Below are 72,089 nucleotides of genomic sequence, written 5' to 3'. Positions count from 1 at the left end.
ATTCTCCTTTCTCTCTCAACTCTCAAGCTCTCATAATCTCTCTCAAATTCTCCATTATTTTTTTTATCAAATTTATTTTAATTTTTAGTCAAATTTCAAAATGAATCCAAATTCAAATGAATTTAATCATTTTGATTATTTTGATAATGAATTTAGAAATTAATGAAAATGAAGATGTATGATGATTTTTAATTTATAAATTTGTATTTGTAATTTATAATTATAATTTATAAGTAATAAAAAATATTAAAATTCAATTAATATTTCAATATCTCGTTATTTTATTATATTTTATAGTGATTATATTTTTTTTAATTAATACAAATATAAAATGTCACTAAATATAACATATAAAACACTTTTATAATAATTATTAATAATAAATCAAAATTACCATAATTTATAAATATTAAAAAAAATTATAGGCTGACCCACAAAGCATGCGGGCTGACCCACAGCACGGTACGATATATAGCTGGTCGTGCAGTGGGCCTTCAGATTTGGTGGGTCGGTATGACATGACAAGGTAAGAATTTCTACGGGCCTTAGCATTGCATGACATGACGAATCTTAAATTTTTAGACACGGCACGACTCATCGCCAGTTCTAGTTTCACAATTGTTGTAGGTGGCCCAAAGGTAATTCGAACTTAGAAAGCCAATGAAAGTGACAAACATTTTTACTGCCAAACTAACCCCTTGGTTATAATTCTTCAATTTTTGATCATTTACTTATAATAAATTGTTGACTTAAAGGGTGTTTGTCTAAGCTTATAAGCTGGTCAAACTAGCTTATAAACTCTAAAATTAAGCTNATACTTATACATTCTTTAGCATAGCCTGCAGAAATCATGCAATCTGCAATAGATTTCAAATCCGACATGGCGATTGAAGATACCTCTTCTACTTCGGAGATGGAATCGCCTGCTACTCGAACATCATCGTCTTCCGGTGAGCCATCGTCCTCGTAATCTGAAATGCTGGATCTGGCTGATCTTGATGACCTTGTGGATACTGATTCCGGGTCTAAGTGTGCCCGGTTCATGGAGAGAATTTGTTAAAATTCCTTTTGTAGTCTCTTCATGGCAATTTGCATCAAGTTTTGGGCTTGGATGAGTTTTTCAGAAGCTGAATCCTCTGAAACTAACAACTGCATGGCTTTCTGCAGATCGTTAACGCACTTCAAGAACTGCATGGCTTCTCCCTTATCCTCGTAAAAGAGAGAAGTGACTCTAGCAAACGTTGATGTGTCCGGATCCCATTTCGTGATCATTGCCGTCGCGAATTCAATGATTTGCTCCATTGTCGTAGATTCAGAAAAGCTGGGAAGATGTGCTATTAGAGCGGGAGAAGCTCTTGAATGGCGAGGGAGAGAAATCACCGACGTCGTTCTGGGGTTAAAGCAAATGCTTCTCATTCCCTTTCTCGGCATTTTTTATCAGAAATATTATCAATAGAATTTTCTGGTAGTTTGCGAGGAAAAAATAGGAAATTATTGTTGGTGGATGATGATGAAAAAGAGAATAGAGGTACGTTTCTTCTCTGCAGTCGCCAATCTATGGAAGTGTTGGACTTTGAAGGGATATTTATAGACGAAAGGGTGGAAGCACGCCGCCGTTGCTTGATGAGGAAGCAGCTGTGTAGGGTAGACTTTTGACTTTTAAAGTCATAGAATCCTCTTTACGCGGTACACGTGTATTACTATTAGCTTAATAGCATTACAACACGACAAAGTCCAGCGTAGAGAAATAATAAAAACATTGAAAAAGATTGCCATACAACAAGATTCAATTTTTTGGAAATACATATATGATTGATTCTCTTTTGTAACATTCATTCTACAAAAATTACCAAAAAAACAAAATTCACATAATTTCTATCATTTTCAAAGTATTCAAAATTCATCTTTCAGTGTCCTGAAAAAACAAACGCTCGCATCCCATGTCAATGTGAAAATCAGAAAAATAAAAAATAAAAAAAATTGGAGCACGTGAAGAAGAGAAGGTAAACCCAAGGCGTACCCCAAGTTTAGTGAAAGAAAAATAGACCCATAGATTTCATAAATAAACACTGGTACCTTCTAGATGGAATACTTCGCTCTTATAATTAAATGATGATTATGAATTAGGGGTGATCTCTTCCAAGTGCCCTGTATATTTTTAAGGAATCAGAATCGGTCGGTTCCTAAGATTTGAAACCAGTCGATTCTTAGAAACCTAGAATCGGAATCTATAACATAGGTTTCAGTTTCAGTTCTAAGTATTCAAATTAATTTTAATTACCTCCTATTTTTAAAAAATGACAAATACAACCCCAAAAATTATAATACATTCCAATAGTTTATAAAAATTATAATTCAATCTCAATTTCTACACGGCTACCCGGATCTCGGTTCTGATTCCGATTGTGGTTCTCGGTCTAGTATTATAGGAATCGAAATCGAACCCAAAAATTTTCGATTCCAATTTTCTAGAACCGAAACCAAACCCTAATGGACCCAATAACAGTTCGGGTTCTACCCTTTATCCATGCTCACCCCTACTTATGAAGGACAAAATAGACGACATAATAAAAAAACAAATTGTTTATTTCTCAAATGTGTTATCAAATTATCAATATTTAATATTTTAAAATCATTTAATATATTTAACATTTTAATCATGTGACAAATATTAGATATTATCTTTTTTTTATTGCACGAGAAAAAACAAAATAAGGATATATTAATCGTTGTATCGAAATTTTGTGTCTGAATTAACTTTTTATAAAGCTTCTATAATATTACACATACAACATTTTCATATAACATTTTTTATACAATATAATGTGACAAAAGATGATTAGGTAAAAGTTTATTTTTAATTTAAAATCAGTCAATCATCTTTTATCACATCATATTATATATGTAGTATTATGTTTCTATCAATTATAAGGGTGTAACTGTTATATTCTGAAACTTGTGGGTCTCTTAAATCTCATGTCTGTAGAAAAAACTAAAGGAAAAGTATGATAACGTGTGAATAGAATAGCGTGTTTGTGGTTATTTCTCAAATGTCTTATCAAATTATCAATATTTAATATTTTAAAATCATTTAATATATTTAACATTTTAATCATATGACAAATATTAGATATTATCTTTCTTTTTTTTATTGTACGAGAAAAAACAAAATAAGGATATATTAATCGTTGTATCAAAATTTTGTCTCCGAATTAACTTTTTATAAAGCTTTTATAATATTACACATACAACATTTTCATATAACATTTTTTATACAATATAATGTGATAAAAGATAATTAGATAAAAGTTTATTTTTAATTTAAAATCAGTCAATCATCTTTTATCACATCATAATGTATATGTAGTATTATGTTTCTATCAATTATAAGGGTGTAACTGTTATATTCTGAAACTTGTGGGTCTCTTAAAATCTCATGTGTGTAGAAAAAACTAAAGGAAAAGTATGATAACGTGTGAATAGCGTGTTTGTGGTTAATGCTTAACAATTAAATAAATTAATTAATATTTTGATAGGCAACTTGACATTGAAATATCAATTAATTAATTAATCATTCCACCTTCTTAGGAAATCTCACTTCAACGTTCCAAATTAAAGCTATTGCCTATTGCGTCACAGTTATTGATTAAATATTAAAATTTTCAGTCCATAAAAATATACGTAAGCATTCATATCATAAACGCTCCTTATACAATCAGATGTGACGAAATCCGGCTGACAATAACCTTTGAATTTTATAAATACTAATAGAAGGTGCACAGAACTTGAAAGGAAAAATATTTTTTGGAGTTTGACAAGGAAACAATTCATCCACGCTAGTTTGTCTTGTTTTTGAATGTATCTGTTTACCAAAATTTTGATTTTCCTTTATTTAAAGTCCCGGTTACACGTGCTTATCTACTTTTTTTTTTTTATCGGGTATCTGAGCTAATTTACGTATATCTTAACTAATTTTTAATGATCCTAAAAAGAGATTGAAGAGGGACTTGAACTCAAACCTCTTGAGTAATATACTCAAGAATGCCTATCAAACTACTCGACCAATTAAAGGTAGTTGTGCTTGTCGATTTTGGATTAATCAATGTTAATATTTTGTTAATACTAATTAATTTATCTCATTAACAACTCATACTTTGATTTGAACTTGTAAATTCCCATTTAAAAGAAATGTTGATTATAAGCAGATAATATTTGATTTTAATTTCTTATATTGATTTACTGAAAATTAGCAGCCATTTTAATAACTCTATGTGAAAGCTCAGGTTGCATATTGCTATAACTTATAGGTTGTGTCATTGATCAAGACTAATTATAATAAAATTACGTTCAAATTACCCATTATCTTCAATCTTCTTTCATAAAATATCTTTGTGTAATCAGCAAGATAGACAAATCCACATAAGATTGTAAATCAACTTAATTTTTTATATTATAATATTGTCAGAAAACATATGCTGCCAGCCACATGAATTTCACTGCTCTTAATCAGTCATTAAAAATTGAATCTTGTTGACATGAATATACAATTACATCATCTGCTAATTAAGAAAGTTAAATTAAATATTATAATTACCTCATGACTTGGAAATTGGGATCAAAATTCTCCAAACATTTGTGTTTGATTTATTATTTTGAATAGTATTTTTGAAATATTATTGATAGGTAGAGTTTGGTGATTATTACGAGATAGAATTTAAAAATTAACAAAAAAATCTCTTAGGTTTGCTAATTTAACTTAATACCCTAATATAGAAAATTTTTGTAAAATAACAAAACACCCTACCATATGCAATTGCTAAATTCCGGTCACCACCGTCAGAATCTGGCATTACGACGCACGACTGGCTGGATCTGACCGATCATGCGCCGAGATGGCCTTTTCCAGCCAAATTCACCATGGATCTGGCTGGAAAAGGCCAGATCTAGCCGTAGTTGGTCGTTAACGATGACTAAAGATATGACCGTCGTTGAAGACCAGTTACGGCCAAAGATTTGGCCGCTAAATGATAGATCGACACACTACCGTTCAGATCCAGCTAGTAGTGTGCCATTATACCAGATTCTGACCACCTTTCAGTGGTGGTGGTTGGAATCTGGCAAATGTGGGTGGGTGAGGGTGTTTTTGTCAATTTTTAAACTTTTTTTTGGGGGGGTGTTAGTTAAATTAATAAATTTAGGAGGTTTAAAATAGTTGAATAAAAATATAATAGTATTTTCAGAATAGGGAAACAAATTTGTATTTTAGAAATATTATTAATAGGATAGGAAAAAATAATTAAACAAACAGACCCATCGTGGTAATTAAGATAATATGTAATTATCTTACTATATGACACTTTTATTAAACCGTGGTATTTGAAACAATATTCCTCTCCACAAATTTTATTTCTTATGATGTCAACCTCTAAAGAATTTTTTTTTTTTTTTTAAAAGTTCTGAATGTTAATACAATTTATAATGGTAACTAGATTAGACTGCATTTGAAACACTCAGGACTTTGGATATCATCGATCTTACTGTGTTAGATCTTGGCAGGTCAGGTGTGTAATATGAGTGTAGGAGAATTGTTTATATCATGTGATGGTGTAAAGGCCATCATCCTGACTTAGCAAGGACTGGAAATAGATTGAAACTCAAAAATAGATTCATCCTAATTGTTGATAGTTTGTGCAGAAACCAAGTTGAAGCCCAGAACCTCTGCCAAATTTTACCTTCTCATGCTATCTGCTTTGTCTCACACTAGATAAAAAAAAAAGAATCATTATATATTTGAAACTTATTTATAATGTTATGTAAACACAAACCCAAAGCTAGAGCTGGGTAAAAATCCAATAATAGCATGTTCCTCTACACACTACCTTATGTGAATTGGATGCAATCACAACCTTGAACACAAACCTAATTATAATTAACAAATGTAACAGTGTATTCAAACACAAGACTATTTTCGTTGAATCTGGCTCTAAAAATGATAGAAAATTCCAATTGCGTTTGTGCATTTTTTATTTTTCTGGGCCGTTACCCACTAACGCAACCAAATATGCCTCATATTGTGCTTCTGTTTCTACCAAAAAGGTGCCAATGTGACAATTTTAGTTTGGAACCATAGAATTGTGCGTTTTGCTTATTACTTAACATTTAACTTGTATTATGGTAATTCTTTATCTTACTGAAATGCTTGAATATGTGCTCATCAATGAGATATAATCTCGCTTGCGGCTTAACATGTTACTGATTGATGAGAAATGAATTTGTTAACTTTCTTTTGGTTCCAGGCAGCTGACAGTGAGAGGGAAGGATGGCTGCATAAAGTCAGATGGGGATTTGTTCATTGCTGAACTCAAGCAGGGTTGATGACCGAGATTGGTGAACATAGCATCTTTCACCACAGTGAATTCTACCCCAGTATGGACAGTTTAGCCTCCTACCGATCTCTCAAACGGGTGCTCCATCACTGTACGGGATGGCAGAATGTCCACCGGCCAGCCGATCAAGTGTTAGCTGCTGAGTAGCCTTACTCTAATATCTATAACATCTATGATTCAATTTCCGTCCCTTCGTTTTGTTTTTTGCTTGGATTTCTTCTATGATCTTATTGCCTTTCTAAGGGCTATGTAAATTATTTGCTGCTTGTATATTGCAGCCTATCTTAAAGTTCTTAAGGATAACAAAAATGAATAATAAATCTGTTTGTTTATATTTTATACCTTATTCTTAATCCTTTATCAAAATAACTTTTTGTTTCATTATTTATGAAATATTATTAATTTTATTCAATTATTTTTAGCTCCTTAAGTTTATTAATTTAATTAAACACCTATAGAAAAAAAAAAGTTTAAAATTAATAAAATACCCTCACCCACCCACCCATAGTTGCCAAATTCCGGCAATCATCGTCGAAAGTAGTCGAAATCTGTCACAACGCGTACAACGACCGAATTAGCTGGTAATTCGTCGATCTGGTCGTCATTTTTGTCGTTATGACGGCCAAATTTGACCTTTTGCGGTCGTTGACAGCCATATCCGGTTGTAGATCTAGTCTTTTCGGCCAGATCTGTGGTGGATATGGCCGGAAAAGGCCAGATCGACGTACAACGGCCTATCTGTGGTGGATATGGTCGGAAAAGGCTAGATCAATGCACGATCGGTCAGATCTGACCGGTCTATGTCATAAAGTCATATACCAACCAGATTTTGGCGATGGTGGCCAGAATCTGGCACTTGGTAGGTGGGGTGTTTTTGCATTTTATAAAAAATTTTATATATTGAGGTGTTTAGTTAATTAGCAAACCTAGGAGGTTTTTCTTGTTAATTTTTAAATTTTTCTCGTAATAATCACCGTACTCAATTACCTAATACTATTTCTAAAATCTTATCCAAAATAACAAACCAAACGAACCCAAAATCACGATGTGTGTCTCTTGGTGACCTCTACACTATTGATTGTTGCAAATGGAAGGTTCTGGAATTGATCCATATTGTATTTAAACGCTACATTAGATTAGTTAATGGTAATTTGGTCATGTGGGGTTGGGGTTTTTATTTCATTTTAGCCATTTTGTCTTAATCCATATGGTGGACTTGAACCATACGAGGGACGTTTACTTAATAGTCGATATCATAATACTGTAAATTGATTGATCTGGGTCCTAATTCAGTATCCATTACACAGATTATTAATTGTTTCGACTTTTCATATGGCTAAGTTGCACTTATTTCCATCGTTTCATTGAATTTCGGTCCAGAATCAGCCAATAGTTCTTGAAATGGCCCTCCGCCAGTTGAACATAATGTTACAAAGGGCACAAACAATTGGCGACAAATTTGTAATTCCCCACGAAATGGCTGAAACTTAGGACCAAATTAATGTGCTTGCGGCCCGGCAGCATTCAAAAGCGTGCAAGTTGAGAATTAATTGAAATTCAATTACAAACTGAAATATTGTTACTGTATTTAATATTTATGAATGACAAATTTGAAGTCATCAATTGTTTTTTTTTTTTTTTTTTTTTTGAATTGTAAATAAATATCTTCTAAAAACTATTTAAGATTCTTCCGTTTTACCATGAAACAGCTGTATCATTTGACTTATAGGTTTCAAGTTTGGCGTATGAGATTGAGAAATGACAGTCTTTTCACGTCTCCTTCGGAAACTTGAAATGTCTTTATCATTCAATGTCTATATAGTTCCACCATGATAATCTCCTAGAATTTCTTTTGTTTAGTTCATACTGTGAATTTTCAGATATTCTCTTGAAAATTTCCCTGATATTTCTGGTGCAATACCCAACTGAAAGCCTTCAAAATGCCACATCCGCCTTTGTTAAAAGTCTATGGTGACATAAAAGAATACCATTTCGCAACAGTAAAATAATATTATTATTGTATTTAATCTTTTTTTTTTTATAACCGGGGGTTCAAGTCAGTTTACACGCATCTTAACTAATCATTTGAGACCCTAAACTATCGATCGAGAAGAGTTCTAGTGTACCCCTATTACCAATCGAGACGAATCGAATTCAAAACTTCTTGATAATACATCTAAAGTTATAATAGAACCACTCGATTACCCAGAGATAGTTTAATACTTTTTTTTTTTTTTTTTTTTTTTTTTCAACGGCTAAATATCAAGTGTGAAAGTAGAAATCAATTATTGAGGTGAAGGATTGTGCAGTGTCCAAAATAATTTGGATCCAACGTTGGAAATGTCCATGCACTGCATGCATTTTACAGACACAAACGAGAGATATTCGGAGGAAGAAATAGAGAAGATTCATAAATTCACTTGTATTATTCTCTAATAACCTATCTAATCAATAATCATAAAATATATACATATCCAGAAAAATGGTATACTAATCCTAAAATATAAGCATCAATTCGAAACTCTAAGCTTTCAACCGCGAATGCCGCCGATGGAGAGAAGACGAAGTAGAAGACGAACCCGTACTTCCGGAACCTTCAATCGTTCCAAGAACAGGTCCGACAGATATTTCCCACATCTTCAGCGAAAATCTCACCACCATCCGGGCATTTCTTCTCCTCCCAGGTTAATCTATGCTTATCATACAACTCCCGATATTTCGTCACCAGCTTTCTCCCAATCGACACTTTAATCTCGTCCCGCAATTCGGGTCCGGCACGATACCACAACTCTGTGGTTATACACTTGCTCAAAACTCGACTGAAAATTTCTAAAGTAGTCTTTGGCTTGACCCGGTGTAATCGCGGCCGTCGGATTCTCCGGTAATGATTTGAAGACTTGGTCCCATGCTACCCGCCGTAGTTGGCGGCGAACTGTCTCACTTTTGCTTCGTCTGGTTAATCCATTCGTCACCGAGAGGTATTGGAGATTTGATGTACGACTTTTGATACGACGTGTTGAAGATTGTTTGCCAAGAATAGGTAAGACAAAAAACGTCCTTGTAAAGCTTCGCTTTGCTATCAAGTTTGCAGAGAAGACCGAGAATGAGCCACGCCACGTGTAAGGTGATGGCCGGCGCCGGAGCGTCGGTGGAGTCTGGACTGTCGAAGTAGGATTCCGGCAAGGATGATTTCGCCGGCGGAGGCAAGTCGGCGAGAATATCGGTTAGAACGTTACTGTAATCGGCAAGGAGAGAAGATATTTCATTGCTTGGTCGTTAAGGGATGAATTCCACCGCCGGGGACGTGGAATTTCGCTGAGTCTTTCTGTATTGAAGACTCGAAATCGGAAACCATTGCACGCACGTGACTCACTGAGTTTGACGGTGAATTGAGAGCCTGTAATCGGACGGTGGAGTTTGATTCGTGGCGAAGATTGATTCAATCTCCGGCCAGTTTTCGGCTATGGCGGTGTACATACCAAGTACACGAACATTTTCTCTGGAGGTGATTTCTTCTTTTTGGCGACGAGTTCAGGGAAACTAAGAATTAAGGCTCCTTCTTTGGAGATATCGCTAAAGCACGACTCTTTAATGGAGTCCGAGGAAGCGAAGACGTGGTCGCAGAGGATTCTTTCTCCGTTGAAGAGTGTTCTCATGGCGATCTTCACGGCGTCTAACCAGTTCTTGATTTTCACTTCAAGAGCTTCCCAGGCCATTTTGTTGATTTGAGAATTGCTGAACCGTTCCACTCCGAGACGGTAAATGCCTTCATCGATAATGTTTTGCGTATGATTTTTAAATGCTTATACATTCTTTAGCATAGCCTGCGAAATCATGCAATCTGCAATAGATTTCAAATCCGACGGCGATTGAAGATACCTCTTCTACTTCGGAGATGGAATCGCCTGCTACTCGAACATCATCGTCTTCCGGTGAGCCATCGTCCGAAATCTGAAATGCTGGATCTGGCTGATCTTGATGATCTTGTGGATACTGATTCCGGGTCTAAGTGTGCCCGGTTCATGGAGAGAATTTGATAAATTCCTTTTGTAGTCTCTTCATGGCAATTTGCATCAAGTTTTGGGCTTGGATGAGTTTTTCAGAAGCTAATTCTCTGAAACTAACAACTGCATGGCTTTCTGCAGATCGTTAACGCACTTCAAGAACTGCATGGCTTCTCCCTTATCCTCGTAAAAGAGAGAAGTACTCTAGCAAACGTTGATGAGTCCGGATCCCATTTCGTGATCATTGCCGTTGCGAATTCAATGATTTGCTCCATTGTCGTAGATTCAGAAAAGCTGGGAAGATGTGTTATTCGAGCGGGAGAAGCTCTTGAATGCGAGGGAGAGAAATCACCGACGTCGTTCTGGGGTTAAAGCAAATGCTTCTCATTCCCTTTCTCGGCATTTTTTTATCAGAAATATTATCAATAGAATTTTCTGGTAGTTTGCGAGAAAAAATAGGAAATTATTGTTGGTGGATGTGATGAAAAAGGAACAGAGGTACGTTTTTCTCCGCAGTCGCCAATCTATGGAAGTGTTGGACTTTGAAGGGATTTTATAGACGAAAGGGTGGAAGTACGCCGCCGTTGCTTGATGAGGAAGCAGCTGTGTAGGGTAGACTTTTGACTTTTAAAGTCATAGAATCCTCTTTACGCGGTACACTGTATTACTATTAGCTTAATAGCATTACAACACGACAAAGTCCAGCGTAGAGAATAATAAAAACATTGAAAAAGATTGCCATACAACAAGATTCAATTTTTTGGAAATACATATATGATTGATTCTCTTTTGTAACATTCATTCTACAAAAATTACCAAAAAAACAAATTCACATAATTCTATCATTTTCAAAGTATTCAAAATTCATCTTTCAGTGTCCGGAAAAAACAAACGCTCGCATCCCATGTCAATGTAAAATCAGAAAAATAAAAAATAAAAAAAATTGGAGCACGTGAAGAAGAGAAGGTAAACCCAGCGTACCCCAGTTTTAGTAAAGAAAAATAGACCATATTTTCATAAATAAACAGGTACCTTCTAGATGGAATACTTCGCTCTTAATTAAATATGATTATGAATTGGGGTGATCTCTTCCAAGTGCCCTGTATATTTTTAAGGAATCAGAATCGTCGGTTCCTAAGATTTGAAACCAGTCGATTCTTAGAAACCTAGAATCGGAATCTATACATAGGTTTCAGTTTCAGTCTAAGTATTCAAATTAATTTTAATTACCTCCTATTTTTAAAAATGACAAATACAACCCCAAAAATTATAATACATTCCAATAGTTTATAAAATTATAATTCAATCTCAATTTCTACACGGCTACCCGATCTCGGTTCTGATTCCGATTGTGGTTCTCGGTCTAGTATTATGATCGAAATCGAACCCAAAAATTTTCGATTCCAATTTTCTAGAACCAAACCAAACCCTAATGGACCCAATAACAGTTCGGGTTCTACCCTTTATCCATGCTCACCCCTACTTATGAAGGACAAATGACACATAATAAAAAACAAATTGTTTATTTCTCAAATGTTTTATCAAATTATCAATATTTAATATTTTAAAATCATTTAATATATTTAACATTTTAATCATGTGACAAATATTAGATATTATCTTTTTTTTATTGCACAGAAAAAACAAATAAGGTTATATAATCGTTGTATCGAAATTTTGTGTCTGAATTAACTTTTTATAAAGCTTCTATAATATTACACATACAACATTTTCATATACATTTTTTATACAATATAATGTGACAAAAGATGATTAGGTAAAAGTTTATTTTTAATTAAAATCAGTCAATCATCTTTAAAATATTCATTTTATTATAATTATAGATGAAATTTTTAAGTTAAATATTTTTGTAGAAAAGAAATTCTCGAGACTAAAGCAAAGAAATCAAGCATGAGCAGAAAATCAAAATACTATAGCGAGGGAATGTCGGCAGTCGCTTTACGCTTTGAGCAATGAAACGCAGTCGTCTTCGCAGAGTTACTTGCAACAGAGAAGCTACTCGTTAAAGCAACTGTGACATATCTTCTTTAAAATCCATTTATTGAAGGGATCGTTTTCAGTTGAGTTAACAGCATTAATGATTTGAAAGAAACGTTTCTACCATTAGAATGGGCAACTCCCACTCCCATGGTCATCACCATCATCGCAAGAACCGTAACGGTAACGGATCGAACGCTTCTCTCGGAGATAAAATGGCTACTCCTGTTCCTCCCTTCAAACATGCTCTTTCTGATCACCATCATCATTTCCCATCACAGAACCCCACCTCAGCCTCAATGTCCTTGCCTTATGCTCAAGTTGACTCCTGCGTACGAGCGCTCGCCGGCCAAGCCGAAGGGTTTGGCCGCTTCGCCGTTGGTGGGCTCCACGGTGCCCTCTATCATGTCACCTCTTTACTAGGTAATACTTTGCTTTGCAATTGTTACGATTATGGGAAAATTCTTGTTTAGGAATTGATGAAACGAATGGTTCCATTTAATTAAGTTTTAATCTTGTGTTTTTATATTTGTGTATGTGCTCTAGTTATTAAAATTATTGAATTTTAGCAAGTGTTTTATAATTGTGGTCTCACACTAGTATTTGGGAAAGAAGCATTATCTTTACTCTAATTTGAAGATTATACTGTTGGGTTTAGACTGAACTTTTGGTGATAGTAAATATAGTTAGAACCATCTGTTTTGTAGTGGCTTTTGATATTAATCATTCCTTTTTTTCTGCATTTGTGTGTGTGGGGTTGTAGATGATGGGCCAGGATCACTTCGCGAAGGTTGTCGAAGAAAAGAACCACTTTGGATTGTGTTTGAAGTGTCAGGCACCATCCAGCTTTACTCTTACTTGAGTGTCTCGTCTTATAAAACAATAGATGGCCGCGGCCAAAGGATAAAACTTACAGGGAAGGGCTTGAGGCTGAGTGAATGTGAACATGTTATAATATGTAATCTAGAGTTTGAAGGTGGCAGAGGACATGATGTGGATGGCATTCAAATAAAACCCAACTCAAAACATATATGGATAGACCGTTGTAGCCTCCGTGATTACGAGGATGGGCTGATAGATATGACCCGTGGAAGCACAGATATTACAATATCTAGGTGGGTTTGTCTCACTCTTTAAGATTTTGTGCTAGTAATAAGATTGTACTTCTTGATATCTTTAAGCATTTTATGCAGGTGTCACTTTTCATCCCATGACAAGACAATGCTCATCGGAGGAGACCCCTCTCACATTGGTGATAGATGTATTAGAGTGACCATTCACCACTGTTTTTTTGATGGGACTCGACAGCGACATCCTCGTGTTAGATTTGCAAAAGTACATCTTTACAATAATTACACCAGAAACTGGGGAATTTATGCTGTTTGTGCCAGTGTTGAATCACAGGTGATAATACTTCCAACAATTTGAAATGAGCTTTTGGTTCAGACTCTTTTTGAAACTTTTGAGGGCATAACTGAATTATGGTTTTGTTCCCCTAATATCTTGATATTTGCTTTTGACATCAGATATACTCCCAATGTAATATATATGAAGCGGGACAAAAGAAGGTAGCATTTAAGTATCTTACGGAGAAGGTGGGTTTTTTTTTTTTTCCCCTTCAATTGCTTATCTGCATTACCATATTGATTTTTAGGCTTCAACCATGTATGGGCTTAAAATACTGATGCCATTGAAAAATGGTGAAAATTTTCTGGAGTAGAACGTAGTCAGAATTCAGTTCAAGTGTGTGCTCTGGAGGACCTTTTATTCATTTATAGATAAATATCTAAGTTGTGTCGAGTAGAAGTCCCAGAACTTTGAGTAATATTACACCAACAATCCTTACTCACAAACTTTCTTTCACAATCCTGACGTGACAGCTCGTAATTGGTCAGCTCGCAATTAATTAGTGGGACCCATGCGAAACCCATGTGGGATCATTGTGAACTGACCAATTGCGAGCTGTTACGTCAGGGTTGTGAGAGAAAATTTGTGAAAGAGGATTGTTGGTATAGTATTATTCCAGAACTTTTAACTAGTTGGTTAATAAAGTATCAAAAGCAATCGGTCCACCCTAGTGACTGCCGCCAATGCTCGTCAACTTTGGAGAGAAAAATGAATGATCCCATCTCTCAGTGGGGGGATACAAATAGTTGGCAAATGGCTTTTTTGCACATAATTCCCCGAGGGCAGTAAACTTTGTGCTTTCTTTTCCATAAGCTTGTGGCCTGAAGTATCTTTCTAAAATTATGGTGAAAGAGACTTCAGGAGCTCAACACCATCAAAACTGCCCCAAGTTTTAGGATTTTGAAACAATATTCCTCTCCACAAATTTTATTTCTTATGATGTCAACCTCTAAAGAATTTTTTTTTTTTTTTTTAAAAGTTCTGAATGTTAATACAATTTATAATGGTAACTAATTAGACTGCATTGAAACACTCAGGACTTTGGATATCATCGATCTTACTGTGTTAGATCTTGGCAGGTCAGGTGTGTAATATGAGTTAGGAGAATTGTTTATATCATGTGATGGTGTAAAGGCCATCATCCTGACTTAGCAAGGACTGGAAATAGATTGAAACTCAAAATAGATTCATCCTAATTGTTGATAGTTTGTGCAGAAACCAAGTTGAAGCCCAGAACCTCTGCCAAATTTTACCTTCTCATGCTATCTGCTTTGTCTCACCTAGATAAAAAAAAAAGAATCATTAATATTTGAAACTTATTTATAATGTTATGTAAACACAAACCCAAAGCTAGAGCTGGGTAAAATCCAATAATAGCATGTTCCTCTAACACACTACCTTATGTGAATTGGATGCAATCACAACCTTGAACACAAACCTAATTAATAATTAACAAATGTAACAGTGTATTCAAACACAAGACTATTTTCGTTGAATCTGGCTCTAAAAATGATAGAAAATTCCAATTGCGTTTGTGCATTTTTTTATTTTTCTGGGCCGTTCCCCACTAACCGCAACCAAATATGCCTCATATTGTGCTTCTGTTTCTACCAAAAAGGTGCCAATGTGACAATTTTAGTTGGAACCATAGAATTGTGCGTTTTGCTTATACTTAACATTTAACTTGTATTATGGTAATTCTTTATCTTACTGAAATGCTTGAATATGCTCATCAATGAGATATAATCTCGCTTGCGGCTTAACATGTTACTTGATTGATGAGAAATGAATTTGTTAACTTTCTTTTGGTTCCAGGCAGCTGACAGTGAGAGGAAGGATGGCTGCATAAAGTCAGATGGGGATTTGTTCATTGCTGAACTCAAGCAGGGTTGATGACCGAGATTGGTGAACATAGCATCTTTCACCACAGTGAATTCTACCCCAGTATGGACAGTTTAGCCTCCTACCGATGCTCTCAAACGGGTGCTCCATCACTGTACGGGATGGCAGAATGTCCACCGGCCAGCCGATCAAGTGTTGCTGCTGAGTAGCCTTACTCTAAATATCTATAACATCTATGATTCAATTTCGTCCCTTCGTTTTGTTTTTTGCTTGGATTTCTTCTATGATCTTATTGCCTTTCTAAGGGCTATGTAAATTATTTGCTGCTTGTATATTGCAGCCTATCTTAAAGTTCTTAAGGATAACAAAAATGAATAATAAATCTGTTTGTTTATATTTTATACCTTATTCTTAATCCTTTATCAAAATAACTTTTTGTTTCATTATTATGAATATTATTAATTTTATTCAATTATTTTTAGCTCCTTAAGTTTATTAATTTAATTAAACACCTATAGAAAAAAAAAAGTTTAAAATTAATAAAATACCCTCACCCACCCACCCATAGTTGCCAATTCCGGCAATCATCGTCGAAAGTAGTCGAAATCTGTCACAACGCGTACAACGACCGAATTAGCTGGTAATTCGTCGATCTGGTCGTCATTTTTGGTCGTTATGACGGCCAAATTTGACCTTTGCGGTCGTTGACAGCCATATCCGGTTGTAGATCTAGTCTTTTCGGCCAGATCTGTGGTGGATATGGCCGGAAAAGGCCAGATCGACGTACAACGGCCTATCTGTGTGGATATGGTCGGAAAAGGCTAGATCAATGCACGATCGGTCAGATCTGACGGTCTATGTCATAAAGTCATATACCAACCAATTTTGGCGATGGTGGCCAGAATCTGGCACTTGGAGGTGTGGGTGTTTTTGCATTTTATAAAAAATTTTAATTTGGGTGTTTTAGTTAATTAGCAAACCTAGGAGGTTTTTCTTGTTATTTTTAAATTTTTCTCGTAATAATCACCGTACTCAATTACCTAATACTATTTCTAAAATCTTATCCAAAATAACAAACCAAACGAACCCAAAATCACGATGTGTGTCTCTTGGTGAGCCTCTACACTATTGATTGTTGCAAATGGAAGGTTCTGGAATTGACCATATTGTATTTAAACGCTACATTAGATTAGTTAATGGTAATTTGGTCATGTGGGGTTGGGGGTTTTTATTTCATTTTAGCCATTTTGTCTTATCCATATGGTGGACTTGAACATACGAGGGACGTTTTACTTAATAGTCGATATCATAATACTGTAATTGATTGATCTGGGTCCGTAATTCAGTATCCATTACACAGATTATTAATGTTTCGACTTTTCATATGGCTAAGGTTGCACTTATTTTCCATCGTTTCATTGAATTTCGGTGCCAGAATCAGCCAATAGTTCTTGAAATGCCCTCCGCCAGTTGAACATAGATGTTACAAAGGGCACAAACAATTGGCGACAAATTTGTAATTCCCCACGAAATGGCTGAAAACTTAGGACCAAATTAATGTGCTTGCTGGCCCGGCAGCATTCAAAAGCGTGCAAGTTGAGAATTAATTGAAATTCAATTACAAACTGAAATATTGTTAACTGTATTTAATATTTATGAATGACAAATTTAAGTCACAATTGTTTTTTTTTTTTTTTTTTTTTTGAATTGTAAATAAATATCTTCTAAAAACTATTTAAGATTCTTTCCGTTTTACCATGAAACAGCTGTATCATTTGACTTATAGGTTTCAAGTTTGGCGTATGAGATTGAGAAATGACAGTCTTTTCACGTCTCCTTCGAAACTTGAAATGTCTTTATCATTCAATGTCTATATAGTTCCACCATGATAATCTCCTAGAATTTCTTTTGTTTAGTTCATACTGTGAATTTTCTAGATATTCTCTTGAAAATTTCCCCTGATATTTCTGGTGCAATACCAACTGAAAGCCTTCAAAATGCCACATCCGCCTTTGTTAAAAGTCTATGGTGACATAAAAGAATACCATTTCGCAACAGTAAAATAATATTATTATTGTATTTAATCTTTTTTTTTTTATAACCGGGGGTTCAAGTCAGTTTACACGCATCTTAACTAATCATTTGAGACCCTAAACTATCGATCGAGTAAGAGTTCTAGTGTTACCCCTATTACCAATCGAGACGAATCGATTCAAAACTTCTTGATAATACATCTAAAGTTATAATAGAACCACTCGATTACCCGAGATAGTTTAATACTTTTTTTTTTTTTTTTTTTTTTTTTTTTCAACGGCTAAATATCAAGTGTGAAAGTAGAAATCAATTATTGAGGTGAAGGATTGTGCAGTGTCCAAAATAATTTGGATCCGAACGTTGGAAATGTCCATGCACTCATGCATTTTACAGACACAAACGAGAGATATTCGGAGGAAGAAATAGAGAAGATTCATAAATTCACTTGTATTATTCTCTAATAACCTATCTAATCAATAATACATAAAATATATACATATCCAGAAAAATGGTATACTAATCCTTAAAAATAATGCATCAATTCGAAACTCTAAGCTTTCAACCGCGAATGCCGCCGATGGAGAGAAGACGAAGTAGAAGACGAACCCGTACTTCCGGAACCTTCAATCGTTCCAAGAACAGGTCCGACAATATTTCCCACATCTTCAGCGAAAATCTCACCACCATCCGGGCATTTCTTCTCCTCCCAGTTAATCTATGCTTATCATACAACTCCCGATATTTCGTCACCAGCTTTCTCCCAATCGACACTTTAATCTCGTCCCGCAATTCGGGTCCGGCACGATACCACGAACTCTGTGGTTATACACTTGCTCAAAACTCGACTGAAAATTTCTAAAGTAGTCTTTGGCTTGACCCGGTGTAATCGCGGCCGTCGGATTCTCCGGTAATGATTTGAAGACTTGGTCCCATGCTACCCGCTCGTAGTTGGCGGCGAACTGTCTCACTTTTGCTTCGTGCTGGTTAATCCATTCGTCACCGAGAGGTATTGGAGATTTGATGTACGGACTTTTGATACGACGTGTTGAAGATTGTTTGCCAAGAATAGGTAAGACAAAAAACGTCCTTGTAAAGCTTCGCTTTGCTATCAAGTTTGCAGAGAAGAACGAGAATGAGCCACGCCACGTGTAAGGTGATGGCCGGCGCCGGAGCGTCGGTGGAGTCTGGACTGTCGAAGTAGGATTCCGGCAAGGATGATTTCGCCGGCGGAGGCAAGTCGGCGAGAATATCGGTTAGAACGTTACTGTAATCGGCAAGGAGAGAAGATATTTCATTGCTTGGTCGTTAAGGGATGAATTCCACCGCCGGGGACGTGGAATTTCGCTGAGTCTTTCTGTATTGAAGACTCGAAATCGGAAACCATTGCACGCACTGACTCACTGAGTTTGACGAGTGAATTGAGAGCCTGTAATCGGACGGTGGAGTTTGATTCGTGGCGAAGATTGATTCAATCTCCGGCCAGTTTTCGGCTATGGCGGTGTACATACCAAGTACACGAAACATTTTCTCTGGAGGTGATTTCTTCTTTTTGGCGACGAGTTCAGGGAAACTAAGAATTAAGGCTCCTTCTTTGAGATATCGCTAAAGCACGACTCTTTAATGGAGTCCGAGGAAGCGAAGACGTGGTCGCAGAGGATTCTTTCTCCGTTGAAGAGTGTTCTCATGGCGATCTTCACGGCGTCTAACCAGTTCTTGATTTTCACTTCAAGAGCTTCCCAGGCCATTTTGTTGATTTGAGAATTGCTGAACCGTTCCACTCCGAGACGGTAATGCCTTCATCGATAATGTTTGCGTATGATTTTTAAATGCTTATACATTCTTTAGCATAGCCTGCAGAAATCATGCAATCTGCAATAGATTTCAAATCCGACGGCGATTGAAGATACCTCTTCTACTTCGGAGATGGAATCGCCTGCTACTCGAACATCATCGTCTTCCGGTGAGCCATCGTCCTGAAATCTGAAATGCTGGATCTGGCTGATCTTGATGATCTTGTGGATACTGATTCCGGGTCTAAGTGTGCCCGGTTCATGGAGAGAATTTGATAAATTCCTTTTGTAGTCTCTTCATGGCAATTTGCATCAAGTTTTGGGCTTGGATGAGTTTTTCAGAAGCTGAATTCTCTGAAACTAACAACTGCATGGCTTTCTGCAGATCGTTAACGCACTTCAAGAACTGCATGGCTTCTCCCTTATCCTCGTAAAAGAGAGAAGTACTCTAGCAAACGTTGATGAGTCCGGATCCCATTTCGTGATCATTGCCGTTGCGAATTCAATGATTTGCTCCATTGTCGTAGATTCAGAAAAGCTGGGAAGATGTGTTATTCGAGCGGGAGAAGCTCTTGAATGCGAGGGAGAGAAATCACCGACGTCGTTCTGGGGTTAAAGCAAATGCTTCTCATTCCCTTTCTCGGCATTTTTTTATCAGAAATATTATCAATAGAATTTTCTGGTAGTTTGCGAGAAAAAATAGGAAATTATTGTTGGTGGATGTGATGAAAAAGGAACAGAGGTACGTTTTTCTCCTGCAGTCGCCAATCTATGGAAGTGTTGGACTTTGAAGGGATTTTATAGACGAAAGGGTGGAAGTACGCCGCCGTTGCTTGATGAGGAAGCAGCTGTGTAGGGTAGACTTTTGACTTTTAAAGTCATAGAATCCTCTTTACGCGGTACACTGTATTACTATTAGCTTAATAGCATTACAACACGACAAAGTCCAGCGTAGAGAATAATAAAAACATTGAAAAGATTGCCATACAACAAGATTCAATTTTTTGGAAATACATATATGATTGATTCTCTTTTGTAACATTCATTCTACAAAAATTACCAAAAAAACAAAATTCACATAATTTCTATCATTTTCAAAGTATTCAAAATTCATCTTTCAGTGTCCGAAAAAACAAACGCTCGCATCCCATGTCAATGTAAAATCAGAAAATAAAAAATAAAAAAAAATTGGAGCACGTGAAGAAGAGAAGGTAAACCCAGCGTACCCCATTTTAAAAGAAAAATAGACCCATATTTTCATAAATAAACAGGTACCTTCTAGATGGAATACTTCGCTCTTAATTAAATATGATTATGAATTGGGGTGATCTCTTCCAAGTGCCCTGTATATTTTTAAGGAATCAGAATCGTCGGTTCCTAAGATTTGAAACCAGTCGATTCTTAGAAACCTAGAATCGGAATCTATACATAGGTTTCAGTTTCAGTCTAAGTATTCAAATTAATTTTAATTACCTCCTATTTTTAAAAAATGACAAATACAACCCCAAAATTATAATACATTCCAATAGTTTATAAAATTATAATTCAATCTCAATTTCTACACGGCTACCCGATCTCGGTTCTGATTCCGATTGTGGTTCTCGGTCTAGTATTATAGATCGAAATCGAACCCAAAAATTTTCGATTCCAATTTTCTAGAACCAAACCAAACCCTAATGGACCCAATAACAGTTCGGGTTCTACCCTTTATCCATGCTCACCCCTACTTATGAAGGACAAATGACACATAATAAAAAACAAATTGTTTATTTCTCAAATGTTTTATCAAATTATCAATATTTAATATTTAAAATCATTTAATATATTTAACATTTTAATCATGTGACAAATATTAGATATTATCTTTTTTTTATTGCACAGAAAAAACAAATAAGGATATAATCGTTGTATCGAAATTTTGTGTCTGAATTAACTTTTTATAAAGCTTCTATAATATTACACATACAACATTTTCATAACATTTTTTATACAATATATGTGACAAAAGATGATTAGGTAAAAGTTTATTTTTAATAAAATCAGTCAATCATCTTTTATCACATCATATATATATGTAGTATTATGTTTCTATCAATTATAAGGGTTAACTGTTATATTCTGAAACTTGGGGTCTCTTAAATCTCATGTCTGTAGAAAAAACTAAAGGAAAAGTATGATAACGTGTGAATAGAATAGCGTGTTTGTGGTTATTTCTCAAATGTCTTATCAATTATCATATTTATATTTAAAATCATTTAATATATTTAACATTTTAATCATATGACAAATTAGATATTATCTTTCTTTTTTTTATTGTACGAGAAAAAACAAAATAAGATATATAATCGTTGTATCAAAATTTTGTCTCCGAATTAACTTTTATAAAGCTTTTATATATTACACATAACATTTTCATATAACATTTTTTATACAATTAATGTGATAAAATATATTAGATAAAAGTTTATTTTTAATTTAAAATCAGTCAATCATCTTTTATCACATCATAATGTATATGTGTATTATGTTTCTATCAATTATAAGGTGTAACTGTTATATTCTGAACTTTGGGGTCTCTTAAAATCTCATGTGTGTAGAAAAACTAAAGGAAAGTATGATACACGTGTGAATAGCGTGTTTGTGGTTAATGCTTAACAATTAAATAAATTAATTAATATTTTGATAGGCAACTTGACATTGAAATATCAATTAATTAATTATCATTCCACCTTCTTAGGAAATCTCACTTCAACGTTCCAAATTAAAGCTATTGCCTATTGCGTCACAGTTTTTGATTAAATATTAAATTTTCAGTCCATAAAAATATACGTAACATTCATATCATAAACGCTCCTTATACAATCAGATGTGACGAATCCGGTTGACAATAACCTTGAATTTATAAATAATTAGAAGGCGCACAAAATTAAAAGAAATATTTTTTGGAGTTTGACAAGGAAACATTCTCCACGCTAGTTTGTCTTGTTTTTGAACGTATCTTTTTACCAAAATTTTTTCCTTTATTTAAGTTACATACACATGCTTGTCCATTTTATTTTTTTAATCGGGATATCTGGACTAGTTTACATATACTTCTCTAATTTTTAATGACCTTAAAAGAACTTGAACTCAAACCTCTTGAATATATTTAGAATTCTTATCGAACTACTGAACCAATTAAAGGTAGTTGTGTTTGTCCATTTTGGATTAATTAGTTTTATATTTTGTAATACTAATTAATTTAGCTCATTAACAACTAATACTTTGATTTGAACTTGTAAATTCCCATTTAAAGAAACGTTGACTATAACAGATAATATTTGATTTTAAATTCTTATATTGATTTACTGAAAATTAGCACATTTTATAACTCTATGTGAAGCTCAGGTTGCTATTGCTATAACTTATAGGTTGTGTCATTGATCAAGACTAATTATAATAAAATTACGTTCAAATTACCCATTATCTTCAATCTTCTTTCTAAAATATCTTTGTGTAATCAGCAAGATAGACAAATCCATAAGATTGTAAATCAACTTATTTTTTATATTATAATATTGTCAAAACATATGCTGCCAGCCCATGATTTTCACTGCTCTTACAGTCATTAAAAATTGAATCTTGTTGACATGAATATACAATTACATCATCTGCTAATTAAGAAGTTAAATTATATTATAATCCTCATGACTTGGAAATTGGGATCAAAATTCTCCAAACATTTGTGTTTGATTTATTATTTTGAATAGTATTTTTGAAATATTATTGATAGGTAGTTTGGTGATTATTACGAGATAGAATTTAAAAATTAACAAAAAATCTCTTAGGTTTGCTATTTACTTAATACCCTAATATAGAAAATTTTTGTAAAATAACAAAACACCTACCATATGCAATTGCTAAATTCCGGTCACCACCGTCAGAATCTGGCATTACGACGCACGACTGGCTGGATCTGACCGATCATGCGCCGAGATGGCCTTTTCCAGCCAATTCACCATGGATCTGGCTGGAAAAGGCCAGATCTAGCCGTAGTTGGTCGTTAACGATGACTAAGATAGACCGTCGTTGAAGACCAGTTACGGCCAAAGATTTGGCCGCTAAATGTAGATCGACACACTACCGTTCAGATCCAGCTAGTGTGCCATTATACCAGATTCTGACCACCTTTCAGTGGTGGTGGTTGGAATCTGGCAATGTGGTGGGTGAGGGTGTTTTTGTCAATTTTTAAACTTTTTTTTGGGGGGTGTTAGTTAAATTAATAAATTTAGGAGGTTTAAAATAGTTGAATAAAAATATAATAGTATTTTCAGAATAGGAAACAAATTTGTATTTTAGAAATATTATTAAAGGATAGGAAAAATAATTAAACAAACAGACCCATCGTGGTAATTAGATAATATGTAATTATCTTACTATATGACACTTTTATTAAACCGGTTACAGTGTGTTGTTTAGGCCAATCATTTTATATTTCGAAACTATTACGGGGTGTTAAAGTGATCAACTATGACTTTTGGGTGTATTATGAAAAGGTTTTGATTTTGATTCACTTCGGTTGCTAATAGGGATGATCACTGGAGCTTTTATCCACCAGTATTTCTAGGGTCCCAAAGGATTAATGAGGTGCGCGTAAACTAACCCAGACACCTTCATCATAAAAAAAAATTGTATTTTGAAAAATAAAAGTAATTGAAAAGTGTTTGCTTCTTATTTATTTAATCAAATTTATATATTTTAGTTTAATTAGAACCTGTTTAATTGGGTTTATCTACTGACAAAAAAATAAACTTTTTAAAGTTATAATCACTTTTGAATTTTTTTGACACTGTTTGGTAATATCTCACAAGCACTTATGAGATTTAAAATTATTTTTAACTTACGAGAGAAGTTAGACATTTGAGCCTCTCCTATAAACTCTTTTCAAGTTCATTTAACGTATTGAAATTTCGAAAATACCTTTATTTTATTTAATATTTTTTTATTTGGTTTATCTTGTATATTAAAGCCAATTTGGTAAATTAATAACACTAGAAAGCTTTTTAAATTTTTTTCTAACCAAACACTATTAATTTTTTTTCATAAAAATTATATTCTCATAAGCTATACTTCGATAAACCCTTCTCCTATAACTCTATTGGAATAAGCCGTACCAATCGACCCTTAATCTATATTTCTTTCTTGATAGGATTATCTCCCAAAAAAGAGGACTCAATGTCCTACTAGGATTCTAACCCATTGGGTTCACTATAAAAACAGAGGTTTGCCCTCTCATTAGGAGGCAATCTCCCAGTCAATCTACACTACTCAAAACTATCTATTTGCTCGTAAAGTTCTTGCTCCCAGAACCCGACTCCTCCGCCGTAGTCCTAGCTTCTGACAAGACTCCTAGTAATTCTTCATCTCCTTAATTCTTATCAAATAATCTCTTTCAGCCTTGCTGACTTGAGCGTCAGAGTGCCTATGGCAAACACCACCCCGGTGTTTTCCGAAGCTTCATGCTTGCCCTTTCATGTGTGCAGGTCTAGTGGATTGTCAGTGCCTTAACCTCAAGGGATTAGACCTTATTTTATGACGGTAGATTTTTTGCATCTACAGTTGGCGTCTACCGTGGGGCCCTGACAATCATCTGTCAACGACGACTTACAACATGGAGGTTTATACGAAATTCCTTTTGACTGACAATGTTAATCATAAATCTCATCACGATAAGAATTTTTTTTTTCTTTGTTGTTTTATCTATTCGGCATATCGTAATTTATTTTATATTATATCCATTCAGTGGGTAGTATAAGACCTTGAAGCTCATATTATGTTCTAAATTAATAATAGCTTCAATTATTGTTCTAAATTAATAATAGAATAATAATGTGTCAGAGTTTAAAGTGGTGTTCCTAAACCACTTGATTCATTGACTTTGCTTCAACAATTTCTCTTCTCTAATCCTCTGTTCAGATAAGGCAATAGCTTCTGTCTCTAACCTCTATGCATGCGCCTTTTCTTCAATCATCAAAACACCAGGTGGTCCGCCAGCGTCATCAGAGCTTTGCAATGCATTACCCGCCACAAAACTAGTCAATTTGTTCATTCAAGAAGATGCTGCAATACGCCAGCATCTCCAGACCTCCGCTCCATTAGAAGTAACTCAACTTGACCAGCCTTGATCCAATCCCAATTCAACTTCACGTAGATTTGCCACTACTGCTTTGAAACCCAAAACCCATCCATCTGTTCTCCTAAAATCGCCCTAACAGCTTCTCCAATCACACAGTAAAATCCTAAAAACACAGCAGTAATCCTTTCAAAACACCTAAAGTCATCTACTAAACACGAAGAGAAACTCCCCAAACAAAACCTGCTTAAGTGATGCCACCCCACTCTCGCCTAATCTCCTTACCCCATTGTATTCCAAAACTCCAAACTCGAACCATCGCCCTTTCCCAACCAATGCGTATTAACTCAAACCACCTTAACATCACAATCTCCAGCACACCTATCACAAAAGCCCCCACGCTCCTCGCTATTTGCAAACTTTCCACTCCCCACTACAACTCAGCACCACTAAACAACATGAGTATTCCACTCAATGATATTTGAGTTTGCACATACAATATCAACGTGCCCATTCGGATCAGCCCAAAAGTGAATCACGGGCCCACTCAACTTCAACTGGTTCAGCTCCGACATAGAAAGTAACATCCCTCTCTCCACTCAGTCTAGCAAGTATGGGTGGCAACACTTGAAGGGGAAAGGTATGTGTCATTGTTTCCTTTTAACTACCACTCTATTTGGTTAAATCTTTCTCTATTCGGCCCATTACTTAAATACATGCAGACCATTTTTCCATTTAGCTCACTCTTTATTCAGTCCATAACACATGCACATCATGCATATTAACTCTCAATTCGACTACTTGCTTAAAACATGCATGCCATGCATGTCACTGCTCCAGCTTCAATCGAATGTTTTCAACTACAAAGTCGGTCATGCCGACTAGGCCACATAGCCCTCAAAGGTTTCAACTACAAGTCGATCACATCAACTCGACTGCAAGCTCTAGACAAGCTCTACTTGGAATATACCATCGGATCGGCCTTGCCCGATTCATGGATTTACACTATCGAATCAGCCATGCCCGATCCACAGATTTACACCTTCGGATCGGCCTTACCCGATCCACGGATTTATACCTTCGGATTGACCCTGCTCAATCCACGGATTTACACCTTCGAATCGACCCTGCCCAATCCACAGATTTACACCTTCTGATCAACCCTGCTCGATCCACTGATTTACACCTTCGTATTGACCTTGCTCAATCTACGGATCTACACCATCAGATCGGCCCTACCCGATCCATAGATATACACCTTCGGATCAACCCTGCTCGATCCACGGATTTACACCTTCGGATTGACCCTGCTCAATCCACGGATCTATACCTTCGGATCGGCCCTGCCTGATCCACGGATTTACATCTTCTGATCGACCCCGCTCGATTCATGGATTTACACCTTCGGATTGACCCTGCTCAATCCATGGATCTACACCTTCAGATTGACCCTGCCTGATCCATGAATTTACACCTTCGGAACGACCCTGCTCGATCCACGGATTTACACCATCGGATCGACCCTGCTCGATCCACAGATTTACACCTTCGATCAACCCTACCCAGTCCATAAAGCTACACATTCAGTCGGCCAGGCCGGTTGAAGGGTTCTTACACCTCAAATCAACAAGTCATCGACCTAATCCACACAACGATCCATCCCACCTAACGAGCTGCTATCACTAATCCGCTTAGTTTGCACTCATTCGATTAAATCTACTCTCTAAGCTAAATACTCTTTAACATTAGAGAGTGAGGGGGTTAACTGTAAGGGCCAAAAATCATCTTGGGCTTGACGAGGCCCAATAACGAAATAAACATGTCACGACCCAAGGCCTCAATCTAATCTCGATTGGGCTTACGCTTAAAATCACCTTGCGACCTACCCACTCTATGAGTTGGGCTATCCTATAAGTTAAGCTAAACTGGGTTTCAACCCATTAGCCTGCAACAGTCTAGAAATAGGAAATCAGAATCTCATTCTATTTCCTCTTCTACTAAGATTTCAAATCTTACTCAAACTATTAAACTTTATTTGATAAGTTCAAGAAATCTTATCTCTTTCATGATAGGGATTATCTCCCAAAATGGGACTTAGTATCCTACTAAGATTCCAAATCTTATTTAAACTATTAAACTTAATCTGATAAGGTCAAGAAATCATATCTCTTTCATGATAGGGATTATCTCCCAAAAAAGGACTTAGTGTCCTACTAAGATTCCAAATCTTATTTAAACTATTAAACTTAATCTGATAAAGAAATCATATTTCTTTCTTGATAGGGATTATCTCCCAAAAAAGAGGACTCAATGTCCTACTAGGATTCTAACCCATTGGGTTCACTATAAAAACAGAGGCTTGCCCTCTCATTAAGGAGGCAATCTCCCATAGTTAATCTACACTACTCAAAACCATCTATTTGCTCCTAAAGTTCTTGCTCCTAAAGTTCTTGCTCCCAAGAACCCGACGCCTCCGCCGTAGTCCTAGCTTCTGACAAGACTCCTGGTAATTCTTCATCTCCTTAATTCTTATCAAATAATTTCTTTCAGCCTTGCTGACTTGAGCGTCGAAGTGTCTACGGCAAACACCACCCCGGTGTTTTCCGAAAGCTTCATGCTTGCCCTTTCATGTGTGCAGGTCTAGCGGATTGTCAGTGGCCTTAACCTCAAGGGATTAGACCTTATTTTATGACGGTAGATTTTTTGCATTTACAAATAGTATTTTTGAAATATTATTGATAGGTAGAGTTTAGTGATTATTACGAGATAGAATTTAAAAATTAACAAAAAAATCTCTTAGGTTTGCTATTTTAACTTAACACCCCAATATAGAAAAATTTTGTAAAATAACAAAAACACCCTACCATATACAGTTGCCAAATATCGACCACCACCATCGGAATCTGGCATTACAGCGCACGACCGGCTGGATCTGGCCGATCATGCATCGAGATGGCTTTTTCCAGCCAGATCCACGGTGGATCTAGCTGGAAAAGGCCAGATCTGGCCGTGGTTGGTCGTTAACGATGACCAAAGATATGACCGTCGTTGAAGACCAGCTACGGCCAAAGATCTGGCCGCTAAATGATAGATCGACACACTACCGACCAGATCCAGCCAGTAGTGTGCCATTATACCAGATTCTGACCACCTTTCAACGGTGGTGGTCGGAATCTGGTAAATGTGGGTGGGTAGGGGTGTTTTTGTCAATTTTTAAACTTTTTTGGGGGGGTGTTTAGTTAAATTAATAAATTTAGGAGGTTTAAAATAGTTGAATAAAAATATATTAGTATTTTCAGAATAGGGAAACAAACGTGTATTTTGGAAATATTATTAATAGGATAGGGAAAAATAATTAAACAAACAGACCCATCGTGGTAATTAAGATAATATGTAATTATCTTACTATATGACACTTTTATTAAACCGTGGTACAGTGTGTTGTTTAGGCCAATCAATTTTATATTTCAAAACTATTACGGGGTGGTCAAGTGATCAACTATGACTTTTGGGCGTATTATCAAAAGGTTTTGATTTTGATTCATTTCGGTTGCTAATAGGGGTGGTCACTGGAGCTTTTATCCAACCAGTAGTTCTAGGGTCCCAAATGATTAATTGAGGTGCGCGCAAACTAACCCAGACACCTTGACCATAAAAAAAAATTTGTATTTTGAAAAATAAAAGTAATTGAAAAGTGTTTGCTGCTTATTTATTTAATCAAATTTTATGTAATTTAGTTTAATTAGAACCTGTTTAATTGGGTTTATCTACTGACAAAAAAAAAAAAAAAAAAACTTATTTAAAGTTATAATCACTTTTGAAGTTTTTTGACAGTATTTGGTAATATCTCACAAGCACTTATGAGATTTAAAATAAGTTATTTTATAACTTACGAGAGAAGTTAGAAATTTGAGCCTCTCCTGTAAACTCTTTTCAAGTTCATTTAACGTATTGAAATTTCGAAGATACCTTTATTTTATTTAATATATTTTTTATTTGGTTTATTCCTGTATATTAAAGCCAATTTGGTAAATTACTAACACTAGAAAGCTTTTTAAAATTTTTTCTAACCAAACAACTATTAATTTTTTTCATAAAAATTATATTCTCATAAGCTATACTTCGATAAACCCTTCTGCTATAAACTCTATTGGAATAAGCCGTATCAATCGGACCCTTAATCTATTATCAAATCTTGGTTTTATCTTATTTTGAGTCTAGAATTTTACAGGATTTAAATGGTTTTAACATGTCAATATAATTTTGATAATTAAAAGATATATATGTATATATGTTTGAATTAATGATAAAATAATTTTTTCCTATTTCTGATAATGAACATTACGTACCAATCTTATATTCCAAAAACAAGAAATAGATGGCTGATAAAATCATCTATATTGGACTTTTTTGATAAGTCAAATTACCAAAACAGAAAATTACTACATATGAAAGGAAGAACAAATCTTCAACATACGTAAATAAATTAGGCACGTGATTATGACAATACATGCATGATGCATCAAAGATAATGTAAGAAATTAAAATAAATAAATAAATTTCAACCATATATCAAGCAGTTAATCCATATATCAAAATCTACTACTAAAAACATAACCAGGATTTTTAGTTAGTAAGGTCAAAACATCAATTATAAACCGAAACCCCAAATCTTATAACTTAGGCATTTTAAACAATTTATATTAACCCAATAAAATTCAACTCATAAACTCATAAAATGCATCAAATCCAACTTTAAATATCAAGTAGTTAATCCATATATCAAAATTAAACCAAATCCCCAAATCTCTACAACTTAGGGTTTCATCAATTATTTAAACTCATTCAAAATTAACTCAATAACTAACCAAAATTTATCAAACCCAACTTAAAAACAATGACTAATTAACCAATACCTCAACATAAACAAAATTAAATCAAAACCCAAATCAAAATCTAGAAATTTAATCTTCCAATTTCAAACTCATTTATTAAACTCAACAAAAACTTATAGTTTATGATCTTTCATCAATTAAGAAAATTAAAAGAAGATATTTTTAAGCTATATATATATATATAAAGCATCATCTTACGTTATAACGTCTAAAGGAATAACCTTTCTTTAGTAATTCAATCAAAGAAAGAAGAAAGTATGAAAGAAAATGAGAGGAAATGAAGAAGAGAGAAAAAGTAAAAAAGTGTTAATACAAATTTTTATGGGCCAAAATGTAAATTCTATAATATATAAAACATTTTTTATTTTTTTCAAAATTTAGTGGGTTCAATAGAACCTCTTGCTACCTCCATGTGGTCGCATGAAATTCATCAAAATATTGTTATCAATGTCAACATGCACGTATACGGGAGAGACAATATAATGATTTTTAATTATGCCACAGTTGCCAGTTGCTTGAATGAATTAATCAATAAACTTTTACCTTCGCTTTCATCTTCATCATACAATACAACTAAATATTGTTTTAAAACAGATATTTATTTTATAAAAATCTTACAACTTGAATCCAATTAGGGTATCGGCATGGGCATGTTACGAATCCAATGCATAATTGTTGTAAAAAAATACTTAATCAATTAAGTTAAATATGTCAACTCTCATGTAAACAATATTTCAATCAACTTGATCTTGCCTACGTAGTTACAAAATTAATTATAAACCATACTACATGCATTACCTTTTATTTTTATTTTTTATGACTGGGGTTGTTCAGACTAGTTTACGCGCCTTTGAAACTCTAGAATTATCGGTCGGGTAAGAACTTCAGTGGTTGGCTACCCTTATTAACAACCTATGAGGGATTCGAACTCAAAACCTCTTGAATAATACACCCAAAATTCTCTATCGAATCATTCGATCACCCAAAAGTAGTTATCACCTTAATTTATTGGAAGGCTTACAAAATATTTTTCTCTTCGTGTTTACAAGTTGGAATGAGGGAATAGATGGAGGTCAAGCTCATTCAGTTGACTACTTTACTTGCATGATTTATTGAATTTTCTTACGATTTCAGTTTCGGCAATTAATATTACTCAAGTGGGAGAGTTAAATGTTTGTAAAATTGTCAATTGTAAGGGGCCGTGAGAGCCAGGTATATTGATTACTTGTAACTAAAGACAGATACATTAATTAATTAACGCGGGCTAAAAGACTTTCAGTATAAAGACCTTGTCCATCTATGGCTGAACTCTATATGTAAATTGGTGGAATTTTTGTTGAATTCGAAAAGCCAAGTCTGTCGATGTATTATAATCAGTTCTGAAGCTTCTGTATGAATATGAACACTAAAAAGAGGGAAAAAAAAAAAGAAAAGTGCATGCTATTCTGTGGTGACTTTGATGCACGTTTTTTCTTGTATGTATAATTGAATTACTCAACTTGTGTTCAGCTTGCTATTTGAATCTCTCAACTTCTTGCGGTAGTCTTATTTGACGGCTTATTTTCTGCGTGCCTTTGAAATATTATATGATCAGACTGAATATCTAGTCTGATTTTTCATATAATTGACAATAAATTTATGTTATATATGTATTTGATTCATTATTTTATCTATTTGACATGAATACCGTTTTAACTTAATGAAATATATGATCTAGTACCTATTATATCGTGGGACACTTATTTTTTAGTTAAATTATACGTACCACCAAAGAAATTTTTCTGTCTTGTTCATGTTCAATTTATCTTCTGTTTAATTTTGATACAAGTTCTTGCACAAATCAAAGGGCTGGTGCAATGGAATTTAAAGGGATACCACATTAAGTTTTGACGTCGATTGTTTTGCGAGAGTTTACGACAAGCTTGAAATCAATGATAGCTCAGAGAAAGTGAAGCTCGATGCAACGAGCAAAGCTCGAACAAGCTAACGGACAGTTTGTCTCACAAATCACAGATAAGTCTCATCCCCTTGAATAAATGAGATAAATTCAGTGTCAAATCATGTAATCCTGATTTAACATGATTGAGTAAATCATGGGATTAAATCCCTGTGCTTAAGAATCAATCCCTAAAATTTCTCATTCTACCGTTATCAAATTCATGTATAAATTAATAACCCAAAAAAACTCATGGTAAGGGGTTAGCAAATTAGTCTTACTCAAAACATTAATAAAATAACAGTGGACGTAAGCTTGAGAATTAATTGACCAAACCACTTTAAAAAATGTCATTGTCCTTTTATTTATTCTTTCTAGCTAGTTTTAATTAATCACATGCCCATTGATTCTGATTTTATCAAGGTCAATCAGATCATTTTAATTGTGGGAAATTTTATAAAATCGATAAATTGAACTTTTTCTTTCTAAAATACATAGGTGGACGTGAAAAAGTTGAAAAATTTACTTGAATTGAATCTGAAATACACTGTAATTAATCAACAACGTACATTCAACGATAATGTAAAGAAAATGCAATAATTGGCAATGGGAAATTTTTAAGAGAAAAAAATGTATTGTGAAATGATATAAATGGCAATGGAAGTTACGTGGGTAGAAGACTTCAATTTGGTAATAGTTTTCCCAACCCAAAATATATACCACCGAAAAAAAAAATTTAATAATTAGTCTATGATTAAAGCACTATTGGAGTTTTGAGTTTGAGTAATACTACATTTACATCACCCATTACATCATTTTCATTATACCATCACCATTTTACTAATAATTATTTTATTATAATATTAAAAATTTAAAATAATTAAAAATTTGTGTGGATGTGGGATATGCCACATCATGGTGTAATGAAAATGGTGTAATGAATGGTATAAATGTAGCATTACTCTTAGAGTTTCACATAAAATAAGATCACTTTTCCATCACAAATTATGAATATGACCACAGTGCTAACAATTTCTGTCCAATGGAAAATGACTCTTCAGAATTGAAAGAAGCATTCATATATACAGGTTTATAATCAATGAGTGGCTAAAAATTATACATAAAAAAAAATTATATATACAACATTATTATTTTCTATATATATATATATATATATATAGAGAGAGAGAGAGAGAGAGAGAGAGAGAGAGAGAGAGAGAGAGAGAGTCAAGATTGTTAACCAATGGAGTCAGAACATCAACTATAAACCGAAAGCCAAAACCTCAAATCTTATATCAAACAATTAACTAAAATATCAAAATTAATTCAAATCCCCAAATGTTTAAAATTGAGGGTTTTATCAATTCTATAAACTCAACTTAAAACAACAACTAATTAACTCATACCTTAACATAAATAATATTAAATCAAAACTCACATCAAAATTTAGGAATCTAATCTTCCAATTTAAACTCATTTATTAAACTCAACAACAACTCGTAGCTTATAATCTTTCATCAATTAAGAAAACTAAAAGAAAAGACTTTTAAGCAAAATAAAAAAAATGAGCATCATCTTATCCTATAACCTCCAAATAGGTAGTTTTTCTTGAGTAATTCAACCAAATGAATAATAAAATATGGCAAAAAATGAGAGGAAATGAAAAAGCAAAAATGTGAAAAATGATTAATTAATTCAAATTTTTATGGGGTCAAAATTGTTAATATTATAAAATATAAAGTTTTATTTTATTTTTCTCAAAATTTGAGTGGGTTCAATTGAACTATTGAGGGGATTTATCCGACTGTCAACTTCAGGACCTTGAAGGATTAGTTGGGGGTATGTGCAAGTTGGCTCGGACAACCTCTTTCACCCAAAAAAAAAAAAAAAATTATTTATTTTATTTAATATATTTTTTATTTGGTTTATTCTTGTATATTAAAGCCAATTTGGTAAATTAATAACACTAGAAAGCTTTTTAAATTTTTTTCTAACCAAACAACTATTAATTTTTTTTCATAAAAATTATATTCTCATAAGCTATACTTCGATAAACCCTTCTCCTATAAACTCTATTGGAATAAGCCGTATCAATCGGACCCTTAATCTATTATCAAATCTTAGCTTTATCTTATTTTGAGTCTAGAATTTTACAGGATTTAAATGGTTTTAACATGTCAATATAATTTTAATAATTAAAAGATATATATGTATATATGTTTGAACTAATGATAAAATAATTTTTTCCTATTTCCGATAATGAACATTACGTACCAATCTTATATTCCAAAACAAGAAATAGATGGCTGATAAAATCATCTATATTGGACTTTTTTGATAAGTCAAATTACCAAAATTAACCTACTCTAATTTGTTGGTTTTTGAGGTCACCGCGTTGCTAAGCAAAACAGAAAAGTACTACATATGAAAGGAAGAACAAATCTTCAACATACGTAAATAAATTATGCACGTGATTATGACAATACATGCATCAAGGATAATGTAAGAAATTAAAATAAATAAATAAATTTCATACATATTCTATTAGACTTTTTGCAATATGGTCTTACACTTTTCATATAATTATATTTTGGTCCTTGCTGATGTGGACTGATGTGGTCATACGATTGTGTCTCTCTAACAGTTGTCTTTAATGGAAAGACAACTGCATATAAGAAGGAGACTTTACAGGTCCCCATGTGACGCAATTTTTATTTTAGTTTCAAAACCATCACTCTAAAAAATTGTAGTCAGTGGAAGATCCTGTAATTTTTGAAAGAGCAAGAAGATCAAACAAGAATTGCTATGGCTGGAGGTTTGTCATTTACTTCTGCATATATTCCATGGAGATTTTATATTGAAATTGATTGTATTATCACTTTTATATGAATATTGGAATATGAATGTGTTTTACATTTGGTATCAAAGCATTATTTGAATCTCTGTCTAGCATGAAGTTGTTTGTTGCAAATCTAAAAAATATTGCATAAAATTTGGGATTTTTTCCATTAAAACCTGTATTGTAAATCAAGCATAACTTTTATTATAAATAGAATCTGTTTTCGATTTTGGTGTCATTGGAATCCTTGTTGAAAAAGCTTTCCAACGGTATATTATTTGTCAAAAACAGAGTTCTGGATGCAAAGTTATGCTAGTTTAAATTTTTGGTTAGAAATTATTATTTGGGTATTTTCGGAAGCCATTTCCGACACCAATTTAGGACGAAATTGTCATTTGGGATGTCACCGATATAGGTTATATGTCCACATTTAAGTTTCCCCTTTAAATGCCAGAAAAATGGCCGGAAACGGGCTATTAAAAAGTTGCAGAAAACGTGGGTAAAAAAGTTGCAGAAACAGATCAAGAAGAACCGACCCAATAGGATAAATGGGTCAAACTGACCCGGTCAAAGTCAATAGTTAAAACGGGTCAAACGACCCCAAAACCCGTTAGGTCAACTCGACCCGGTCAACGCAGTCAATGGGTCAGGCCGGTCAACAAACCGGTCAACGAGTCGGACCGGTCAACGGTTTAGGCTGGCCCAATGGACTGAATCGGGTCAACCCGACCCGATCAAAATGACCCAGATTCAGACCTGGCGCGTGAGCGAGCTTGTGCTTGCGTCAGGCGCATGAGGATGTGTGCCTAGGCGTGTGACAGTGCGTGAATGTGCTGTGTAGGTGCGTGAAGGTGCGTGGGGATGTGTGCTGTCTTCTGGCGGCGCGTGGGGACACGTCCTTTATTCACGGTGGCACGTGGAAGTCGGTGACAGCTTGTATGATGGTTTTTTATGTTATATATTACTTTGTTATGCATAAATAATGTGTTATTCTTGTATTGATTTGTGTTATATTATATAATTCATGTTATAAATTATTTGATGTTTTATGATCGTATATATTTGATTAATTTAGAGTAGCCGCAGCATCTAAATTATGATAATATATGCATTAAGTAATATTATTTTGATTATATATAAGGTTAATAACATCGTTTTGTAGTTAATCATATTAAATAATTATTTTACCCACAAAGAATGTTATATTTTCATGATTAATTAGGGATGAAATAGAAATTATTCTTATTTCTTAATTAGCCCACAGGTATTATGAAATATTAATAATTTCTAGTTTCATCATTAAAGGAATGAACAAAATAGTAATGTCTTTACCCATAGGGAGATTTTATGATAGTCGATTCATTTATGATTTATTATTTGTTTACATTGGTAAACTTATAATTGTTATTGATGGTTTATGCCTCATAATTTATTTAGTAAGCATGTCTATGATATACCTACAGTTGATCAAATTTGATGATGGTTGAGGATAAGGTTCCTAGTTTAAATGGTGATAACTACAAATCCTGGAGAGAGGCTGTCCTTCTTCATTAGGGTGCATTGATCTTGACATGCTCTTCGTAAGGAAGAGCCATCTACCCTAAGATACTAGTTCTCAAGCTGAGATTGCTTTGTATGAACGGTGGGAGCGATCTAACCGTTTAAGCATGATGTTTATCAAATCTTACTTACAACTAGTATCCGTGGGTCGATACCAGGGTGTGAAAATGTCAAGGATCTGATGGGGCAATTCATGCACAATTTGAAACATCAAACAAGGCATTAGGAAGCATCCTAATGAGTAGATTGACATCCATGAAGCTCACTGGCATTAAAGGAGTCCGTGAGATATTATGAAAATACGGGACATCGCTGCTCAGTTGAGATCCCTTCAGATGGTGAAATGATGATTTTCTCTTGCATTATGTCATGAACTCTCTCTTCTCTCATTATACTCCTTTAAGATATCTTATAACATACATAAGGATAAATGGTCAATCAATGGCTTTTGACCATGTGTGTTCAGGAGGAGGAGAGACTGCTTCAGGAAGTGAATGAAACTGCACATCTGGTGACAGAAAATGTCAAGTACACTTCAAACAAGAATAAGAAGTGGAAGGGAAAAGGCAAGTTGCATGAGGTTATGAGCAAAGTAATAAGGACAATATCAAGTGTTTCTTCTGTAAAAAGACAGGACACATGAAGAAGGATTGTCCTAAGAGGAAGGCCTGGCTTAACAAGAAAGGTAACCTCTTATCTCTTGTGTGTTATGAATCTAATATGATTGTGTTTCAATAATGATTGGTGGATTGATCTGGTTCTACAATCCATGTTTCTAATACCATACAGGTGTTTTCTGGATCAAAGGAAGCCATTGGGAAGTGAATGTTGCATCTATTCAGGAAACAGGAGCCTTCACGTGTTCAAGCTGTTGGAACATTTAGACTTATTTTAGTACTAATTATGCTTTGGGTTTGGAACAAACCTTTTATATCCTAGTTTTTCTAGGAATTTAATTTCGTTTCTAAACTTGTACCTTGTGGATACTCTTTCAACTTTTATGGTAGTTCTTTTAATTTAGTTAAGAACTCATCTATTGTTGGAAATGGTACTTTGGTTGATGGTTTGTTTAAAATTCATTTAAGTGATATGTTCCTTATAGTCTTATGACTTCACATGCTAACACTGGTATGAAACGTACTATATGTATGAAAACTCTTCAGTTTTGTGGCATAGGAGATTAGACACATCTCCATTGATAGGATTAAAAGGGTAAATGTGGAGTTCTTGAAACTCTTGACTTTACTGACTTTGATACTTGTGTAGACTGCATTAAGGGAAAGCAGACTAACAAATCCAAGAAGGGTGCCAGGAAGAGTTCTGAACTTTTAGAAATCATACACACAGATATTTGTTGCCTGACATGAGCTCTAGTGGTCAGAAATATTTCATCACCTTTATTGATGATTACTCACGATATATGTATCTCTATTGCTTTATCACAAGGATGAAGCGTTGGATGCTTTCAAAATATAAAGCGGAAGTAAAGAAACAATGTGAAAAACAAATTAAGATCGTGAGATCTGATAGAGGTGGTGATATTATGGTAGATACACTGGTACAGGACAAGCACTGGTCCATTTGCTAAATTTCTTCAAGAGCAAGGTATTGGGCTCAGTACACCTGCCTAGCACACCATCTAGAATGGTGTAGCGGAACGGAGAAATAGAACATTAATGGATATGGTACGGAGTATGCTGAGTAACTCCAAACTTTCTCATTCTTTGTGGATTAAAGCTCTCAAAACTACAGCGTATATATTAACCGAGTTAACTAAGGTGGTTCCCAAAACGCCATTCGAATTATGGAAGGGTTGGAAACCAAGTTTAAGTCATTACGCATCTGGGGTTGCCCAGTTGAAGTTAGAGTTTATATCACAAGAACGGAAGTTGGATCCTAGGACTATCAGTGCATATTTTATTGGATAGGGGAAAAATCCAAGGGATATAAGTTTTATTGTCCGAACCATTCCAATAGAATTGTTGAATCAAGAAATGCCAAATTTCTTGAAATGATGTGGTTAGTGGGAGTGATCAAATCAGAGACTCAGTCCCTGAAAAATTGATGCTTTAGACAATGCTTCTACATTAAGTAAAGATGGTTGTTCATTCAAACGGGTGAATAATGAGGACCACTCAATCAAAATCCATATTCTGATGAGATTGTTTTAGAAGATCATTTAACAACCTCCACTACAGGAGGAACAAACAGTTGTGCAACAGTCTCAATAGAGACTGTGTTGTTAGAACATTAAGGAGATCTACTAGAACAAAGAGATCATCAATTTTTACTGATTATGAAGTGTATTGCAAGAGTCTGACTGTGACATAGGTATGAGGATGATCGACACATTTTTACAAGCTATGAACAGTAGTAAATCTGAGTTGTGGTATCTGCCATGATAGACGAGATGAATTCTATGGCGGATAATGAGTTTGGGACCTTGTTGAGTTGCCTACAGGAAGAAACCTATTGGTTGTAAATGGGTATTTAAAACAAAAAGGATTCATTAGGCAACATTGAGAGATACAAGGCTAGACTTGTTGCCAAGGTGTTCACGCAAAGGGAAGGAATAGATTATAAGGAAACGTTTTCTCCAGTTTCTAAAAATGATTCCTTTCGTATCATAATGGCATTAGTTGCCTATTTTAATTTAGATTTACATCAAATGGATGTGAAAACAGCTTTTCTCAATGGAGATTTGGAGGAAGAGGTTTATCTGAAACAACCTGAGGGTTCATTTCAAGTGATGGTGAGCATTTGTTTTGCAGCTTAAGAAGTCTATTTATGGACTAAACAAGCCTCCCGACAGTGGTATTAAGATTTCACACTGTTATCTCTTCATTTGGTTTTGTAGAGAATGTCATGGATCAGTGTATATACCACAAGGTTAGTGGGAGTAAAATCATCTTTCTTGTGTTATATGTAGTGATATTCTACTTGCAACCAATGATTTGGGTTTGCTACATGAGGTGAAACAATTTCTCTCTCAACATTTTAGTATGAGGATATGGGTGAGGCGTCTTTATGTCATTAGCATTAAAATTCATAGGGATAGGTCAAACATGTTTTGGGACTATCTCAGGAAGCCTATATTATAAAATTCCTGAGAGATTTAGGATGAAAGATTGTTCACCCAGTGTTGCACCCATTGTTAAGGGTGACAGGTTCAATCTGAACCAATGTCTTATACTTGAGATTGAAAAGGAAAAATGAAAACTATTCCTTATGCTTCCATTGTTGGAAGCCTAATGTATGCTCAGTCTGTACTAGACCTGACATCGCTTTTGCAGTTGGCATGTTAGGAAGATATCAAAGTAATCCAGGTTTGGATCATTGGAGAGCTGAAAGAAGGTCATGAGGTATCTTCAAGGAACTAAAGGTTTCATGCTTATTTAAGACACTCCGACATTTTAGAAGTCGTCGGTATTCAGACTGACTTCGCTGGCTGCATTGATTCTCGAAAATCAACATCCGGATATGTTTTTATGCTCGCTGGAGGTGCTATATCTTGGAGAAGTGCCAAACAATCTTTAGTTGCCACTTCTACCATGGAAGCTGAGTTTGTTTCCTGTTTTGAGGCAACTACATAGGGTATTTGGTTGAGAAGTTTCATTTCTGGGCTTGGAGTTGTTGAGTCTATCTCTAGGCCAATAAAGCTATATTGTGACAATTCAGCTGCTATATTATTTGCTAGAAAATAAGAGTGGAAGTCGAAGTAAACACATCAACATTAAGTACTTAGCAATAAGGGGCACGTTAAAGCCAAAGAAGTGCTCATTGAACACATACATACCGAGTAAATGATTGATGATCCTCTAACAAAAGGCATGCTACCAAGACGTTCAAGGATCATGTTGTTCAAAATAGGACTATGTCCCGCTTTGTCACTATGAGAGGTAATACTTTCATTGTCTGAAACTTTGTAATTTAGTTTGTTTTCTCTTTTAAGTGTATACATTTTGGTTGGAGACAAACAAACATTCTAGAAGACCTAGAACAAACATTTGATACATGGAATATAATACTTGTTTAAAGGACTTACCGCTATGATTCATGTAATTTCCCATTTCTAATTGAACATACCGCATATACATCTCTTGTGTTGGCTATATTATACAAGTTTGGACCAAGTGGGAGAATGTTAGACTTTTTGCAATATGGTCCTACACTTTCATATAATACATTTGGTCCTTGCTGATGTGGACTGATGTGGTCATACGGTTGTGTCTCTTGAGAGTTGTCTTTGAGGAAAGACAACTGATATAAGAAGGAGACTTTACAGGTCCCCATGTGACGCAGTTTTTATTTTAGTTTCAAAACCATCACTCTAAAGAATTGCAGTCAGTGGAGATCCTATAATTTTTGAAGGAGCAAGAAGATCAAACAACAATTGTTATGGCTGGAGGTTGTCATTTACTTCCGCTATATTCCATGGAGATTTTATATTGAAATTGATTGTATTATCACTTTTATATGAATATTGGAATATGAATTGTTTTTACATATTCTACTTGTTTTCTTTTAATCTTTCACCTACATACAATCTACTATTAAAACATATACCAATAAACACTTAACTTGTATTATGGTAATTCTTTATCTACTGAAATGCTTGAATATTGCTCATCAATGAGATATAATCTCGCTTGTGGCTTAACATGTTACTTGATTGAAAAAAATTCGTTAACTGTTCTTTTGGTTCCAGGCAGCTGACAGTGAAGAGGAAGGACCGGCTGCATAAAGTCAGATGGGGATTTGTTCATTGCTGAACTCAAGCGGGTTGATGACCGAGGTTGGTGAACATAGCATCTTTCACCAAGTGAATTCTACCCAGTATGGACAGTTGAGCCTCCTACCGATGCTCTCAAACAGGTGCTCCATTATTGTACGGGATGGCAGAATGTCCACCGGCCAGCCGCAAGTGTTAGCTGCTAAGTAGCCTTACTATAAGTATCACTAAACATATATGATTCAATTTCCATCCCTTCGTTTTTTTTTTTTTGCTTGGATATTCTATGATCTTATTGCCTTTCCATCTGTTATGTAAATGTATTTGCTGCTTGTATATTGCAGCCTATCTTAAAGTTACTAAGGATAGATAAATGAAATATAAAATCACGAGTGTGTCTCTGGTGAGCCTCTACACATTGATTGTTGAGAATGGCAGGTTATGGAATTAATCCATATTGTATTTTAAACGCTACATTAGATTAGTTAATGGTAATTTGGTCGTGTGGGGTCGGGTTTTTTTTTCATTTTAGCCATTTTTGTCTTAATCCATATGGTGGACATGAACGATACGAGGGACGTTTTACTTAATAGTCAAATCATAATACTGTAAATTGATTGATCTGGACCGAATTCCGTATCCATTACACAGATTATTAGTTGTTTCGATTTTTATATGGCCAAAGTTGCACTAATTTCCATCGTTTTCATTGAATTTCGGTGCCAGAAAGCCAATAGTTCTTGAAATGGCCTCCGCCAAGTTGAACATGATGTTACAAAGGGCACAAACAATTGGCGTTCAAATTTGTAATTCCCCACGAAATGGCTGAAAACTTAGGACCAAATTAGTGTTGCTTGCGGCCCGGCAGCATTCAAAGCGTGCAAGTTGAGAATTAAATTGAAATTCAATTACAAACTGAAATATTGATACTGTATTTAATATTATGAATGACAAATTTGAAATCAATCAATTATTATTATTATTATTTTTTGAATTGTAAATAAATTATCTTCTAAAAAAACTATTAAGATTCTTCCGTTTTACCATGAAACAGCTGTATCATTTGACTTATAGGTTTCAAGTTTGGTGTATGAGATTGGAAATGCAGTCTTTTCACGTCTCCTTCGGAAACTTAAAATGTCTTTTCTATATTCATATATCTAATAGTTCACCATGACAATGTCCTAGAATTTCTTTGTTTTTAGTTCATACTGTGAATTTCTAGATATTCTCTTAAAATTTCCACTGATATTTCAGGTGCAATACACAATTGAAAAGGCCTTCAGAAATGCCACATCCGCCTTTGTTAAAAGTCTATGGTGACATAAAAGAATACCATTTCGCGACAGTATAAATAATTTATTAATTGTATTTAATACTTTTTTTTTTATATAACGGGTGTTCAAGTGAGTTTCCACATACTTAACTAATTCTCTGGGACTTTAGAACTATCGGTCGAGTAAAAGTTCTAGTGGTTATCCCTATTAGCCAACGAGGAGGAATCAAACTATAATTTCTTGAGTAATTATCCGAGAGTTCCTTGCGCCACTTGGTCATCCGAAGATAATATAATAACTTTTTTTTTTTTTTTTTTTTTAAACGGCTGGAAATATCAAGTGTGAAAGTAGAAATCAATTATTGAGGTGAAGGATTGTGCAGAGTCCAAAATAATTTGGATCCGAACAGTGTGGAAATGTCCATGCAATGCATGCATTTTACAGACACAAACGAGAGATATTCGGAGGAAGAAATAGAGAAGATTCATAAATTCCTTGTATATTCTCTAATAATCTATCTAATCAATAATACATAAAATATATACATATCCAAAAATGGTATACTAATCCTTAAAATAATAATGCATCAATTCGAAACTCTAAGCTTTCAACCGCGAATGCCGCCGATGGAGAGAGACGAAGTGAAGACGAACCCGTACTTCCGGACCTTCATTCGTTCCAAAGAACAGGTCCGACAAGTATATTCCCACATCTTAGCGGAAAATCTCACCACCATCCGGGCATTTCTTTCTCCTCCAATGTAATCTATGTTATCATACAACTCCCGATATTTCGTCACAGCTTTCTCCCAATCGACACTTAATCTCGTCCCGCAATTTCGGGTCCGGCACGATACACGAACTCTGTTGGTTATACACTTGCTCAAAACTCGACTGAAAATTTCTAAAGTAGTCTTTGGCTTGACCCGGTGTAATCGCGGCCGTCGGATTCTCCGGTAATGATTTGAAGACTTGTTCCCATGCTACCCGCCTCGTAGTTGGCGGCGAACTGTCTCACTTTTGTCGTTCTGGTTAATCCATTCGTCACCGAGGAGGTATTGGAGATTTGATGTACGACTTTTGATACGACGTGTTGAAGATTGTTCGCCAAGAATAGGTAAGACAAGAAACGTCTTGTAAAGCTTCGCTTTGCTATCAAGTTTGCAGAGAAGAACGGAATGAGCCACGCCAGTGTAAGGTGATGGCCGGCGCGGAGCGTCAGTGGAGTCTGGACTGTCGAAGGAGGATTCCGGCAAGGATGATTTCGCCGGCGGAGGCAAGTCGGCGAGAATATCGGTTAGAACGTTACTGTAATCGGCAAGGAGAGAGATATTTCATTGCTTGGTCAGTTAAGGATGAATTCCACCACCGGGGACGTGGGATTTCGATGAGTCTTTCCGTATTGAAGACTCGAAATCGGAAACCATTGCACGCACTGTCTCGCTGAGTTTGACGAGTGAATTGAGAGCCTGTATCGGACGGTGGAGTTTGATTCGTGGGAGAAGATTGATTAATCTCCGGCCAGTTTTCGGCTATGGCGGTGTACATACCAAGTACACGAAACATTTTCTCTGGAGGTGATTTCTTCGTTTTGGCGACGAGTTCAGGGAAACTAAAGAGCATTAAGGCTCCTTCTTTGGAGATATCGCTAAAGCACGACTCTTTAATGGAGTCCGAGAAGCGAAGACGTGGTCGCAGAGGATTCTTTCTCGTTGAAGAGTGTTCTCATGGGATCTTCACGGCGTCTAACCAGTTCTTGATTTTCACTTCAAGAGTTTCCCAGGCCATTTTGTTGATTTGAGAATTGCTGAATCGTTCCACTCCGAGACGGTAAATGCCTTCATCGATAATGGATTTGCGTATGATTTGTAGATACTTATACATTCTTTAGCATAGCCTGCAGAAATCATGCAATCTGCAATAGATTTCAAATCCGACATGGCGATTGAAGATACCTCTTCTACTTCGGAGATGGAATCGCCTGCTACTCGAACATCATCGTCTTCCGGTGAGCCATCGTCCTCGTAATCTGAAATGCTGGATCTGGCTGATCTTGATGACCTTGTGGATACTGATTCCGGGTCTAAGTGTGCCCGGTTCATGGAGAGAATTTGATAAAATTCCTTTTGTAGTCTCTTCATGGCAATTGCATCAAGTTTGGGCTCGGATGAGTTTTTCAGAAGCTGAATCCTCTGAAACTAACAACTGCATGGCTTTCTGCAGATCGTTAACGCACTTCAAGAACTGCATGGCTTCTCCCTTATCCTCGTAAAAGAGAGAAGTGACTCTAGCAAACGTTGATGAGTCCGGATCCCATTTCGTGATCATTGCCGTCGCGAATTCATGATTTTCTCCATTGTCGTAGATTCAGAAAAGCTGGGAAGATGCGCTATTAGAGCGGGAGAAGCTCTTGACTGGCGAGGGAGAGAAATCACCGACGTCGTTCTGGGGTTAAAGCTCTTGACTGGCGAATTCAATTTTTTGAATGTATATGTTTACCAAAATTTTGATTTTCCTTTATTTAAAGTTCCGGTTACACGTGCTTGTCTACTTCTTTTTTTTTTTTTTTTTTAATCGGGGTATCTAAGCTAGTTTACGTATATCTCAACTAATTTTAATGATCCTAAAAAGGGATTGAGAGGGACTTGAACTCAAACCTCTTGAGTAATATACTCAAGAATCCCTATCGAACTACTCGACCAATTAAAGGTGAGTTGTGCTTGTCTATTTTGGATTAATCAATGTTAATATTTTGTTAATACTAATTAATTTATCTCATTAACAACTCATACTTTGATTTGAACTTGTAAATTCCCATTTAAAAGAAATGTTGATTATAAGCAGATAATATTTGATTTTAAATTCTTATATTGATTTACTGAAAATTAGCAGCCATTTTAATAACTCTATGTGAAAGCTCAGGTTGCATATTGCTATAACTTATAGGTTGTGTCATTGATCAAGACTAATTATAATAAAATTACGTTCAAATTACCCATAATCTTCAATCTTCTTTCATAAAATATGTTTGTGTAATCAGCAAGATATACAAATCCACATAAGATTGTAAATCAACTTAATTTTTTATATTATAATATTGTCAGAAAACATATGCAGCCAGCCACATGAATTTCACTGCTATTAATTAGTCATTAAAAATTGAATCTTGTTGACATTAATATACAATTACATCATCTGCTAATTAAGAAAGTTGAATTAAATATTATAATTAACTCATGACTTGGGAATTGGGATCAAAAGTCTTGCTACGTATCTGTCAGTTTTATTATTTTGAGTAGTATTTTTGAAATATTATTGTTAGATAGAGTTCTGTGATTATTACGAGGTAGAATTTAAAAATTAACAAAAAAATCTCATAGGTTTGCTAATTTAACTTAGCATTCCAATATATAATTTTTTTTTTTTGTAAAATAACAAAAACACCTCACCACACATAGTTGTCAGATTCCGGCTACCATCGTCGGAATCTGGTATTACGGTACACGACCGACTAGATATGGTCGATCACACGCCGAGATGACATTTTCTAGCCAGATCCACCTTGGATCTGACTGGAAAATGCTAGATCTGACTGTGTTTGGTCGTCAAGGACAATCAAAGATATGACCGTCATTGAAGACCAGCTACGACCAAATCTTTGGCCTTAGATCTAGTCAGTAAATGATAGATCGACACACTATCAGCCAGATCCAGCCAATAGTGTACTATTATACCAGATTCTGACCACTTTTCGATGATGGTGAGGGTATTTTTGTCAATTTTTAAACTTTTTTTGGGGGTGTTTAGTTAAATTAATAAATTTAAGGGGTTTAAAATGGTTGCATAAAAATATAATAGTATTTTCAGAATAAGGAAACAAACGTGTATTTTGAAAATATTATTAATAGGATAGGGAAAAATAATTAAACAAACGGACCCATCTCGTTAATTAAGATAATATGTAATTATCTTACTATATGACACTTTTATTAAACCATGGTACAGTGTGTTGTTTAGGCCAATCAATTTTATATTTCAAAACTATTACGGGGTGGTCAAGTGATCAACTATGACTTTTGGGCGTATTATCAAGAGGTTTTAAGTTCGATTTACTTCGGTTGCTAATAGGGATGACCACTAGAGCTTTTGTCCGACCAGAATTTTAGGGTCTCAAATGATTAATTGAGTTACGCACAAATTAACCCAGACACCTTAACCATAAAAAAAAATTATATTTTGAAAAATAAAAGTAATTGAAAAATGTTTGCTGCTTATTTATTTAATCAAATTTTATATAATTTAGTTTAATTAGAACCTGTTTAATTGGGTTTATCTACTGACAAAAAAAAACTTATTTAAAGTTATAATCACTTTTGAATTTTTTGACAGTGTTTGGTAATATCTCACAAGCGCTTATGAGATTTAAAATAAGTTATTTTATAACTTACGAGAGAAGTTAGAAATTTGAGCCTCTCCTATAAACTCCATTTAAGTTCATTTAACGTGTTGAAATTTCAAAAATACCCTAATTTTATTTAATATACTTTTTATTTGGTNTAATGGTGATTGATGGTGCTCTGGAAATACCCAAAAGCTCTTTGATGTTGTCATTCTATTGACTCCGGGGGAGTCTGGAGGGCCATTTTCATATAGAAGAAAAAATTAGCCATTATTAAATGGAATGTACTTTTCTTTACTGTATTAGCGTATTAAAGTCTTCGTAGGACGGAGTTTTTTAGTTCAAAACTACGACGGCGCCAAAAATAAAATGAACATCTTTGTAAATGGCTTTTATCATTTATACAGTTATCCATAGTTTTAAAACTGAATAGATTCATGTTGATCAGTTGATGCTGATGGAGCGAAAGTGGAATAAGATAAGAAAACAGGTAGGAATTGGTTGAAGAAAGAGAAAGTAAATGGTTTTGGTAGAGTTTTGACCCATCTAAAGTCTAAACATGCAATAACATCTTGTGTATTCATATTCAATTTTAGGTGTTTATCTATTGTTAAAGATTGCATTGTCATCCTGAGGAGGAGAAACTTAGCCTATTTGACCATGCTTTTATCCCTGCAGCTCTTTGTTATGAAGAAGAGTCAAGAGACGTCATGAAAGTTAAGATCATAGCTAATGAAGAGATAATGGGACGATTGTGTGCATAGGTTTTTTATTCCAATCCAAAAGAGACGTCGATATAGTAGCTCATACAGCTTTCATCCTTCTACGTCGGAAAAGTTATCAGTTATCAAGTGCATAGTATTCTAAGATGAATTTGGCTATATTTCAACATTTTGACCGCGTAGCGCATGCTCCCAATCTTAAATTCTTTAAAAAATATGTAGTATACGTTGTGTTTGTCGAAACAGAACAATTGACCGCATAGCGCAGTGGATTAGCGCGTTTGACTTCGGATCAAAAGGTCGTGGGTTCGACTCCCACTGTGGTCGTTCCGTTGCAAATTCATTAGTTAGTTTTGCCTTTAATAATCAAGAATTCAAATTCCGTAACAATATAGGGGTTTTAAAATGGAGAAATGCTAGAGGTAAAAGAGTCTGGTACAAGCTGAGGTGGCATCTCCCACATCAGCTATCACCTCATCACTTTCCACATCTCTTTTCCCTTTCTTTTTCTTTTAGTCAATGCTCTCACCCTTTTTCTTTTTCCTTTATCATTGATTTTTAAAAAAAATTTCACTCCACTCTTTTTATCCTCTATCATCTTTCTCTGCCGTCTCATCTTCCTCTTCTTCTATTTCTTTTTCCTTTTTTTTTATTTTTTATTTTCCCTTATATTTTCTCATGAAAAATTTTCTTTCTAAATTTTTTCTACATTCTAGTTCATATATTCTCATAAAATTTCATCACTAAACAAACAAGGTAGAGAAGAAGAATGTAGAGATGGAAGAGAGAATCGGATCACCAAGATCCAAATCGGTTCACTGGGCCTAAAAGGAACTCTCCCACCAAACCTCAAGAACTTAACTTCAGTGACTATACTTGAGGTGATGAAGAACAAACTGAGTGGGCTTATCCCAACTCTTGCTATGTTGATTTCTCTTCAAGATGGGCTTTTTAAAACAACAATTTTTCATATTTTCCCCGGATTTCTTTTGTGGGTTAACTTCTTTGCAAAGTACAAGCCTTGATTATAATTCCTTTAAGTCTTGAAAGATTCCTGTGAGTTTAACAAATGCAACGACTTTGCAGAAATTTCTTTTAAACCTCTTAAATTTGTTAATTTAACTAAACACTCCTAAATATTTTTTTTAAGAAATTGCAAAAACACTCCGGCCACCCTCCGGTGGTGGTGGCCGGCTGTCTGTATTTAATGGGTGGGTTGGGGGTATTTTTGTTAACTTTTAATATTTTATTATAGGGGTGTTTAGTAAATAAACAAACATATGGGATATTTTTGTTATTTATCAAATCATATATCGTAATACACACCCAATTTAACTTTTTTCAAAAGATTATTCTAAAAACTATCAGAATAATGAACCAAACGGAGCCATAATGTTTGTTTAGACATGTAACTTCCCGAGAAAATGTGAAGTAGAANTATATTGGACTTTTTTGATAAGTCAAATTACCAAAATTAACATACTCTAATTTGTTGGTTTTTGAGGTCACCGCGTTGCTAAGCAAAACAGAAAAGTACTACATATGAAAGGAAGAACAAATCTTCAACATACGTAAATAAATTAGGCACGTGATTATGACAATACAGGCATCAAAGATAATGTAAGAAATTAAAAAAAAAAAAAAAAAAAAAAATTTCAAACATATTCTACTCGTTTTCTTTTAATCTTTCATCTACATACAATCTACCATTAAAAACATAATACCAATAAAGATGTTGTCTCCATTGCTCTTATTATTAATTTCTTTTATCTCTTCTTCTTACATGTGGCCAAGGACGTAATCGTGATTTTTAGTTAGTGTGGTTAAAATATCAATTATAAACCGAAACCCCAAATCTTATAACTTAGACATTTTAAATAGTTTATACTAACTCAATAAAATTCAACTCATAAACTCATGAAAACTCATCAAATTCAACTCTAAATATCAAGCAGTCAATTTATATGTCAAAATCAAATCAAATCCCTAAATCTTTACAACTTAGAGATTCATCAATTATTTAAACTCATTCAAAATTAACTCAATAACTAACCAAAATTTATCAAACCCAACTTAAAACAACAACTAATTAACTTATATATACATCAACAAAAGCAAGATTAAATCAAAACCCAAATTAAAATCTGGGAATTTAATCTTCCAATCTCGAACTCATTCATTAAACTCAACAAAAGCCCATAGCTCATTATCTTTCATCAATTAAAAAAACTAAAAGAAAATATTTTTAAGCAAAATATATATATAAAAAAAATTGTAACGATTTTTAATTATGCCACAGTTGCCAGTTGCTTGAATGGATTAATCAATAAACTTTTACCATCTCTTTCATCTTCATCAAACAATACAACTATATATTGTTTTAAAAACAGAGATTTATTTTATAAAAATCTTACAACTTGAATCCAATTAGGGTATCGGCATAGTTGTTGTAAAAAATACTTAATCAATTAAGTTAAATATGTCAACTCTCATGTAAACAATTTTTCAATCAACTTGATCTTGCCTACGTAATTATAAAAGAAATTAATTATAAACTATACAACTATACTATATGACTAGGGTTGTTCAAACCAGTTTACGAATTTTTGGAACCTTAGAATTATCGGTCGGATAAGAACTCCAGTGGTTGACTACCCCTATTAACAACCCATGAAGAATTCGAACTCAAAACCTTTTGAGTAATACACCCAGAAGTCTCTATCGAATCCTTCGGTCACCCAAAAGTAGTTATCACCTTAATTTATTGAAAGGCTTACAAAATATTTTTCTCTTCGTGTTTACAAGTTGGAATGAGGGAATAGATGGAGGTCAAGCTCATTCAGTTGACTACTTTACTTGCATGATTTATTGAATTTTCTTACGATTTCAGTTTCGGCAATTAATATTACTCAAGTGGGAGAGTTAAATGTTTGTAAAATTGTCAATTGTAAGGGGCCGTGAGAGCCAGGTATATTTGATTATTTGGTAACTAAAGTCAGATACATTAATTAATAAAGCGGGCTAAAAGACTTTCAGTATAAAGACCTTGTCCATCTATGGCTGAACTCTATATGTAAATTGGTGGAATTTTGTGTGAATTCGAAAAGCCAAGTCGTCGATGTATAATCAGGTCTGAAGCTTCTGCAGAATATGAACACTAAAAAGAGGGAAAAAAAAAAAAGAAAGTGCATTGCTATTCTGTGGTGACTTTGATGCACGTTTTTTGTATGTATAATTGAATTACTCAACTTGTGTTCAGACTGCTATTTGAATCTCTCAACTTCTTGCTGTAGTCTTATTTGACGGCTTATTTTCTGCGTGCCTTTGAAATATTATATGATCAGACTGAATATCTAGTCGATTTTTCATATATTGACCAATAAATTATGTATATCTGTATTGATTCATTTTTTATCTATTTGACATGATATACGTTTTAACTAATGAAATATAGATCTAGTACCTATTATATCGTGGGACACTTATTTTTAGGTAAATTATACGTACCACCAAAGAAATTTCGTCTGGTCATGTTCAATTATCTTCTGTTTAATTTTGAACAAGTTCTTGCACAAATCAAAGGGCTGGTGCAATGGAATTTAAAGGGATACCCCATTAAGTTTTGACGTCGATTGTTTTGCGAGAGTTACGACAAGCTTGAAATCAATGATAGCTCAGAGAAAGTGAAGCTCGGTGCAACGAGCAAAGCTCGAACAAGCTAACGGATAGTTTGTCTCACAAATCACAGATAAGTCTCATCCTAATAAATGAGATAATTCAGTGTCAAATCATGTAATCCCGATTAACATGATTGAGTAAATCATGGATTAAATCCCTGTGCTTAAGAATCAATCCCTAAAATTTCATTTACCGTTATCAAATTCATGTTAAATTAATACTCCAAAAAAACTCATGGTAGGGGTTAGCAAATTAGTTTATCAAACATTAATAAAATAACATGGACGTAAGTCTAGAGATAATTGACCAAACCACTTTAAAAAATGTCATTGTCTTTTATTTATTCTTTCTAGCTAGTTTTATAATCACACATCCATTGATTTGATTCATCAAGGTGAATAGATCATTTAATTGTGGGAAATTTTAAAAATCGATAAATTGAACTTTTTTTCTAAAATACGTAGGTGGACGTGAAAAAGTTGAAAAATTACTTGAATTGAATCTGAAATACACTGTAATTAATCAACAACGTACATTCAACGATAATGTAAAGAAAATGCAATAATTGGCAATGGGAAATTTTTAAGAGAAAAAAATGTATTGTGAAATGATATAAATGGCAATGGAGTTACGTGGGTAGAAGACTTCAATTTGGTAATGTTTTCCCAACCCAAAATATATACCACCCGAAAAAAAAAAAATTAATATTAGTTCATGATTAAAGCACTACTGGAGTTTTGAGTTTCACATAAATAAGATCAATTTTCCATCACAAATATGAATATGACCACGTGCTAACAATCTGTCCAATGGAAAATGACTCTTCAGAATTGAAAGAAGCATTCATATATACAGGTTTATAATCAATGAGTGGATAAAAATTATACATAAAAAAAAAATTAAATAAACAGTATTATTTTCATATATATATATATATATATATATATATATATATATTGGAGAGAGAGAGATGAGGGAGGGAGAGGAGAGAGAGAGGAGAGAGAGAGATACGAGATTGTTAACCAATGGAGTCAGAACCTCAATAATAACCGAAAGTCAAAACCTCAAATCTATATCAAACAATAACTAAAATATCGAAATTAAGTCAGATCCCCAAATGTTTAAAACTGAGGGTGTTTATCAATTCTATAAACTCAACTTAAAAACAACAACTATAACTCATACCTTAAATAAATAATATTAAATCAAACTCACATCAAAATTTAGGAATCTAATCTTCCAATTTAAACTATTTATTAAACTCAACAACAACTGTAGCTTTAATTTTCATAATTAAGAAAACTAGAAGAAAAGACTTTTAAGCAAAATTAAAAAAATGAGCATCATTATCCTATAACCTCCAAATAGGTAGTTTTTCTGAGTAATTCAACCAAAGAAATAATAAAATATGACAAAAGAGAGGAAATGAAAAAAGCAAAAATGTGAAAAAAATGAAATTAATACCAATATTTATGGGGTCAAAATTGTTAATATTATAAAATAATTAATTTTTTTTAATATTTCTCAAAATTTGAGTGGGTTCAATTGAAACTATTGAGGGATTTACCGACTGTCAACTTCAGGACCGAAGGATTAGTTGGGGGTGTGTGCAAGTTGGCTCGACATCCTCGGTCACCCAAAAAAAACAAAAAATTATATATATATTAACTGTATTAATTCAAAATGCAATTTTCTTCTAACTCAATAAACCATTCCAAAATTCAAGATTGGCAGTGTAGAACGAAATTTTTATTATATGATGATTGTTTGTTCATTTATCCTACTGGTGCGGACGGGGCTAAGTTGATCTACCAACACTATTTCTAAACTTAATCCCCTTTCTATTAACGTAAATACAAAATTTGACCAGAGTCATAAAATTAATTAGGTTTAAATATATATTAATAATATTAAATTCTTAATCAATAGCTTAAAGTGTTTAAATGGAATGATATTTAACATGATTAAAGCTAAATTAAGGTATTGTATTTGATTCTCACATTCTCGTTTATAATTTTAGCTGGTATATATTAAAATATTAATCTCACGACAGCCATGAACTTAAAACAAATACAGAAATCCGATAATTTTAGAAGAAAACATTACCATCACAGACACTGTCGCTTTCTTTGTATTCGGAGAAATGGGAAAAAGTCTGAAAAAAAATATAATAAAAATTAACCTAGGTTACGTCCAAGATTAAGAAATCCTTTTGATTCTCTGTGTGTCTCTCTCTCTCTCACGTCAATTATTGGTATTGTACCGTAGTTATATGTGAACAAGAAACACCCTTTACGTTTTCCGTACACGTGAATCAAATTTGTACTTGGTATTGAATTTTGTTTGTTACGAACAAATATGTCAATGGATGATGATGATGATGATGTAGGATTGAAATATAGTAAGGAGATTAAGAAACAAAGACTCTTTAATGTCCACCAATGTGGTTAGTTTCACCGCCCTCTTTTGGCTGAAAACGATAAGAAAAGACAGCATGAGAGAGATGGTTTAATGGTGATTGATGGTGCTCTGGAAATACCACAAAGCTCTTGATGTTGTCATCTATGAATCCGGGGGAGTCTGGAGGGCCATTTCAATAGAAGAAAAAATTAGCATTAAATGGAATAGTACTTTTCTTACTGTATTAGCGTATTAAGTCTTCGTAGGACGGAGTTTTTAGTTCAAAACTACGACGGCGCCAAAATAAATGAAAATCTTGTAAATGGCTTTATCATTTATACAGTTATCCATAGTTTTAAAACTGAATAGATTCATGTTGATCAGTTGATGCTGATGGAGCGAAAGGGATAAGATAAGAAAACAGGTAGGAATTGGTTGAAGAAAGAGAAAGTAAATGGTTTGGTAGAGTTTGACCCATCTAAAGTCTAAACATGCAATAACATCTTGTGTATTCATATTCAATTTTAGGTGTTTATCTATTGTTAAAGATTGCATTGTCATCCTGAGGGGGAGAAACTTAGCCTATTTGACCATGCTTTATCCCTGCCGCTCTTTGTTATGAAGAAGAGTCAAGGACGTCATGAAAGTTAAGATCATAGCTAATGAAGAGATAATGGGACGATTGTGTGCATAGGTTTTTTATTCCAATCCAAAAGAGACGTCGATATAGTAGCTCATACAGCTTTCATCCTTCTACGTCGGAAAGTTATCAGTTATCAAGTGCATAGTATTCTAAGATGAATTTGGCTATATTTCAACATTTTTCAATTGTATACTAGTACGTAGCACTGGCATGCTCCAAAGTTAATTCTTTAAAAACAAATGTAGTATACGTTGTGTGTTGTCGAAAAGAACATTGACGCATAGCGCAGTGGATTAGCGCGTTTGACTTCGGATCAAAAGGTCGTGGGTTCGACTCCCCTGTGGTCGTTCCGTTGCAAATTCATTAGGTAGTTTTGCCTTAAAATCAAGAATTCAAATTCCGTAACAATATAGGGGTTTTAAAATGGAGAAATGCTAGAGGTAAAAGAGTCTGGTACAAGCTGAGGTGGCATCTCCCACATCAGCTATCACCTCATCACTTTCCACATCTCTTTTCCCTTTCTTTTTTTAGTCAATGCTCTCACCCTTTTTCTTTTTTTTATCATGATTTTAAAAAAAATTTCACTCACTCTTTTTATCCTCTATCATTTCTCTGCCGTCTCATCTTCCTCTTCTTCATTTCTTTTTCTTTTTTTTTTTTATTTTCCCATTATTTTCTCATGAAAAAATTCTTTCAAATTTTTCTACATTCTAGTCATATATTCTCATAAATTTCATCACTAAACAAACAAGGTAGAGAAGAAGAATGTAGAGATGGAAGAGAGAATCGGATCACCAAGATCCAAATCGGTTCACTGGGCCAAAGGAACTCTCCCACCAAACCTCAAGAACTTAACTTCAGTGACTATACTTGAGGTGATGAAGAACAAACTGAGTGGGCTTATCCCAACTCTGCTATGTGATTTTCTCTCAAGATGGGCTTTTTAAAACAACAATTTTTCATATTTTCCCCGGATTTCTTTGTGGGGTAACTTCTTTGCAAAGTACAAGCCTGATTATAATTCCTTTAAGTCTTGAAAGATTCCTGTGAGTTTAAAATGCAACGACTTCGAGAAATTTCTTTTAAACCTCTTAAATTTGTTAATTTAACAAACACTCCTAAATATTTTTTTTAAGAAATTGCAAAAACACTCCGGCCACCCTCCGGTGGTGTGGGCGGCTGTTGTATTAATGGGTGGGTTGGGGGTATTTTGTTAACTTTTAATATTTATTATAGGGGGGTTTAGTAAATAACAAACATATGGGATATTTTTGTTATTTATCAAATCATATCGTAATACACACCCAATTTAACTTTTTTCAAAAGATTATTCTAAAAACTATCAGAATAATGAACCAACGGAGCCATAAGTTTTTTAGACATGTAACTTCCCGAGAAAATGTGAAGTAGAATGTAGCAAAAATTAGCGACGAAATTTTCCATGAGAAAATATAAGGGAAATAAAATAAGGAAAAAGAAATGAAGAAGAGCGGGAGAGAAAGAAGATAGAAGAGATAAGAGTGGTGAGAAAAAAAAATTAGAAAATCAATGATAAAGGAAAAAGAAAAAAAAATAGGGTTTTTCTTAGATCTGCAAAACAGAGAGGAGATGAGGGAGAGGAAGAAAAAATGAAAAGAAATAGACAAGAGAGAGGGCAGGTGATGTGGTAGTTGCCATATATTGGTACAAAAAGTCTCTGCACCTCTAGCGTTTTCTTTTAAATCAAATTAAACTTCGATTGTCTGTGTTATTACATTCTTTGACTAAAATCTAATCAAATTTAGGGGCAGAGCTATATTCCTCTATTCCTCTTTATTTATTGCACAAATAAATTAAATTAAAGACTCTAATCAATTTAGGGCAACTTCGATTAAAGTAATCACACTTGACTTTTACAATTTCATATGTTCAAATATTTGATGAGGGAAATAAAGAATTAAAAAACTAACACTGGGTGGCTCAGTGGTAACTAGGACTCTTTGATGTATTACTTAAGAGGTTTTGAGTTCGATCACCTGGGTTGCTAATAGGGGGGTGGAAGAGGGGGGAGAGAGACGTATTCTGGATTTAGAGTTTGAATTTGGTTATGAACAAACTTGCTCACTAGTATATAGGCTTCGTTGTTTTGTTGGGAATACTATAATAGTATTCTCAAAAAGTAAACAGTAAAACGTCATTATTCCCAAAAATTATTCTTATTTTTCAATTTCTTTAAACCTTTAAATTTTGTATTTAACTAAACACCCTCAAATATTTTTTTAGAAATTGCAAAAACACTCCGGCCACCCTCCGCGGGTGGTGGCCAACTGTCCGTATTTAATGGGTGGGTTGGGGGTGTTTTTGTTAACTTTTAATATTTTATTATAGGGGTGTTTAGTAAATAAAAAATATTGGGGATATTTTTTATTTCCAAATCCTATATCTTAATACCCGTCCAATTTAACTTTTTCAAAAAGTATTCTAAAAACTATCAGACAAGAACCAACGGAGCCATAATGTTTGTTTAGACATGGAACTTCCGGGGAAAGTGAAGTAGAATGTAGAAAAAAATTAGCGACGGAATTTTCCATGAGAAAATATAAGGGAAATAAAATAAGGAAAAAGAAATAGAAGAAGAGGAAGAAGAGAGGGGAGAGAGAGAAAGAGATAGAAGAGATAAGAGTGGTGAGAAAAAAAAAATTAGAAAATCATGATAAAGGAAAGAAAAAGGTTTTTTTTCTTAGATCTGTAAAACGAGAGAAGATTGAGGGAAGAGGAAGAAGAAAATGAAAAGAAAGAGACAAGAGAGAGGGCAGGTGATGTGGCAGTTGCACACATCATTTGGTACAAAAAGTCTCTGTACCTCTAGGTTTTTTTTTAAAATCAAATTAAAACTTCGATTGTTGTCGTTATTACATCTTTGACTAAAAATCTAATCAAATTTAGGGGTAGAGGATATTCCTATTCCTTTTATTTATTACACAAATAAATTAAAATTAAAAACCTTAATCAAATTAGGGCAACTTCAATAAAGTAATCACACTTGACTTTACAATAATTCATGTTCAAATACTTGATGAGGGAAATAAAGAATTAAAAACTACCACGGGTGGCTCAGGGTAACTAGGACTCTTTGATGTATTACAAGAGGTTTTGAGTTCGATCACCTAGGTTGCAATAGGGGGGTGGAAGAGGGGGGAGAGAGACATATTTTCAGGTTAAAGAGTTGAATTTGGTTATGAACAAACTTGCTTACTAGTATATAGGTTCGTTTGTTTTACTTTGGGAATACATTATTAGTATTCTCAAAAAAGTTAAACAGTAAAACGTCGTTATTCCCAAATATTATTCTATATTTTTCAATTTCTTTTAAACCTCTTAAATTTGTTAATTTAACTAAACACCCCCAAATATTTTTTAGAAATTGCAAAAACACTGTAGCCACCCTCCGGCAGTGGTGGCCGGCTGTCCGTATTTAATGGGTGGGTTAGGGTGTTTTTATAACTTTTAATATTTTATTATAAGGGGGTTTAGTAAATAAATAAACATGGGGGATATTTGTTGTTATTTTCCAAATCTATATAGTAATACCGCAATTTAACTTTTTTTAAAAATTATACTAAAAACTATCAGAACAATGACAAACGGAGCCATAATGTTTGTTTAGACATGTAACTTCCCGAGAAAAGGAAGTAGAACGTAGAAAAAATTAGCGACGGAATTCCATGAGAAAATATAAGGGAAATAAAATAAGGAAAAGAAATAGAAGAAGAGGAAGAAGAGACGGGAGAGAAGAAGATAGAAGAGATAAGAGTGGTGAGAAAAAAAAAATTAGAAAATCAATGATAAGGAAAAGGAAAAAAAAGAATTAGGTTTTTTTTCTTAGACTGCAAAACAGAGAGAAGATTGAGGGAGAGGAAGAAAAAAATGAAAAGAAAGAGACAAGAGAGAGGGCAGGTGGTGGGCAGTTGCCACATCATTTGGTACAAAAGTCTCAATACCTCTAGCGTTTTCTTTTAAAATCAAATTAAAACTTCGATTGTCTGTCGTTATTACATTCTTTGACTAAAATCTAATCAAATTTAGGGGCAGAGCTTATCCTCTATTCCTCTTTATTTATTGCACAAATAAATTAAAATTAAAAAACTCTAATCAAATTTAGGGCAATTCATTAAAGTAATCACACTTGATTTTACAATTTCAATATGTTCAAATACTTGATGAGGGAAATAAAGAATTAAAAAACTACCACTGGGTGGCTCAGTGGTCAACTAGACTCTTTGATGTATTACTTAAGGGTTTTGAGTTCGATCACCTGGGTGCTAATAGGGGGGGGAAGAGGGGGAGGGGAGAGACGTATTTCAGGATAAAAAGTTTGAATTTGGTTTGAACAAACTTGGCTTACTAGTATTTAGGCTTCGTTTGTTTTGCTTTTGGGAATACATAAGTATTCTCAAAAAAGTTAAACGTAAAACGTCGTTATTCCAAATATTATTCTATATTTAATTTCTTTTAAACCTCTTAATTTGTTAATTAACTAAACACCCCCTAATTTTTTTTTAGAAATTGCAAAAACACTCTAGACACCCTCCGGCGGTGGTGGCCGGCCGTGTATTTAATGGGTGGGTTAGGGGTGTTTTTATTAACTTTTATATTTTTTTATAGGGGTGTTTAGTAAATAAACAAATATTGGGGATATTTTCTTATTTTCCAACCTATATCTTAATACCCGTCCAATTTAACTTTTTCAAAAGATTATTCTAAAAACATCAGAACAATGAATCAAACGGAGCCCTAATGTTGTTTAGACATGTAATTCCCGGGGAAATGTGAAGTAGAATGTAGAAAAAATTAGCGACGGAATTTTCCATGAGAAATATAAGGGAAAAATAAGGAAAAAGAAATAGAAGAAGAGGAAGAAGAGAGGGGAGAGAAGAAGATAGAAGAGATAAGAGGTGGAGAAAAAATTAGAAAATCAATGATAAAGGAAAAAGAATAAGGTTTTTTTCTTAGATCAGTAAACAGAGAGAAGATTGAGGGAAAGGAAGAAGAAAATGAAAGAAAGAGACAAGAGACAGGGCAGGTGATGTGGAGTTGCCACATCTTTGGTACAAAGTCTCTACCTCTAGGTTTTTCTTTAAAATCAAATTAAAACTTCGATTGTGTAGTTATTACATTCTTTGAATAAAAATCTAATCAAATTTAGGGGTAGAGCTATTCCTCTATTCTCTTTATTTATTGACAAATAAATTAAAATTAAAAACTCTAATCAAATTAGGGCAACTTCAATTAAAGTAATACACACTTGACTTTTACAATTCAATATGTTCAAATACTGTGAGGGAAATAAAGAATTAAAAAACTACCATGGGTGGCTTAGTGGTCAACTAGGACTCTTTGATGTATTACTTAAGGGTTTTGAGTTCGATCACCTAGGTTGCTAATAGGGGGGGGGAGAAGAGGGGGAGAGGACATATTTTCAGGATTAAAGAGTTTGAATTCGTTATGAAAAACTGCTTACTAGTATTTAGGCTTCGTTTGTTTTACTTGGGAATACTATTATTAGTATTCTCAAAAAAGTAAACAGTAAAACGTCGTTATTCCAAAATATTATTCTATATTTTTCAATTTCTTTTAAACCTCTTAAATTTGTTAATTTAACTAAACACCCCCAAATATTTTTTTAGAAATTGCAAAAACACTGTAGCCACCCTCGGCGGTGGTGGCCGATATCCGTATTTAATGGGTGGGTAGGGGTGTTTTAACTTTTAATATTATTATAGGGTGTTAGTAAATAAAAAACATGGGGGATATTTTGGTTATTTTCCAAATCTTATACGTAATACCCGCCCAATTTAACTTTTTTAAAAAATTATACTAAAACACTCAGAACAATGAACCAAATGGAGCCATAATGTTTGTTTAGACATGTAACTTCCCGAGAGAAATGTGAAGTAGAACGTAAAAAAAATTAGCGACGATTTTCCATGAGAAAATATAAGGGAAATAAAATAAGGAAAAGAAATAGAAGAAGGAAGAAGAGAGGGGAGAGAAAGAAGATAGAAGAGATAGAGTGGTGAGAAAAAAAAATTAGAAAATCAATGAGAAAGGAAAAGAAAAAAGGTTTTTTTTTCTAGATCAGTAAAAAAGAGAGAAGATTGAGGGAAAGGAAGAAGAAAATGAAAGAAAGGGACAAGAGAGAGGGGGTGATGTGGCAGTTGCCACATCATTTGGTACAAAAAGTCTCTGTACTCTAGCGTTTTTCTTTAAAATCAAATAAAACTTCGATTGTCTGTCGTTATACATTCTTGACTAAAAATTTAATCAAATTTAGGGGTAGAGCTAATTCCTCTATCCCTTTTATTTGTTGCACAAAAAATTAAATTAAAAAATCTAATCAAATTTAGGGCAACTTCAATTAAAGTAACACACTTGACTTTTACAATTTCAATATGTTCAAATACTTGATGAGGGAAATAAAGAATTAAAAAACTACCACTGGGTGGCTCAGTGGTCAACTGACTCTTTGATGTATTACTTAAGAGGTTTCGAGGTCGATCACCTAGGTGCTAATAGGGGGGTGGAAGAGGGGGGAGAGAGACATATTTTCAGGATTAAAGAGTTGAATTTGGTTATGAACAAACTTGCTTACTAGTATTATAGGCTTGTTTGTTTACTTTTAGGAATACTATATTAATATTCCAAAAAAGTTAAACAGTAAAACGTCGTTATCCCAAAATAATTCTATAATTTTCAATTTCTAAACCTCTTAAATTTGTTAATTTAACTAAACACCCCCAAATATTTTTTTTAGAAATTGCAAAAACACTCTAGCCACCCTCGGCGTGGTGGCGGCGTCCGTATTTAAGGGTGGGTTAGGGGTGTTTTATTTACTTAAATTTTATATAATGGTGTTAGTAAATAAATAAACATGGGATATTTTGGTTATTTTCAAATCTTATGTAATGCCCGCCCAATTTAACTTTTAAAAAATTATACTAAAAACTAGAACAAGAACCAAACGGAGCCATATGTGTGTTAGACATGTAACTTCCCAGAATGAAGTAGAACGTAGAAAAAATTAGCGACGGAATTTTCCAGAGAAAATAAGGGAAATAAAATAAGGAAAAAGAAATAGAAGAAGAGAAGAAGAGAGAGGGAGAGAAAGAAGATAGAGAGATAAGAGTGGTGAGAAAAAAAAAATTAGAAAATCAATGATAAAGGAAAAAGAAAAAGAAATTAGGTTTTTTTCTTAGATCTGCAAAACAGAGAGAGATTGGGAGAGGAAGAAGAAATGAAAAGAAAGAGACAAGAGAGAGGGCAGGTGATGGGCAGTTGCCACATCTTGGTACAAAAAGTCTCAATACCTCTAGCGTTTTCTTTAAAATCAAATTCAAACTCGATTGTCTGTCGTTATTACATTCTTTGACTAAAAATCTAATCAAATTAGGGGCAGAGTTATATCCTCTATTCCTTTTATTTATTGCACAAATAAATTAAAATTTAAAACTCTTCAAATTTAGGGCAACTTGATTAAAGTAATCACACTGACTTTTACAATCAATGTTCAAATACTTGATGAGGAAATAAAGAATTAAAAAACTACCACTGGGTGGCTCAGTGTTCAACTAGGACTTTTGATGTATACTTAAGAGGTTTTGAGTTCGATCACCTGGGTTGCTAATAGGGGGGTGGAAGAGGGGGGGAGAGAGACGTATTTTCAGGATCAAAGAGTGTGAATTTGGGTATGAACAAACTTGCTTACTAGATTATAGGCTTCGTTTGTTTGCTTTTGGGAATACTATAATTAGTATTCTCAAAAAAGTTAAACAGTTAAAACGTCGTTATTCCCAAAATATTATTCTATTTTTCAATTTCTTTTAAACCTTTAAATTTGTTATTTAACTAAAAAAACCCCTAAATTTTTTTTTAGAAAAATGCAAAAACACTCTAGCCACCCTCCGGCGGTGGTGGCGGCCGTCCGTATTTAATGGGTGGGTTAGGGGTGTTTTTATTAACTTTAATATTTTTTTATAGGGGTGGTTAGTAAAAAAACAAATATTGGGGATATTTTTCTTATTTTCCAAATCCTATATCTTAATACCCGGTCCAATTTAACTTTTTTCAAAAGATTATTCTAAAAAACTCAAGACAATGAACCAAACGGAGCCATATGTGTTGTTTAGACATGTAACTTCCCAAAAAATGTGAAGTAGAATGTAGAAAAAATTAGCGATGGAATTTTCCATGAGAAAATATAAGGGAAATAAAATAAGGAAAAAGAAATAGAAGAAGAGGAAGAAGAGACGGGAGAGAAAGAAGATAGAAGAGATAAGAGTGGTGAGAAAAAAAAAAATTAGAAAATCAATGATAATGGAAAAAGAAAAAGAAATTAGGTTTTTTTTCTTAGATCTGCAAAACAAAGAGAAGATTGAGGGAGAGGAAGAAGAAAATGAAAAGAAAAAGACAAGAGAGAGGGCAGGTGATGTGGCAGTTGCCACATCATTTGGTACAAAAAGTCTCTGTACCTCTAGCGTTTTTCTTTAAAATCAAATTAAAACTTTGATTGTCTGTCGTTATTACATTCTTTGACTAAAAATCTAATCAAATTTAGGGGCAGAGCTATATTCCTCTATTCCTCTTTTATTTATTGCACAAATAAATTAAAATTAAAAACTCTAATCAAATTTAGGGCAACTTCAATTAAAGTAATCACACTTGACTTTTACAATTTCAATATGTTCAAATACTTGATGAGGGAATTAAAGAATTGAAAAACTACCACTAGATAGCTCGGTTAACTAGGACTTTTTTATGTATTATTTAAGAGGTTTTGAGTTCGATCACTTAGGTTGCTAATAGGGGTGACCACTGAAGGGATTTACTTGACTGTTAACTTCAAGGTCCTAAGAAATTAACTGAGGTGCGCGTAAGCTACTCCATATACTCCCTATCACCCAAAATAAATAAATAAATAAAGAATTAAAAGAAGTTATAAGTCTCAATTTGCCAACTTTTAATCCTTAACAAATTCAATTTCCGTTTAGCTATTTTGTTCAATCTATAATTGTAACCAATATTATTATATAATGCCCATCTCCAGATTAAATGTCTTAGACTCTTATTATTCTAACAATTGACATAAGAGCGCAATTATCAACTAACCCATAGTGGTGCTACCTGTTTGCCTTAAAAACATTGAGCTAACCATCGTAGTTGCCATGCTGCCATCACAACGATTTGCCGATACCACAATGTTAACCCTCGTGAAGTAGAAATTGACCAAACCACCACCACCACTTGCAGTACTAATGTAGCCATGCTAGTGTATTTCAATGGTAGTACCGGCAATTGAAGTTTTTATTAGATATAAAATTCTTTGCACCGGAAATAGAAGAGGGATGCCCAAAAAAATGATTAATTCTTTTTGAAATAAAAGATTAATATGATATGTGATGGTGGGTTAAGGTATAAAATTAAAGTTTATAAGGATTTAATTATAATTTGTTAAATATTTAAGTTGGGGGATGATATAGAAGTGCCAAGTAGGTTGCCACATTATTTGGGATAGTAATTTTGGAGGATAATTCTCTATATATAAACTTTTTATACAAACACACACTTATACGAATTGATGTGTTTTGAGAAGATCGGATAATTTTAAATTAAAAACAAGTTAAAGAATTAAAGGAGATTGCATGTCAACCAGTCATGGTTGCCACATTTGTTTGTAGATAACTATCACAAGACTTTTAAAATTAGTAATACTATACTCACAAACCTTTCTCACTAACTTTCTTTCACAAAACGCAACGTGTTAGCTCGTAATTGGTTAGTTCGTAATCGGGCCCGCTTGCCCAAATACGAGCTGCCACGTCAGTATTTATGAGAGAAGATTGTGAAAAGCGTTTGTCAGTCTATCTTTATTCTTTTAAAATATAGAACCATAAAGTCTTAAAAAAATTTGTACAATAATTATAAACTTTTTTGTGTCTTTCCGAATACAAACTAAAAATTGTGTATTCAAACATTGGAAACTTAATTTGATGGGGTCAATCAATAAAGAAATCAGTTTTCATGTGTATATTTAATGGATTAGGCTATATTAACTTTTTTTTTTTTTTCCACTAATTAATAACCTCTTAATCAATGACAATTTAATAGTTAAACGTTATTAAGATGACACATAGGGATAATTTTTCTTTTTTGGTAATCGAAATGTCCGAACCAGATTGCGTACACCTCAACTATTATCTAAGATGCTCTAAAGCTGTGATCAGTTAGTAATGTTCCAATTTTAAGTTGTCATAGTCTTTAATATACATGTATAGTCTATAAAAAGCCATTTATGAGGGGAATAGGAGTAAAAAAATGAATTTAAGGGGTTAAATAAAAGTTTCATGAATTAGGGAGCAAAATAAATAAATATTTAGGGATGAAAAATTGAAAATGATATATTTTTATATAAATTCTAAAATTTTTGCCTTGCATAGTTGCACATGGCTTTGGGCTTGGTGTTCCCTTGTGTGGCAAGGTCTTTTGCTAGTGAGATTTAACAGTCAAGTTGGTCATTTTGATTTTTGCCTTAGCAATGAGATTAGTGAATGAACCAACACTTTAAATAACCATTATGAAGATACGTAATTTTTTCTGGTAGAACAAGAGAACACAATAGGTGAAGCTATGAAGTATGGAAGTATGTAGATTCAACCTTTAGCCTTCAAAGTACCAACTAGCACCAGTGGGCATTTGACGAAGCATCAAGCAATTAAAAAAAATAAAAAAATTAAAATTAAAATTATCATATTATTTGGATTTTTATTCTCCACCACCCTAGAAGATGAACTAATTGAAAGTGTACCTATGATTTCTGAAAAGTATTTTATACCTTCTACCGGGGGGGTTTTTGATACTCTCCAAAGGGGTAAATGATAATCTTAAGTGGGAAAATGAGAAACTCAAAGGGGTAAATGAAAATCTAGTGAGGTACATAAAATTAAGAAAAAAAACAGTGGGTGCACTGAAACTTAGCTCAACTCTTAATGGTGGAAATAAATCTTTTTCCTTTTAATATTAATTAATTTAATTAATATAGACTGAACATTTAGCAAACAAGGACCGCATAGCGCAGTGGATTAGCGCGTTTGACTTCGGATCAAAAGGTCGTGGGTTCGACTCCCACTGTGGTCGGTGGTTTTCATTTAAATAACTAAGCTGATGAATCTTTTTTTATGTAGGCCCATGCCAATTTACGATTTTACCCATGAATTGATTAACTGTCAGGGCCCATACATTTTACGATCTTTGCCCATTATTCGCTATCTAGTCCAGCCTTGGAATAGAACGACCAACAGTCGCTTGTCTTGATCTAAGGCCTTTTACTTTAATCATTATAATGAATTATCTATAATCTATTAATTTTACCCATAAAATATTGCTAATATACATGACCATCGATTCATACTTATGGATGACAATTTTCCCTGGAGGGGATTTAAACTAAAATGTCAACCATGGGTCGTGGGGATACCCAATCCCTATTTGGGAATCTCGGATGAGAATAAGGATGCTAATGCTATTTTATTTTATTTCTGGGATGGGGATTTGCCAATTGCCTTCGCTGTTAATTAAAAAAAAAAAAGACCAAAAGTAAATAATAAATAAATCCGTCAAAACATTAAAAAATACATATATAGACCCTATTGAATTACAATTAAACAAACTGATAATTTTCAACTTGATAGCATAAATGGATCTATAAGAGCATCTTCGATGGTGTTCTTTATTTTGAAGAACATCTTTCATATAAATAAAAAGTATTTTCATTAATTTTTAAATATAAAGAACACAATTTTTATTCAAATCCAATAGACTCTTTAAATTTAATGAAGATGCTCTTTATTTTTAAAAAAGAGACTTAATGAGAGAGAGAATTAATAAATAAAATGTATAGGAACTTATAGTTTATTAATTAAAATTAAGATAAAGAGTGAAATTTGACTTTCTAAATGTGGGGAGTCAAACTCACTCTCTAATTTATATTTTAAAGATAAAGAGTATGTTGGACTGTTGTTTTTATAGATAAACTCTTTATAATAAAGAGTTTGTGTCATATAAAGAGTCATTTGAAGATGCTCTAATACTGTCTTGGAACTTGGTTGTTTAGTAGTTGCTATCATAATTTATCGAAATAAGATAACTTTTCATAAATTTTTTTACATTTGATATTTAAATTATCCGAATATATGTAAGTGGATATATAAATCTTTTCGCTATTTTTAGTACAGTAGAATCTCTCTATAGTTATAATGTTGGGACTAACTAAATTTATTATTATGAGGAGGTTATAACTTAATAAAGATGTAGTTACAAGAATTATTGTTTTGATTTTTTATTTTGTAATTCATGTTTCAGTAATACAAATGAATTGAGTGAACAAATTCGATAACTTCATTATATTAATGAAATAGATATTAATTTCTTCCTTAACCATCCAAATGAACAATAAGTGTTGTATGTTTTAATTGAAGAAGAAATCATTATTGGAATTAGACAAGAAGAAGAATGAGATAATCTTGAGGATGATAGTACGAAAATACCAAAAGTTTTGTGTCAAGAAACTAAAAACATACTTGAGAAGCTAAAAATATTTTGGCTTCAATAAGAAGGTGTCCATACTGGTGACTTATTACATACTTGCAAGAAAAAAGATGTGGTAATAACTCTAAAGCATAAATCACTGTCCTAAACAACTTTAGATAAATATTTTATTTCATCTTAAACCTTTAATGTAATATAGTTTGTGTTTTTTTGCAATATATATATATATATATATAATTATTACTATGTAAAGGCAAGTTCCTTAAGACGGGATCTAGAAAAATTATAACTTATTATAATGTAAAATTTATTCTTATTTATAATTGGCCTAAGTTGAGACCAAAATTTTTTATGACTACATGGAGATTATTCCTATATAGCGTAGATTGTATTACACAAAAAAAAAAAAAAAAAAAAAAAAAAAGTTAGTTATGACTAAATTACTTTTCTTCGCAATGTAGTAGGCATGACAATGCTCCCTGGAATTTTGAGGACCCGTCCTGCCTCACCCATATCGGGCGGGGAGCCCCAATTTTTTTGGGATAGGGGTGAAGGTGGGGGGTTGTTTAATCCCTGTCCTCGGGGATGGGACGGGGGTTAGAGATGGGCGTTTTGCTCTGCCCCGCGGGGATCTGGACCGACCTGGCCCTAATGGGGCGGGGAATCCCCAAAAAATTCAGGGATAGGCCCGGGGATGGTCCTCAGAAAAATCCCTGCACCCGAGAACGGGCCGAGGGAGGGGATAGTGCAATCCCCGGCCCAACCCGTCCCCGTGAAGCCCCGTGAAGCCCCGCCCCGCTTTTTTGAGAATTTTATGTTCCCTTTGCGAGATTTTATATAAAATTAGAGTTTAAATCATGGTTTTAAGTAATGTATCTAAATTTATAATATTTACTTTTATAGTACTTTCTAATGTTTATATTAAATTTATAAAAAAATAATTTAAACAAGGGAGTCTAATAATTAAATATATGTATAATTACTTTGTGAATTTTACAAAATAATAATACATGGCCCAAATTTTTTTTTGATTAGATTATTATAATTTACCAAACCAATATATTATGAGGTTTATGTTGCAGCCTGAAGGATGTTTATATTTTATTGCTTTGAAATCCATGAGCATGTTTCAATTTTTGCCAAGAAATTGTTGTTATTCATCATATTCATATCAATTCTCAACGAAATTTTCTTTCAGGTATTTATTTTATGAATTTTAGTAGATGAGACTATTTCAGTGAAACATTACAATGCTTCAAGGCCTTCAACAACATAAAACATAAGAATGTGGAATCTAAATTCCTCTATTTAATACTGTTATGCCTAAAGATTGCAGGGTTGACGTAAGGTCCAGTCAGCGTGCAAAAGTCAGAACATGGGTACACCCACAGCCGAGTCACGTGAGGAAAGAAGCAGCATGCTACTGTCAGAATAGTGGGTGCGTGCTAGGCCAGCCAGAAGTTGTGGTGATCCCACGTGTCCAATCCCTGCTCCAAATCGCGTAAATCACTCCAAAAGGTGGGCAATGTGACATAAAGAAGGATTTGCACGGATAATCACACCAACTCACAGATTCAGTAATGATAACCTTAATCCATCCCACTATAAATTGGGAGCTCCTCTCTCATTTAAGGGATTAGCTACTCTCTCTCAAGAATATATAGCATTCTCTCTCTTGTACTGTCATTTGTAAGTCAGTCTGCTAAAGCGACCTGACCCCTATCATTAATACAAACATCAGTGGATGTAGGACTTGCTTCCTTAGCATCCGAACCACTTTAAAAGCTGTTCCCATTGCATTTATTTTCATTTTTTTTTTCTTGCATTCATGTATGTCTTCTGGGTCAGCTCAGCGTTTCACACGTGCGTTTCGTTGGTGTCAAAATCACGCATCAATAGTTTGGCGCTAAAAAGAGGGCATGATTTAGAGTTCATCCTTCATTAGGAGAATCTCTAACTTACTGGTCCTACAACAGTAAGTGGCCCGCCAACCTAAACCTGAGCGAACCAACGAGGGTGCTGGGGGGATACCCCAAGTCCAGGAGGACACCTCTTTCGAAATACCTTCGGTTCCGTAAAACGCCGTAGGGGATATCCCATCAAGTTCACAACTTGACCCTGTCATTAAAAGCTACTTGGAGAGGTTCGACAATACTCTCCAAACGGTCAACTGAAGGTTGGACCGTTTGGACCAATGCGTGCCAATCAAATTAGCTGGGGCGGTGCAACCGCCAAAAACGCCTGCAGGTCGCGCGAAAGCGCGGCGAAGGGAGATAGCCCGTGTCGCGAGCACTGCAGTGCGTAGGGTGAGCGGTTCCGGGTACCCTCCATTTTTTGGGGGAACCGAAACCGGAATGGCACAGTGCAGGTTCCCAAAAAAAGGAACCGGAACTGGAACCGCACAGTGCAGGTTCTTCAATTCAAGGAATCGAAACCTAAAATGCGGGTTCCGGTTCCTTTCCGGGGTACCCTTTAAAAAATCAATTACCCCCTATTAGTTTAAAAAATGATAAAAATACCTTAAAAGTTTACAAATACACCCCTAACAAATATACTATTTGGGTTTAGGGTAATATTATAATGTAATAATTAATTAAATTGTTAATCATTTAATTAAGTATTGTAATATTATTTATAATAGAATGTTATAATTAATTAAATAATCATACCATAAATTTATAATGTAATGTTATAATTAATCAAATTCTAATCATTTAATTAAGTATTGTGTAAATTAGTAAATTACTAATGTTTATAATATAATGTCATAATCAATTAAGTAATCACTTAATTATGTAATGTTATATTAATTATATGATCATACTATAATAGTATAATGTAATGTTATAATGAATTAAGTAATCATACTATAAATCTATAATTTAATATTATAATTAATTAAATTTCAAATCATTTAATTAATATACTAATGTTTATAATGGAATGTTATAATTGATTAAGTAATCATATTATAAATATATAAGGTAATGTTATAATTAATTAAATTTTTAATCGTTTAATTAAGTAATGTAATAATATAGTAAATTAGTAAATTACTAATGTTTATAATGTAATGTTATAAATTCATAACTAATTATGTAATTATGTAATCATTTAACTATGTAATGCTATAATTAAGTAAGTGATCATAATATATAATGTAATATAATAATATTATAATTTATTTGAGTAATTATTTAACTATAATGTAATGCTTAATTAATGTTTATAATGAAATGTTTATAAGGTAATGTTATAATTAATTAAATTTCTTATCATTTAATTAAGTATTATGCTAATGTTTATGTAGTAAATTAGTAATTACTAATATTTATAATATAATGACATAATCAATTAAGTAATTATTTAATTATGTAATGTTATAATTAATTATATAATCATACTATAATGTAATGTTATAGTGAATTAACTATTAAGTAATCATACTATAAATTTTTAATGTAATATTATAATTAATTAAATTTTTAATCATTTAATTAAGTTTGTACTAATGTTTATAATAAAATGTTATAATTGATTAAGTAATTATACTATAAATCTATAACGTAATGCTATAATTAATTAAATTTCTAATTATAAGTCAATTAATTAACTATTTAATTATGTTATAACTTATAAGTCAATTAATTAAGTAGTAATCAATTAATGTAATGCTATAATTAATTATACTATAAATCAATTAAGTAATGTTATAAAATTATAATTAATTAAGTAATCATTTAACTATAATGTAATGTTATAATTGATTAAGTATGATATTTAACTAGTAATTAAATTTATTAATGTTTATCAATTTATCATATATAATTAATTAATTACTAATTTATTATAGATATACTTAGAACTTGATAATTGAAGTAAATAACTAAATATATTATTACTCAATCAAATATACTATTTTATTCAAAAATAATTCTTTTAATAACATTAAAAATGTAAAACACTTTTAATTGGATCATAATTCCAATTATTCACTTAATTAATCAAAACTTTAATATTAATATATTATAATATATTAAAGCTTTTAATATGGTGTAATTTATATATAATAAGTATAATTGTATTCGTATATTTATTTAATTAGGTTATTCTAAAAATTTAACTTTTTCTATTTTAAATTTTTTTATATGTAAAATAATAGAAACCCTCCATTATTCACATTTCACAAATTTCATTGTAGTCCAGGTTCCAAAACAAGTTCCAAAACAGGTTCCAAACAAGTTCCAAAACAGGTTCCAAACAGGTTCCAAACAGGTTCTAAAACAGGTTCCAAATAGGGTACCCTTTTTACAGGTTCCAGTTTCGGTTCTGGTTCCTCCACACACAAGAACCGAAACCGAAACCGAAACCGAAACCGAAACCGGAACCGGAACCTACCCACACAGTACCGGTTCCGGGTAGGTTCCAGTTCCGGTTTCGATTCTACCCCCTGGTTCCGGTTCTACCTGCTACCCGTACTCACCCCTAGCAGTACGTCGACAAAAAGGTAAGCAAGTGGCAAAAAAGGGGCCTACGGGCTCCAAAGGGCCATCGAACGCTGATCGCATCTCGAGCAAAATATCAGTGGCGTTAAGACTTGGTGAAAGGACACAGCCTGAGTTGTCCTATGCCACGTCGCAGGTACACCCCCATAAAAGTGCAGGGTGGGACGATTATTATCACTACCAGCAAAAGGATCCTGATCGTCATCGTGCGGGAGGTTCCCACACTTCACGGGGCGGTTCGTATCACTACGAAGGTCGTGAAAATACCTCGCACCATTCATTGCCATCACAGGCCTCCAGCCAGCGTGTGTCGAGAGCAGCTGGGGTCGCCGGCCGAGGCGAAGAGGAATCT

The 72,089-nt window shown here is 33.7% G+C and overlaps 1 protein-coding gene, 3 non-coding genes and 3 pseudogenes across 4 annotated transcripts; 4 read left to right on the top strand and 3 right to left on the bottom strand.

Annotated features, from left to right (window-relative positions):
• Nucleotides 1-8,899: 8,899 nt before the first annotated feature.
• LOC116119725 lies at nucleotides 8,900-10,793 on the bottom strand (annotated as a pseudogene).
• A 1,507-nt stretch (nucleotides 10,794-12,300) lies between these two features.
• LOC116119729 (putative pectate lyase 21) lies at nucleotides 12,301-41,564 on the top strand. The gene is made up of 5 exons (XM_031405671.1): nucleotides 12,301-12,811; nucleotides 13,152-13,503; nucleotides 13,582-13,792; nucleotides 13,915-13,983; nucleotides 41,512-41,564. Exons 1-5 carry the CDS (start codon nucleotides 12,520-12,522, stop codon nucleotides 41,545-41,547), a joined length of 960 nt encoding a protein of 319 aa, XP_031261531.1. The 5' UTR covers nucleotides 12,301-12,519; the 3' UTR covers nucleotides 41,548-41,564.
• Nucleotides 18,206-20,108, bottom strand: LOC116119728 (annotated as a pseudogene).
• A 1,847-nt stretch (nucleotides 41,565-43,411) lies between the features above and the next one.
• Nucleotides 43,412-45,810, bottom strand: LOC116119727 (annotated as a pseudogene).
• A 2,375-nt stretch (nucleotides 45,811-48,185) lies between these two features.
• TRNAR-UCG lies at nucleotides 48,186-48,259 on the top strand. Its single transcript has one exon. It is a non-coding gene; the product is annotated as a tRNA-Arg (tRNA).
• A 6,669-nt stretch (nucleotides 48,260-54,928) lies between these two features.
• On the top strand, nucleotides 54,929-55,000 carry TRNAR-UCG. Its single transcript has one exon. It is a non-coding gene; the product is annotated as a tRNA-Arg (tRNA).
• Nucleotides 55,001-65,748: 10,748 nt separating this feature from the next.
• TRNAR-UCG lies at nucleotides 65,749-65,822 on the top strand. The gene has a single exon. It is a non-coding gene; the product is annotated as a tRNA-Arg (tRNA).
• The last annotated feature ends 6,267 nt before the right edge of the window (nucleotides 65,823-72,089 follow it).

The sequence above is a fragment of the Pistacia vera genome, unplaced genomic scaffold, assembly GCF_008641045.1.
Source record: "Pistacia vera cultivar Batoury unplaced genomic scaffold, PisVer_v2 Contig902, whole genome shotgun sequence".
In the NCBI taxonomy this organism is placed as follows: Eukaryota; Viridiplantae; Streptophyta; class Magnoliopsida; order Sapindales; family Anacardiaceae; genus Pistacia; species Pistacia vera.
The sequence above is the reverse complement of the archived record's forward strand: the minus strand, read 5'-3'. Positions and strand labels throughout refer to the sequence as shown.

Coding starts and splice junctions, on each gene's coding strand:
- LOC116119729 (XM_031405671.1), top strand. CDS start 12,520: ATGGGCAACTCCCACTCCCATGGTCATCACCATCATCGCAAGAACCGT. Junction 12,812..13,151: donor TCATGTCACCTCTTTACTAG/GTAATACTTTGC, acceptor GTGGGGTTGTAG/ATGATGGGCCAGGATCACTT. Junction 13,504..13,581: donor ACAGATATTACAATATCTAG/GTGGGTTTGTCT, acceptor CATTTTATGCAG/GTGTCACTTTTCATCCCATG.